This window comes from Chenopodium quinoa, unplaced genomic scaffold (genome assembly GCF_001683475.1).
Source record: "Chenopodium quinoa cultivar QQ74 unplaced genomic scaffold, ASM168347v1, whole genome shotgun sequence".
NCBI lineage: Eukaryota > Viridiplantae > Streptophyta > Magnoliopsida > Caryophyllales > Amaranthaceae > Chenopodium > Chenopodium quinoa.
Genome location: NW_018742329.1, coordinates 3,646,581 through 3,718,669, shown reverse-complemented (window position 1 = coordinate 3,718,669; position 72,089 = coordinate 3,646,581). Strand labels below are relative to the sequence as shown.

Genomic DNA, 72,089 nt, shown 5'->3' with positions numbered 1-72,089 from the left:
ACAAAAGAAGTGCGTGCAGAGCGCTAACCTAAGTGAGATGACTCTGAAGAAGAGCCAGACTTAGTAGCTATGAGAGGCTCACTCATGTTTTGACTATTAGAAGCGTCGGACATACTAAAGAAGATCTACAAAGACAAAAAAAAGGCCCCAAAGAAGACGAAGAAAAATGGGGTGCCAAAAACCAAAGATCAGTCTAATCCCAAAAGGGTGAGTGTGAAAAAGCAACGCAAGAATGGAAAGAAAGTATTGAGAATACAAATACAATAGAGGGAAACGAATTGGATGTAGACAATCAAAATTGATCAAAAGATGCAATTTTGCGGAAGAAAATACAAAAAGAAATTAAATTGGGCATCTGCATATAAGAAAAGGTACAAAGTAAGTACTTTATGACAAGAAGTTGCAGAGGCAACGAAGCATAACAACAATGGCGGCCCAAGAAACCAAACGGGGAACAGGGTTTCAAACTGCAACCAAAGAGCAAGAAAATTCAATAAGACTGAAGAATAAGAGAAAATGAGCAAACAAACAAAAAAATGAAGCAAGAATGAAAACAAAAGAGACGAGAACTTACAACGGTAATGGAGGAATGACGCGCGTCTGTGAAGAAGATAAAGAGTGAGAAATTTGAAAAAAGAAAGGGGAAGATTAAAAAAATGAAAAGGGTAAAAAGAAAAGAAAGGGGGGACGGTGAATTAAATAGGAGAAAATCGGCAGTGTAGTGAGCAATAAAGCCGAACCGGCATGTCACCTTGGTAAAAATAAACTGACCACTTAGATGGCCGACACATGTCCCACTCAAGAAAAACATCGTTCCCGCCAAAAAAAAAAAAAACTTTAGCGGGAGTAAAAGAAATTCCTCCCTGCAAGCGCGTCATTTCTTTTACTTCAGTGGGAGTAATCGAAATTCCTCCTTGAAAGCTCGTCATTTCTCTGACTTCAGCGAAAGTAATCGAAATTCCTTCCTGCAAGCTCGTCAATTCTCTGACTTCAGCGGGAGTAATCGAAATTCCTCCCTGCAAGCTCGTCATTTCTCAAGACTTCAGCGGGAGTAATTGAAATTCCTCCCTGTAAGCTCGTCATTTCTCAGACTTCAGCGAGAGTAATCGAAACTCCTCCATGTAAGCTGATCATTTCTCAGACTTCAGTAGGGGTAATCAAATTCCTCCCTGCAAGCTGGTCATTTTTCAAGACTTCAGTAGGAGTAATCAAAATTCCTCCCTACAAGCTCGTCATTTCTCAGAATTCAGCGGGAGTAATCGAAATTCCTCCCCGCAAGCTCGTCATTTCTCAGAATTCAGCGGGAGTAATCGAAATTCCTCCCCGCAAGTTTGTAATTTCTCAGACTTCAGCGGGAATAATCGAAATTCCTCCCTGCAAGCTCGTCATTTCTCAAACTTCAGTGGGAGTAATTAGGGGTGAAAGTTCGTTTTTCGGTTTGGATTATATCCCAAACCGAATCCAAACCAAATTAATTCGGTTTGAGATTTTTAAAACCATATCCAATCCATATTACTTTCAGTCCAAACTAATCCAAACCATATCTAATTCGGTTTTCAAAAAATAAACCGATCCAAACCGAAATTTTTGGGGGCAAGCGTATAGGGTTGAATTTTTGAACTTTTTTAAGCTAATTTTTATAGATCTGCCTTTTTTCAATTATACATTGATCAATTTTATATAAATTTGTTTCAAAATGTTAAAAAAATTATCACCTAAATTTGTCAAAATATTATCACAAAATTAATTTTAACATGCAAATAAAATCAAACCATGAACATTCATATAGAATTGTAGATCTATCGGCACTACTCGACATTACCAAGAAATTCAAAATATTCAATCTATAAAATAAAAGATATTTAAATGAAAATCTATAATAAATAACTTAAAGTTACAACTTTGACGAAGATTTTCACCATTCACCCTTGGTTTCTTCGCCTACTTCTTGACGGAAGTTTTACGAATGACCATCTTAAGGTACTTAAAGACGACATCAATGAGGTAGTGGCCGGAGTAGCGATTGTTGTTGGCCTTCATTTAAATAGAGAAGAGATTAAGATGATAATATTTGAGCATGAGAAAGAGGGAAGAAGAGGACTAAGAAGAGACTCAAAAGAGAGTGAAAATCAGAGAAAGAAAATAAGACTAAGAGGAGAGAGAAAGAGAGAAGTGGATGAATGAAAGGGTTAAGGGTTTTTTTGCTTTATATGAGAGGTAAAGGGTGGATAAAAGGGTTAGGGGGATTGGGCTTATGTAGTTATGTGTAATATTTTAGCCAAAATTTGGTTTTATATTCGATTTTCGGTTTTAAAAAATCCAAAACCGTATCCAAACCGTAAATCGAATTTTTCTATTTTCCCAATCCAATCCAAACCAAACTAAAAAAAAATCCAATCCAAATTACTAATTCGGTTCGGTTTTCGTTTTGGTTCGGTTTTAATTCAAATTACTTTCACCCCTAGGAGTAATCAAAATTCCTCCCTACAAGCTCGTCATTTCTCAAATTCCAGATAGAAAAATTCAAGTTTAATAAAAAATTGTTCCTCAAGCATCAGTAGAAAGTAATGACACGTTCCAACACAATGCATCTCCACCGACTTGCAGCATGACCACTCAAGTCTTAGAATCATGTCGTCAATCTAGAGACTTGGGGGGCTAGCGGTATACGAGGTAGTTTTTCCAGACGACCCGTTGAGCAATGGCCGATAAGATCATATGCTCAGAATAGATGGAATGAGTAACCTCATACCACCTCTTGAGGGGCTAGTTGTAGGGGATAGCTCCTGCTGAGCTATTTCCTCCAGCTGGAACCATTAAAAAAGGGATTCACCGTGCAAGCAAGAGCTGGCATGAGTGATCTCATACCACCTCTTGAGGGGCTAGTTGTATACGATAGCTCCTACTGAGCTATCACCAGGCTCCCAGACTGGCTACTGGGTGCGCACTCACCGTTGGAAGGATAGCAGAAGGGGCTCCTAAGCCCAATAGAGTCAGCCCTCAAGCTGACCAAGTATGACTCTCCACAAAGGATACCGTACGCCTAAAAATAGAGGGAAAAATATAATAGAAAAGAGGTTAGACACACAAGTTATTGCACTCTTCTATCTCTCTAAGTACACTTTCTCTCTCTAAACACATTCTAACTTAAGCATCGGAGGGGAGTTCCTCGAGCCACCCCCGAGGGCAGTTTACGTGTGCTGCCTTATGCAGGTTGTCGACGGGACCCAACTCGTGCCAGTAGAACCACCCTTGGATCCATACCTGGAACAATTATTATTATTATTATTATTATTATTATTATTATTATTATTATTATTATTATTGGAATCAGGTACAGGGAACTGTGGCATTAGGGTACATGCAACGTGGCATTAGGTTTATATTTGATTTTACTAATGTTATTATGGATAAATTGCTTCCAATATTAATGTTTATTTTATTGTTATTATTTATCACCGTATTACACGTTAAAGGGAATATGTAATTGAAAATCATGACTAAAAAAATGACTTTTTTTATGTGATTTCAAGTCATAATCACTTATAACTATGTAATTATGAGATGATTTGAGAAAGAATGAGTTCATAGGTTAACAAATAAAGAAAATAGGCGTACTAGAAGCCATTTTGGCTTTAAATATCTTTTTTTTATGAAATGGACCCAAAAACTTAGAAATTAGATTCTTTTATGTGATTTCAAGTCATAATCACTTATAACTATGTAATTAAGAGATGTTTTGATAAAGAATGAGTTCATAAGTTAAAAAATGAAGAAAATAGGCATATTAGAAGCCATTTTGGCTTTAAATGGCTTTATTTTGATGAAATGGACCCAAAAACATAGAAAATGACTTCTTTTATGTGATTTCAAGTCATAATCACTTATAACTATGTAATTATGAGATGGTTTGTTAAATAATGAGTTCATAAGTTAAGAAATGAAGTAAATAGGCGAATTAGAAGCCATTTTGGCTTTACTTGGCTATATTTTGATGAAATGAACCCAAAAACTTATAAAATAGCTTCTTTTATGTCATTTCAAGTCATAATCACTTATATGTTTATTTGCTTTACTTGTAACTTATGTTGTTGGTAATTTGTTTAAACTATATATGATTGTATAATGTATTTCTTGTAGGAGACCTACCAGAAGAAGGTTGAAGAAGCCACCACTCAAGGGATTAAAAAGAGTCCTAACGAGTTGTATTGGGAGACTATGGGTGGTCGCAACAAGAAGGGTCGAGTGAGGGGAATTGGCCAAAGTGCAGAGCTATACTATGGCAACCGGATGGGTCGAGCTTCTAGGTCTTCACAGCAGTACACACCGTCTGTTGTTTCTCATATGCAGGATCAGATGCTGCATAGGGTGCAGGCACTTCATAGTGATATACAGAGTGAAATTCGGAGTGAAATAGAAGTTGAGATGCAAATTAAACCCGAATTCAAGCTGAAGTGGCCAAAATGGAGAGGAGAGCCGAGGGGAAGTGGAATGAGTTCATGAGTCGATTCGCCAACAATGACACATGTTCCACCTTTCAGCCTCACTGTCGTAACCCTAGGGATGACCCGGGTAGTGGAGGAGCAAGATAGGGTACCCTAGCAATTTTTAGCATAGCTTTGGTTTATGTAGTATGGACATGTACTTAATTTGGATGATGTAGCTTTTGATTATGTTCCCGCTTTTGTAGATATTACTATATATTATGTAGCTTTTGGATATGTTCTACTTTAGAATAGCTTTTGTGGAAATATATATATTAATATTTCCGTAATTCGATTACGATTTTAATTATCACATGTATTAGGTGCAGGAAAATAGGTTTTGGATGATGTTTATTTTTTATTAAAAATAATTAGAATTTGTTGAGTTGGACTGTTTTTTCCGACGGAAAAATTAAGCTTAAATTCCATAAGAACAAAGTTTTGCAACGAAAAAACAGGGCAAAGAATCCGTCGCAGAGTCATCATACTGCGACGAAATTAAAATCCGTGGTTAGTTAGTGATCGAAAATTCCGTCGTAAACTTGCGACGGATTTTAATTCGGTCGCAATGTGATGGCTCTGCGACGGATTTAATTCGATCGGAACAGCGTTTATTACGAAGAATTTTTCCTTCGTGGTAATTTCGACGAAGGATTTTTCCGTTGCAAAATTGCGACAGATTATATATGAAAATCAAAATAATTTCCGACAGAAACGGATCAGTTAGAAAATCCATCGGAATAATCCTTTCTGACATAATTTTCCTCGAAAAATCAACTTTTTCCTACCGAAGGTTTTCTGACGGAATGTAACGATGGAATTCCTTCGTAAAGGTTATTTCTGACGGAATTTCAAGCTTCAGTGACGGAACTTTTCGGTCAGAAACAGGCCTTTTTCTTATATTAGTTTAGGATACTTTTAATCTTGTTATTAAATCAAGTGATCACAAATATTTTAGAATTATGTGTGCATTAATATTTAACCAATTTAGCATAATTATAGTTTGGAGCAAATTGAATCTTTGTTTACATGCCTTTGAGATTGCAGGAATACTTTTCGCTATGAGAATCGAGTAGAGGCCAATACAGACGAATATGACTCCATGACTCACTTCGTACCATCATCCCCGATCCTCCTTTTGTGGTTCCGAACCATATGGAGTTAGTAATCTCATGAATTATGAATGGGGTATAACCTTCACGGGTTAATTATTGTTGCCTTTCGTTGTCACTTTATCGTGGTTGTCTTCTATGATTCGTGAACGGTTTACAAGTTCCTTAAAAACTTGTTGGCGACTCCCTACTTTATTTGTCCCTAATCGTATATGTCAATTCCTACTCCCTATGAGTTATAAGCATATTCACAACATACTTACGTAGGCGCACTTCAAACGATGCCTACAATTTGGCGACTCCACTAGGGAGGATTCTTGGTTATTTATCGATTTGAGTGATCGGTATTTAATTAAGATGAGTGGATGAGAATTAAAAGATTCTTGAATCGTATTCTTGTGATTAAATTGGAATTTTTTGCATATACATAGACGTTTTAATGTCTTATTTTAGGTTTGCCCGTAGGAAAAATTGGATAACCCGATCACGATCAAAGAAAACGAGGCACTGCTTGAATTTTACAAGCACCGTGTAATAGAAAATGTGTTGTGACACGGTACAAAACACCTTTTCGCGATGTACTGTACCGTTTCATGGTATTTTCCACCGTGTGGCGGCATTTTATACTATGTTGCGACAATTTCCATCGTAACACGATGCCAGTAAAATTCTTCCTATGGTTTTGTTCTTTTTCTCGTTATTAGATTTCTTCGATTTTTCTGAAAAAAACGTGTGTTTTGTGCATACGTCTTAGCCCCAGGAAATTTAAGCTCTATCAACCCAAAAACACTCATGGCAATAAGTGTTCATCCGAGTTATTAAATTTACCCAAACCATGGAGTCCAGTTCGATTTAATCACGAACTTGCAGAGCCGGCATACACCCTCAAGGGAGGTTGTCGTGCTAACGCGTCCAAACTCCTAACCATGGTACCCTTTTGACACCAAATAAACTTGACCATAGTGGAACATAAATTTTGACCTTAGGTTGCGAACTCTTCTTTGCATCATTGTGCCTACGTGCCCTATGATGTGTGATCCTTTTGATCTTAACATTCACGAGTTTTCTTTGTCTATGGTGGTTTATTTTATGACTAACTAATTCCAATGGACCGTAATCACTTAATAATTAGCGCCCACTAAAAAATAAAGAAAAAAAATTGGAATAAAACACACAAAAAACACCTGGAACTAATCACCGCGACACGGTACAGTTTGTCGTGTCACGATGCCCAGGGAATAAGTCCAATTAGCTTTTTTTTAGTCTTCCGGGCTAATTTGGTCCTTGCGTCAGTCATTTTGGTTACTGTTTACATCTAGCAATGCGATCATATTACAAGTCTTATAACATCACTTAATCACTCACGAGTCAAGTATAGTCCACACACTTTCTTTATTTTCCGACTCGAGTCGTGTACCATGTCGTTTATGATCGTATACTAGGTTCATGCACCCTTTTTTGTCATAATAAAAAATGAGTGGAGTTTTTTCTCCCATGTTTTCAAATGTCTATTTTTTCCCCTTCCTTTCTTGTCTTGAGCAATGAGTCAAACAAATAAGTGAATTGTTTTATTTTAATACTTAGTCAAGGAGCAGGGGTAGATTAATACGGTTGAGTCATCACCGCAACAATATCTTAGATCTAAGAGGTGTTCACCTTCAAACTACTTTTACTTTGTTCCAATGGCCACTAAGGAAGATATTTATAACATCAACAAATCCATCGAGGCACTGTCTGCCATGATGCAAACCCTTACCACTAGGGTCACTGCCATGGAACAAAACAAGGTCACTGTTTCTACCCTTGACAAATATGATTAAGATTTCTGAGGATTTTACTTATGTGGAACAGCCTTCCACTCCTTTGGATATGAAGGAGAGGCTCCCTGAAAATTTCTCCACTGCTAATATTCCAAAGTTCAATCCTAATGACAATCCAATATTCCATTTGAAGGTGTTCTCTGCAACCATGGCTTTCAAGGGATAGGACGTAACACTCTTCCCTACGGTGTTCCCTCTCTCCTTAGAGAATGCTTGCCAACAATGGTTTTATTCCCTAGATGCCAAGCGTACAACGACTTGGCAAGATGTCACCGACAGTTTCATGAATTGTTACAAGTGTAACATTCAAATCAAAACTTCTGAACATGAGCTCTCCATTCTCAAATAGAAAGAGAATAAAGGCTTCACCGCTTATCTGAATAGGTGGAGGGAAACAGATTTACTCTTGGTAGATCCTCCTAAAGAAAGAGAGATGTTTCACCTCTTCATCTAAAATTTGACTCACAAGTATAGGGAACATCTCAAATTTCTTCCAGTTAACACTTTCGAAGCTGTATACGGAATTGGCATCAATATCGAGGACGGGCTTATAAAGACTGCTGGTAGTAACAATAATAACACTTGGAAAAACAAGAAGAACGACCTTCCTTCTTCTTCGTCTTCTACGAACGAAAATACTACCAATGGTATAAGCTAAGTAGATCTAAATGAAGTGTTAGCTCTTGATGCTCCATTGCCCAAGAAAAAGAGAACTTACACTCCTTTAGGAATGACTTATGATGCAACCTTTTATCGCCTTTACGGTCAAGGCTTGATCTCACCTATTGGGCCATTTCCAGAGCTAAAACCTGAAGAAAAGAGCGCCAAGTGGAATCCCAATGCCCATTGGAAGTACCATCAAGGAAGGGGTCACTCTACCGAGCAATGTTGGAATTTGAAGGACGTTATTCAAGATCTTGTTGATGTCAACAAACTTCCTTTCCCTCTAGGCGGCAAGAGATGATAAACAGCAATGAAGACGGGCGCACGGCGAGCCCTTCGTGAAAGATTTCATAATTTTTTTCCCCTTTCCCCATTCAAGTCTAGCATATATTCCCATTTCTCTTATTTGATCATTGTGTTTATTCCCATCAATAAAATAAGCGTTATTCCTTTATATATCGATCACGTCTTTCTTTTTAAAAAAATCAATTGTCAAACTAAACACAAGGTACACAAATGACTTGAGGCACCTTTGCAACCATGTCATTCCCTATTAACCATTCAATTACATATCCATTCATTCGTCAACCACTTTGAGCCTCGTTTGACGTTTGACCTTCATTTCTTCAACACACATTCACCTAACCCTGGGATGGGCAGGTGTGTAATTTGTGTAACATTCAAAAAGAAAGTTCAGATAATAAAAAAACAAAGCAAAGTTAAAAATAAATAAATAAATAAAAGCAATGTCTAAGGGAAAGTGTTCCAATGTCTTTGATATGAACACGTCTCGAATTACATCTCTCATCGAATGCTTAGTATCGTGCTTGAGAAAAATGAATGCTAAGTGAGTGATGGACCGCATGATCCGATATTGCACACATTGATTTTAAAAAAAAAACAACAAAAATTCAAAGCAAAAAAAAGTGTGAAAAAATAAAACTTGCAAAGTTCAAATAAATTTGGACCAAGTATTCAAGACCCGAAGAGGAAATCCAGATTGGCCCAAAGAATTGAAGCCCAATCAAAGTCCAAATAGTGGCCCAAGAGAGCCGCCCGGCCAAAGAGGCTGACGCCCGAAGGCGCGCTCGGCCGGGCGAGGAAAGAAAAGGATGGCGCCCGTTCTCACGCCCGACCGGGCGCGAGATTCATACTTGAGAGGAAAAAGGCGCGCCCGATCGGGCGGTGCCTCGCCCGATCGGGCGCGTGTTATTATTAGGGGTTAATTATTCGACATTTAAGTTTTTTTTAGTTTAGGATTTTTGCTTAGTATAAATACTTTTCCGTTAAGCGAGTTTAGGATCTTCTTTTACTCTTTCTTAATTCTTTCTTAGATTTTCTCTCGCTACTTAGCTTTTAGCTAAGTTTCTCTTTCATATAATTTGTTCTTAATTCTATTCTTAATTCCAGATTCTTTGGTAACGATTTTTCTTCGCTTAATCTTAGTTTTTAATGTTATTCCTTTGATCATTTCTTGTTTTATTGCTTTGATTATTTTAGTTTTTATTATGTGTGAGTAGTTTGTATTTCTAGAGTTTGTGGGGATCCATAAATAATATGAAGGAGTAATTTATTGTTGTTAATTGTCAATGCTAGATTAATGTTTTATTGATTGATTTAATGCTTTGTGACTAGATTTGCGCAGATCTTTTATGCATGAGTTTGACAATATTGATTTGAGATTCGACAGATGAGAATTAATGTTTAGGTATAGTTTCAATAGGAAAGTTAATTTATAAATGGTTCAGTCGAGATTCGAGAGATGAGATTTATTGTGTGAGTGTAATACGTAGCGAAAGCCCTTTCTGATCTGATTAATGTATGCATTGATGATTGATTATTATGTTTTACCCTGGAATATTATTTATTGGTGAACCTATACCCTAGGCCTTTTATTCATTGTTTTCTCCTTATTCTTAATCTTCGCGGTTTAGTTTCCTCTGATTATTATATTTTGGTTACTTTATAATCTAGATTATATTAATTAATTAGGAATAGAAAGACTCGTTTCTCTGTGGATTCGACCCTACTTCCCTATCTACATTAGTTAGAGGATTTAGGAATTATTTTAGATTAGGTGATACGACTTTACCCTGTCAATCGCAGGAATCACTTTTCACTATAAGAATCGAGTAGAGGCCAATACGGGCGAATGTGACTCCATGACTCACTTCGTACCATCATCCCCAATCCTCCTTTCGTGGTTCCGAGCCATATGGAGTTAGTAATCTCATGAATTATGAATGGGGTGTAACCTTCACGGGTCAATCGTTGTTGCCTTTCATTGTCCCTTAATCGTGGTTGCCTTAAATGTTCCGTGAACGGTTTACAAGTTCTTTAAAAACTTGTTGGCGGCTCCCTACTTTCCTTGTCATTAATCGTATTATGTCAATTCCCACTTTCTATGAGTTCCAAGAATATTCACACATGCACAAATGTAGGCGCACTTTGAACGACGCCTACAATTTGGCGACTCCGCTAGGGAAGATTCTTGGTTATTTATCGATTTGAGTGATCAGTATTTAATTAAGATGAGTGGATGAGGCTTGAAAGATTCTTGAAAAATATTCTTGTGATTAATTTGGCTGTTTGTCATAAGGATAGACGTTTAACGTCGCATTTAGGTATGTCCCGTAGGAAAAATTGAATAACTTGATTGCGAACGAAGGAAAACAGGGCACCAGTCAGATTTTCAGACTGTCGCGCCACGGCAGATGTTGCCGTGTCACGGCGCCGTACACCGTCACTCGGTGTGCAGCACCGTGACACGGTACATTTTGTTGTGTCACGGCAGTCCTTAAATCTGTCCAGTGGCTTATTTTCTCTTCTCACAATCAACTTCCTTTGGTTTTTCTAAAAAAACGTGTATGTTCTACATACGTCTTAGCCCCGAGGGATTTAAGCTCTATCAACCCAAAAACGCTCATGGCAATAAGGGTTCATACGAGTTATTAAATCCACCCAAACCATGGAGTCGAGTTTGATTTCGTCATGAACTTGCGAAGCCGCCCGTTGGTATACACCCTAAAGGGAGGATGCCTTGCTAATGCGTCCAAACTCTTAACCATGGTACCCTTTTGACACCCAAAGCTTAACCGATAGTTGAATATAGATCTTAACCTTAGGTTGCAAACTCTTTTTACATCATCGTGACTAAATGCTACGTGGTTTATTTGTTGTGTTTGCTCATTTTTTTAAACCTATGACCGAGGTTTTTTATTTCCACATAGTAATTAGTACGGACTGAAAATTAATTAAAACCTGGAAATTACACAAAATTTAGCCTAGAACTATGCACCGTGTCACAGCATCTCTGCCCCGCCACGGTGTACAGCGCCGTGACACGGTGCACTGTGCTGCATGATGTTGCACCTTACCGTGTCACGACAGTCAACACCGTGACACGATGCCCAAGAGGTTGGTCCAGTTAGTCTATTTTTGGTCTTTGTGCGTGCTTATGTAGTTCGTATGTCTGGTTTGATGTTATGTCTAGCTGTACGGTCATAACACGCTTCCATAACCTCACTTAATCACTCATAGGTCGTGTCAAGTTCACACATTATTTCACCTTGAGTCGTGCACCATTTTATGATCGTACTTTAGGATGTTGTTTTGTCGGTTTTTTTGTTTCATTTTTTTCAGAGTAAGTCGGATGGCATCCTCCCATACATTTTTTTTAAAAAAATAAAAAAAAAATCTTGCCTTTTCTTTTCCGGATGGGTCAAGGTTAAGTCTAGTCATTAAAGGTGTGTTTATTTCGATGTCACAGCACTTGGTCAAGAAGCAGGGGTAGATTGCTATGGTTCAAGTCAATACCTCAACAACCTCTTATGCCAAAGAGGCGTTCAAGGAAACCACCACAATCATCTCCACAAATTCTGTCTCCAGTCTACTTTCAGCCAATGGCTTCTAAGGAGGATATTGATAACATTAACAGGTCCATCGAAAGGTTGTCTACCATGATGCAAGCGCTCACTACCAGAGTCAACACGGTAGAACAAGACAATCAAAACAATGTTACTGTGGCTGCAATGGACAAGATCAAAGAACAAATGAGTAAGATCTCTGAAGAGTTCACCTATGTGGAGCAACCTGTCACCTCTTCGTCCATAAGGGACAAGCTTCCTGAGAAATTTTCCACTGCTGAGATTCCCAAGTTCAAGCCTATTGATAATCCGATGTTCCACTTGAAGGCTTTTTCTGAGATCATGGCTCTCAAGGGATTAGATGTGACACTCTTCCCTACTATGCTCCCTCTTTCCATGGAGCATGCCTGTCAACAATGGTTCTACTCTCTGGAATCTAAGCATGTTGCAACTTGGGAGTAGAGGTGTTTGCGGTGCGGTTTGGTGCGGTTTGGATCATAAACCGCACCAAACCAACAAAGTGTGGTTTGTAATTTTTTCAAACCGCACCAAATCGCACTTTTAAAAAAACCGCACCAAACCGCACCGCAAGATGCGGTTTGGTGCGGTGCGGTTTGCGGTTTAACCGTATTTTATAAAAATTATAGTTATTCTTTTTAAAATAAAACTTTTATTTTATATTATAATTACTATTTGATAATTTAAATATTAAACTCTTTTTATTAACCTTTAATTAACTAATAGTCAAAAATTAGCTCATATATTTTAGTTCTATTATATAATTTTAAATTTAAAATAAAAATTGCAAACCGCATTTAATATAAAAATCGCAAACCGCATTAAAGTGCGGTTTGGTCTCAATAGTTTTGGAAACCGCACTAAACCGCAAACCGCGGTTTGGTCATTTAAAAAAACCGCACCGCAATTTTCAAACCGCAAACCGCACTAAACCGCAAAATTGTGGTTTGGTTTGCAATTTGGTGCGGTCTAAACCGCTCTCTGTACAACCCTACTTGGGAGGGTGTTACTAAAAGATTCATGAACCGTTACAAGTGTAACATCCAAGCCAAGACTTCTGAACGTGAACTCTCCATTCTCAAACAGAAGGAGAATGAAGGCTTCACTACTTATCTAAGCAGGTGGAGAGAAACAACTGAACTCTTGGTGGATCCTCCCAAGGAGAAGGAGATGGTTCACCTATTTATTGCAAATCTGACTCATAAGTACAAGCAACACTTGAAGTTTTTGTCTTTGAACACCTTCGAAGCTAAATACGATATTAAGATTAATATCGAGGATGAATTGATGAAGACTGATGGTAGCAACAACAACAACAATAACACTTGGAAAAAAAAGAACGACACTCCATCTTCTTCGTCTTCCAAGCCCAATAATGCTACCAACAACGTCAACGTCAATGATGTGTTAGCTCTTAATGCTCCCACTCATAGATTCCAAAGGCAAAGGAGGGTTTACACGCCTTTGGGAATGAGCTACGATGCTGCTTTTGATCGCTTGCATAGTTAAGGATTGATTATGCCAATTGGTCCCTTTCCATAACCTCGGCCAGAGAATAGAACTGCTAGCTATGACCCCAATTCTCATTGCAAGTTTCATCAAGGATAAGGTCATACTATTGAGAAGTGTTGGAGGTTAAAGAATGCAATATAAGACCTGATTGATGCTAATCAACTTCCTGTCCCTCCAGAGGGAAAGAAGCCCAATATTCAAACAGGTCCCCTTTCTGATGCTTTGGCTATCATGGGAGATGAAGTCTCCTTTGATCCGTCACTACTCATTCGACCTATGAATGAACCTTTACCAGAAGTTGTCTTTGTTTCAAGTTGTGAAGAAGTGAATGGAATTTGGATAGTGACGATGAAGACATCTATCTCAAAGATATAGCTTGTTCTTATCTCTTAGTACTAGTGAAGATGTTTGGGGAGACCTTGAGGTTAAGGTTCTCACCAGAAATAGACGGATGCAATAGCCTAGTCCACCTCCACCTCCACCACAATCACAACCAATAGTTGATCCCATCGACCCTGTGAACAATGATGTGATCAAACAATTACAAAAGACTAAGGTGGAAATGAATGTATGGAATCTTTTGGCCACCTCTTAGGAGCATCGAAAGGCTGTGATGAATGCTCTAGTGAAATTAGGAGTTAATAGTGATATGACTCCTCAAGGACTAGTCAGCTTTCTCACTACTGAATTACCAAGTACCAGTAATCTAATTTCCTTCTCTTATAAGGATCTGCCCCCGAAAGGGGACCAACATAACAAGGCCTTACACCTCACTGTGGTGTGTAGGCAGATGTATGTTCCTATGATCCTGGTTGATAATGGCTCAGCAATCAATGTATGCCCACTCCGCACTGCAAAGAAGTTGGACATAAAAAATGAAGTATTAATTCCCTCTACTCAAGGGATTCGTGCTTACGATAATACTCGCCGTCAAGCCGTGGGTACTATCATTCTAAATATAACTACTAGAGCCATTGAACGTCGCACCAAGTTTCAGGTGGTGAACATTAAGGCTTCTTTCAATTTGCTGTTAGGACGTCCTTGGCTTCATAATCTATAGACTAATCTGTCGTCGTTGCACCAAAAGGTGAAAGCTATAGTTGGAGGGGTTCCAATTACTATTGATGCCTCCCCCATGCGCATTCAAGTTATTGATACTCCCATTGTCCATGTCGAACATGATGAGGAAGATGAGGATCTCTGAGGGTTTTCACTAGATGATGTTCTCATGATCGAAGAAGAGGAGAAGTGTCACCTCGACTTTGATCCTTATGTGAACACCAATGTTAATGCCATTATGAAGAAGCAAGGGCATTTCCCTGGAATGACCCTTGGACTAAAAAAGAAAATAGCTGAACTTTGGGGCCATCCTGGTGCACCCAAGGAAGATACCTTTGGCTTGAGATTAAAGCCAACAAAAGAAGATATGAAACAGGCTCTCTTGAAGATGAAGGCTCGCAACAATGGCTCGAACCATGAAGACAAAAATGGCCATGGATCCATATCCCTTCACTCTCAATAGCCAGTACATCAAAGAAGGGGAAAACTTCCCATGCTATGAGTTCCCTGAGCCTTTCGTCCACGATGGGAAGCGTGAGCCAACTTTCAAGATGTTCATTGATTGTGACTTCGTCAACGAAAGCGATGATGAGTTCTTCACAGCTGAGAAACCAGCTAGTCCAAGTTCTAATGATATGAACATTAATCTTCTTTTTGGACTAGAAGAGAGTGAACCCAAGCCTGTCTGCAATGACGATTCTGAACTCATTCAAGCTGTCATATCTAGCAAAGATTTTGACCCCTCTGAGTTTATTGTCCCGACTGATGGTGTTTTAAAGGGATGGCGCAAGACGGTGAAGATCACTACGCCAAATGGAGAGAAGTTAGAAGTGACCGCTGGCGAAGGTCCTATATTTGATGAATCGGAGTCGTCTAGGTCCGAGTCTGTAGACGAGTCTTTAGGATTTCAGGCCGACCCCCTTTCTGCTATTGAGTCTAATGTAGTTCCCCCTAATGTTGAGTCTGTTGTCGAGTCTCCCCTCTCTATCCCAAATAATTCCTGCGAGGTCGCAGCTGACCTTGCCCTCCTTGATGTAGTGACCAATGAATTCAATGAAATGAGTATCTTTGCTTACGATACATGTCATTCCCCTAACCCTGATCAATATTGCTTTGCTAATGATAAAAATGACAAAGAAATAATAAAAGCAATGGAAGAATGTGAAAATAAAATAGCAATCATCGAAGATACAGAAACAGTTAATATTTCCAATGACACGACTATCAAAGAAGTAAAAATTGGATTAACACTAAGTCAAGACGAAAGCAAAGAGCTAATTAACTTGCTTAGTGAATTTGTTGATGTATTTGCTTGGTCATACTAAGATATGCCAGGAATTGACAGGGATATAGCTTCGGATACAATACCACTCATTCCAGGTATGAAGCCTATTAAACAAAAGTTGCGTCGTATGAAACCAAATGTGGCTCTCAAATTCAAGGAAGAAATTAGAAAGTAATTGGCTGCAGGTTTCATCAAAGTATCCAAGTATCCGGAATGGATAGCTAATGTGGTTCCAGTTCCGAAGAAAGATGGAAGGGTCAGAATGTGTGTTGATTATAGGGATCTTAACAAGGCAATCCCGAAAGATGGGCTCCCTCTACCTCACATTGAAATTCTGGTAGATAACACAACAAACCATGCACTCCTATCATTCATGGACGGCTACACTGGATATAATCAAGTATTAATGGCCGAGGAAGACACGGAGAAAACCACATTCATCACACAATGGGGTACATATTGTTATACTGTAATGACATTCGGGTTAAAGAGCTGCCACAGCATTGTTACATGATATGATGCATAAAGAGGTGGAGGTGTATGTTGATGATATGATCGTCAAATCAAAAGATCGGCCAGGCCACATCATTGCACTTCGCAAATTCTTTGAAAGACTCTGCAAATATAATATGAGGTTGAATCCAGCAAAATGTGCGTTCGGAGTTACATCAGGCAAGCTACTTGGCTATGTGATCAGTTCCCGAGGAATTGAAATTGATCCCACAAAAGTCAAAGCAATCATGGCCATGCCACCACCCAAGACTGAGAAGGAGATTTGGGGTTTTATCGGAAGATTGCAATATATAAGTAGGTTCATATCCAAACTCACTGCGATATGTGAACCTATATTCAATAAGCTTAAGAAGAACATTCTAGTTACATGGGATAATGACTGCCAAAAAGCTTTTGACAAGATCAAGGAATACTTGGCAAACCCACCCGTGCTAGCACCAGCAATGCATGACTTTCCTCTTCGACTCTACCTTACGGTCACAAGAGAAACGATAAGGGCAATGCTAGCATAGGAGATCGAAACTAAGGAGAATGCAATCTACTACTTGAGTAAAAAGCTTCAAAGTTATGAGACCAGGTACACACCACTTGAGAAGTTGTGTCTTGCACTCTTGTGGGCCACGCAAAGTGAAGACATTACATGCTCACTCATATAGTGCATGTTGTATCCAAGATGGATCCTCTCAAGTATTTGTTCGAAAAAGAAACACTCGATGGTAGTTTATCGAGGTGGATAGTCAACCTTGCTTAGTTTGACTTAAAATTCATACCACAAAAGGCTATCAAAGGTTCTGCGGTTTCTGACTTCCTAGCAGATTTCCCACTAGAAGAAGTTGAGAAAAAAGAAGAAGAAGAGTATGATTTCCCTGTTGAAGATCTACTCATGACCGAAGATGATAGCTGGATGCTCTATTTCGATGGAGCTTCGAACCAAAAGGGTTGTGGTGTAGGAGTCTTACTCGTATCACCCAACGAAGAACACATCCTGATTTCCATGAAGCTCGACTTTGATGTCACCAACAATGTTGCAGAATATGAAGCATGCATCTTGGGATTGGAAACATCTATGGCCCTTGGAATTAAAAAGCTCAGAATCTACGGCGACTTGTCACTAATCATCAACCATATCTCCAAAATATGGAAAGTGAGAAGTGAAAGTCTCGCTACGTATCAAGCTCATCTGGAAACTCTCACGGAGCAACTAGATGAAGTGGAATGTACGTACTTGCCTAGAGAAGAAAATTAGTCTGCCGACGCGCTGCTAAATTAGCATTAATGGTGCGAATTCCAATAAACACAATTAGAATGCCATTGACCATAGAAAGAAGATATGAGCCAGCTTATGTTCATGCACTTAATGATGAACAAGAATCACAAGAAGAAGATGAAGAGTCATGGTATACAGATATCCTTAATTATGTGACGAAGGGAGAATATCCTCCCAACACTGATAAAAGGGCACGTCGTGCTTTGAGGCTCCTAGCCTCACAGTATGTGCTCGTCAGGGGAGAACTCCACAAAAGGACCGCCCAAGGGAGAAATCTCTTATGCATAGAGAAGAAAGAAGCATACAGAACCATGGAAAACCTTCATGCCGGAATATGTGGAACGCATATGAATGCTAAAATGTTAGTCTAAAAGATTCAATGATAAGGTTATTATTGGACTACCATAGAGAGAGAATGTCACGAATATGTCAAGAAATGTATGAAGTGTCAAGTCTACGCAAATTTGCAGCACATTACACCTTCGCTTCTCTACACATATACTTTTCCATGGCCTTTCTCTACTTGGGGTATCGACATCATTGGAAAGATAACGCCACCAGGGCAAGGGGGACATGAGTTCATCCTTGTGGCGATTGATTACTTCACCAAATGGGTCGAAGCTGCCTCGAATGCTAAGCTCACAACTAAACATGTAGCTCAATTCATTGAGAAAAATATCATATGCCACTATGGGGTACCTCATGAGATGATCAGCGATAAGGGAACGCATTTCCAAGCCGAGTGCGCAGAACTATTAAGGAAATATCATATCAAGAATCACAGATCATCACCCTACAGAACACAAACAAATGGTGTGGTTGAAAACTATCATCGAAAAGATGACGGAAAATTACAATTATTGGCCAAGTAAGCTACATTTTTCCCTTTGGGGTTATCGAACCTCTGTTCGTACATCAACGGGGGCTACCTGTAGACACCTAAAAATGTCTCCCCAAAACCAAACCCATTGATGAACGCCTTTCACCGCCATTATTGGTCGGGTTGAGTATTTAATCTTTGGAGTACTTAAATCCATGTTCTATCCAATATATTTCATGAACCAATCCAATTTCTAGCTCATTTCCCTAAACCATAACCTATTTTCCACTTTTCGTGTCCACATCGCAAAACCGAAAGAAACTGATTTTATGGATATACAATTTTGATCCAATTATTATTTTGTTGGATAGGCCTTTAAATAAGCTTTCCAACCATATATCATAAGCCCAATTCCGAGCTATAACGAAAAAGATATGAGCAAAACACTAAACTCGGCCTAAAACCGATACCCTTCCACTAAAACAGACATATATTAAAATATAAAAATCATTTTGATTGGATTCTAATTATTTTGGAAATTAGACTTGATAAGCTTTCCAATGATATATTATATGCCTTATTCCGAGTTACGGATCAAAAGTTATGACGATTTTAAAAACGGGTAAAAAACTAGAATCACCGCGGACAGTGCAAAAGCACCGAGTCACGGGAGTTTGCCCCATCTGACGGTGCCTTCCCCCGTCTGACGGTGCCTTGTGCCGTGACACGGTACTGTACATCGTGTCACGGTGCCATTTTTAAGCTCTTTCGCGCAAAATTCCACCGTGGTACGGTACCTGTTGTCGTGACACGGTATTTCCCACCGTGTCACGGTGCTTTTTCCTTGTAACTTCCGCGTTTTCCCATACCATGACACGGTTTACTGTACTGTGCCACGGTGGACACTTCCGTGTCATGGTACGTGTGCCGTGTTGTGTCTTTTCCGCGTAAATCTTTCACGCGTTTTCACTTCCCGTAGGTCAAATATTTCCAGCGTCACTCCAGTTGTCCACCGCGTCACGGGATTTTCCCCCGTATGGACGGTGCTTGGCACCATGTCACGGTGTTCTCTGCCGTGTCGCGGTGTTATTTTTTAGGGTTTTTATCTTTTTAGGGTTTCGTGTGTTCCCTCTGCTCATTTTCCCTATAAATAGGACCCCCCTTTCTTCAGTTCGGGGCACCAATATTCATTCTCTATCACCTTAAACCAAAAATCATTCTGTAGACACCTAAAAATGTCTCCCCAAAACCAAACCTAATGATGAACAACCTTTCGCCGCCACTATTGGTCGGGTTTAGTATTTAATCCCAAGAGTGCTTAAAAAATCGTATTTATTAAATTCATATTTTTGAACAGTTCATGGATTAGTCTTGATGTTTGGTAAAAGCATAGTTTTAATTTCAGCCCAAACTTATTAATTAATTCTAGCCCAAACCTTTTTTTTTTATTTTATTGTTTTATTATTTATTTTTGGCCCAAACCCTTTATTTATTTTTATTTAATTATTTTCTTATTTTAGCCCGAATAATAAAAAGTCAGAAAAAGGCCCGAAATTATCAATCGGCACTTAAAAAAGCCGAAAGAAATTAGGGTTAAAAATGAATTTAGACGGAAAATGGACTGGAATTTCCCGCGCCACGGCATACTGCCACCGTGTCACGGGAACCCTTCCCGTCTGACGGTGGGACTTCCCGTGACACGGGAGGTCTGCCGTGACACGTGACATTCCGTGTCCTTTCCGCGTAAACCCTTAACGCGTTTTTCATCCCGTTTTCTGAAAATTTCCCGCGTCACTCCAAAAGTGTACCGTGTCACGGGAAAGTGTACCATCTGACGGTACAGTCTGACCGTGTCACGGGATACTTTTTTAGGGTTTTTATCATTTTAGGGTTCCGTGTGCTCCCTCAGCACATTTTCCCTATAAATACCCCCCTCATTTCTTATGTACGGGGCACTGAGAGTTTTATTATTTTTATTTTCTCTCTTCTATGCTATTAACCTAAACACTAGCCTACCCTTTTCACTTCAAAATTCCTTCTTCAAGCACTCAAAGGAGTCCATATTTTACTCGAGGTTCTGTCCTTAGCCAAGGCGTGAAAGGTAGAATTGTTTGAGGGTTTGGTCCCAAAATCAACTTTATTTTATTTAATTTAATTTATTTATTGTTTTATTATTTCCTTGAAGTTACTAACTCGTTTATTATTTTGTAGTTGCGAACAAACAGAATCAAAGTAAGGATCATGCTCCTTTTATTATTATTATTTTTCTAACGATTTTATGTTGTTGGAATTGTGATTAAATTGGTTTTAATATTAATGTTATTATATTTATTGATCACCATATTGCATGTTTAAAGGGAATATGTAATTAAAAATCACGCCTAATAAGATAATTTGGACAACCGGTTTAGGATCCTTTTAATCTTATTATTAATTGAAGTGATCACCAATATTTTAGAATTATGTGTGCATTAATCTTAAACCAATTTAATTAAATAATAGTTTGGAGCGAATTGAATTATTGTTTGTATGCCTTTGAGATCACAGGAATGCTTTTCAATATAAGAATCGAGTAGAGGCCAATACGGGCGAATGTGACTCCATGACTCACTTCGTACCTCATCCCCGATCCTCCTTTCGTGGTTCCGAACCATATGGAGTTAGTAATCTCATGGATTATGAATGGTGTGTAACCTTCACGGGTCAATCGTTGTTGCCTATCGTTGTCCCTTATTCGTGGTTGCGTTTTATGATCCGTGAACGGTTTACAAGTTCCTTAAAAACTTGTTGGCGGCTCCCTACTTTCCTTGTCCCTAATCGTATTATGTCAATTCCCACTTCCTATGAGTGCCAAGCATATTCACACATGCCTTTTAACGTAGGCGCACTTCGAGAGACGCCTAAACATTCTCTTCTCCCTCTTTAACCTAATTTCTAGCCTCCTTATTCTTCCATAATAATTCCCCTAAGCGCTCCAAGGAGTCCATACTTGACCCAAGGTTCTGTACTTAAACCAAGGCGTGAAATGTATAAATAACTAAGGGTTTGGACCAAATCAACTCTACTTTTTATTTAATTTAATTTAATTTAATTTCTATTTTTTCTTGAAGTTACTAACAATTTATTCATGATGTAGCAATTTAAAGGAACGCGCGGAATGTGAGTAATTAAATAATTTAATTACTTATTTTATTTTTATATTGCTAGTATCGTGATTAGGGTTATTTTATATTTGATTTGACTAACGCTATTATTGTTAAATTGCTTCCAATATTAATGTTTATTCTATTATTATTTATTGATCACTATATTGCATGTTTAAAGGGAATATGTAATTGAAAATCACGCCTTATAAGATAATTTGGACAATCGGTTTAAGTTCCTTTTTAATATTGTTGTTTAATCAAGTGATCACAAATATTTTAGAATTATATGTTGCATTAATATTCAACCAATTTAGCTTAGTAATAATTTGGAGCGAATTGAATATCTTTGTTTGTATGCCTTTGAGATCGCATGACTCACTTTTCACTATAAGAATCGAGTAGAGGCCAATACAGGTGAATGTGACTCCATGACTAACTTCGTACCATCATCCCCAATCCTCCTTTCGTGGTTCGGAACCATATGGAGTTAGTAATCTCATGGATTAAGAATGGGGTGTAACCTTCACGGGTCAATCGTTGTCCCTTAAGTGGTTGCCTTTTATGATCCGTGAACGGTTTAAAAGTTCCTAAAAAAACTTGTTAACGGCTCCCTACTTTTCTTGTCCCTAATCGTATTATGTCAATTCTCACTTCCTATGAGTGCCAAGCATATTCACACATGCTTTAACATAGGCGCACTTCGAGCGACACCTACACTACCCCTTTCTCTTTGGTCTATGGAGTTGAAGCTGTACAACAAATAGAGCTCAAAATCCCTTCTCTTCGAATCGCGTTGGAAAGCCAACTAGATAAAGTCGACTAGGTTAGAGCAAGATATAATGAACTAGTCTTACTTGACAAAAACGCTTGGCAGCTTTGCATCATGTCCAAACCTACCAACAGTGTATGGCACGACATTTCAATAAAAAAGTCAAGACTATGAACATCAAGGAAGGTGACTTGGTGCTTAAGGCACTTCGCAAAAATGTGTTGGATCCAAGAGGAAAATTTAAACCAAACTGGTCAGGTCCGTACATTGTTAAATCCATTTTGTCTGGCGGAGCGGCACAATTGGTAGACATGGACGGTTATGGTTTCCATAATTTAACTAACTTGGATCAACTCAAGAAAGTTTATGCCTAGTTGCATGGGTTCATGACCCGATATAGCTACATTTGGCCTGATTCCTTTTTAAGGATACGTAGCAACCCCTCAAGGGGGCCCGGCAAGTTTAAAAAATAAAATCCTTCCTTCTTCGCCCAAGTACAACACACAAGGCAGCAAAATAAAGCTAAAATCAAGAAAATCCTAGAGCAGCAGCTACTGCGCTACGTCAGCTTCTACCGCGACACGGCAAATTCCACCGTGGCACGGCAAATTAGCAAAAAAATATGTCGTGCAACACCAGGTATTACCGTGCCACGACAGCAAACACCGTGTCACAGCAGCTCACACCGTGGCATGGTGGAATTTAGACATATAAAATGCAGCTGGCTAAGCCCCGTGTCACGGTATTTAACAACGTGACGCAGGATATTTTTCCGTGGCGCGGCAGACCTTGGACTTTGCATATTTTGTTATTTTATTGTTTTACGAATATTTTATTCGACGATTGTTATTATTCTTCCATTGCGCCCGACTTCTTGATTCGGATAATAAATAAAAAAATAAATAAATAAATTTCATTGTAATTTTTATTTAAGGTGAATATAAATATGCTATTATTATTGAAATAAATGTGACTACAATTATTGGCATCATGCGCCTTATTAAAAATTTAAAATTGAAATCATATAAGCAAAGAAATATTGATCTAATCCTTCTTCACCTTAGGAACCTCCTTCTCTTTTTCAACTAGGTCGGCCTTCACCATTAATGTGTCTTTTGTAGCCCGAACCGTCACACCTCTAGTTGAACTTTCACCCCTTTCACCTTTCTTAGAATTCTTAGGTTGCTTCTCTCTATAAACCATCTTTTCTTTACCCTTTCCTTTCACATAATTCTTCTTTTTAGGCATGATAGGAGTCTTAAACTCAATTCCTTGTGTTCTAGCTCGGACCTAGACAATCTTTAGGAGGTGACTTCTTACTTCCAAGACGTCTTTTCACATCAAAGTTGCGTGATCCGACTTGATCCCTTCTACTTCGAGGATTCAACCATGCCTTGTATGCACTAGAAAAGGGAGGAGGAGCTTGGTTACTTGCAGAAATGGTCCACAAAGGCCTTCTAATCCAATAAGTCTCGTACTTGTAAACATTATTTTCATGCAATGATACTTCACGAGGACTACCATTATAGCGTGTGTAGGGAATAATTTCAAGCCTTTAAAATCCCACTAGCTTGAACCCCACTGTGATCATACACTAAACTACGGTGGCGTCCAAAAGGGAAGAAGATAGAGCAAAAGAGTCGCCAACAAGTTTTTAAGGAACTTGTAAACCGTTCACAAGGTGAAGGTTACACCCCTTAACGATCCAAGAGATCGCCAACTCCATAAGGTCATGAACCAAATAAGGGTTCGGGGATGATGGTACAAATCCAACCTAAAAGAGATTGAACCTGCCCTAATAATAGGCCTCTACTTTATTCTGCTCGTATTCATGTGCGCTTTCTGACTAACATACAATCAATAGATTAACCCTAAACCTGTTTAATCTATGTTGGTTGAATTTAATGCACAAATAAACTATTATTGGTGATCACTTGAATTATAATCACAATTAACCCTAACAAGATTATTAATTATCTTATCAAGCGTGATTGCAAATACCAATTCCCTTTAACCTGCAATAAAAGGTGATCAAGCAATAACAATATAAAATAATATGCATCAAGCAACATAATAAATAATCATAATCATAAATATTAGAAATATTAGAAAGAACATAAGAAGCATCATACTTTTAAATCATACTTGATATTAAAGATACCCTAGACATGATACTAGGAACCATAAATAACAATCTAAGCGTGATATCTACATCATAAAATCAATTAAATAAGATACTTACTTGGATGCCTCGTACCTCTTTCTAATTACAAAATACACACGTTAGTAACTTCAAGGAAAATAATAATCAAAACAATTAAATTAAATAATTGAAATAGAGATTTGGGACCAAACCCTCAGAAATTAAAACCTTTCACGTCTAGGGCGAAGGCAACTTCGAATATGGCTAGGTGTATCAAGATCTAATGAATGCGGAATTATTTATTTGAGAAAAGGCTAGTTTAGAAAAAGGGAGAGAGAGAGAATAATCAAGAAAATATTGATGAGAGTTGGTGATTGATTAAGAGGAGATATGACCTCTATTTATAGGAAAAAAGAGAGTCGAAGAATTAAGGAAAGAATCCAAATTCGAATCGAAATAAAACTCGTAGACAACAGTTTTTGCGGATTTTGTTTTTATCATATCTTTTGATCCAGAAATCGGAATAAGATGAATAAGATGTCATTGGAAAGATCTTGAATTCTACTTTCTAACCCAATTGGAATCAGATTAAAATATATTGTAGAATAAAAGATATGAACGAAATAGTGAGACGGTGTCAGTTTTGGATAGAGTTTGATATCTTATTCATATCTTTTTCGTTATAGCTTGGAATTATTATTATAATATATCATTGGAAAGATAATTTCAAGATCTATCCAACCATATAAAATTTGGATAAAAAATATGAGGCAAAAAAATAATATCTGACTGTCTTTGAACATGTTTAAATCTGAATAGAATTAGGACTTTAAAAAAGGAAAGTTTTATAAAAAAGGGAAGTTTATATTTAAATCAAATTCATTAATATTATCTTTTCAAAAAAGGATAATTAAGATATTTTAGAAACTTATAGAATATTCTAATCAATCCTAATTAGTTTAGGAATAGGATTAAACCTTTGAACTCTCCTCATGATCATTGGGTCGTAGGTAAAATCCGGTTTGGGCCCAGTTTAGTATTTTGGCCATAACTTCCTCATTATTCATCGGAATTGGGCTTATAATATATCGTTGGAAAGGTCTTTGCAAACCCCATCCAACTACACCATTATTGGACCCTTTATCATGGTCCAAACTAAACTAGAATGGACGTTTTCATAAAATAGAGTGGGTTTTCGAAAACAGAAAGAAGAGAAAAGAAAAGAAAATAAAAGCTTTCCGCAACACTAGACTTTTCACACTTTCACCTCATTCGATTATGATTCGACGTGAAAGGTACTCATCACCGGGTTTGGTTTTGGGGAGACACAAATGGGTGTCTACAGCGTGGAACTAATTGTTCAAGTCCATAATGTCACATCAATCGGAAAGGACAATAAAAAGTCAACTTTAAAATACTAGGAATGCGACAATACAGAGTATCATTCGTGCCAACCATCCTAGTAAGTCTCCACCAAGGCACCACCCACCGAATGGAAAATTCTCTCTTTGCAAAGAAGACCTTCCAATCATCATACGACATGTTTGCAGAGTAATTCTTCTTCCTACAGACTAGATCGTTAGGACCATATTTTTCAATATCTTCGGGGGCTTCAAAGAGTTCTAAACGCTCCATCATCCAAATCTGCAAAAAAAAAAAATAGTGCAGAATGCACTGTGACACGGTGCTTGCTATGTGTCACTGGGGCTAATCAGGGCGCGTTTTTACCTGCAACAGTACTAAAGAGCCCTTCTTGATGGATTTCCGGTCACCTTTCGCTTCGTCAAGGCCACGCAAAGTTTATCCAAGGCAAGTAGGCATAGGAGATCTTCCAGATTCAACATGTTCAACCACAGACGCTAAACAAGCATGTCCTACCCTACCGTTTGCAAATAAAAGCTTGCTAAACATGCAAAAAAATATAAGCCCTTCTACGGTATACATGATAAGACTCAGAGACAGGACGATTGAAATATAAATTTGCAAACTTTTCTAGATCTACTTCATTACCACACACAATTTTATTTAAATCTGAATCTGTCAGATTCGGATGACGTTCAAAATCTTGGTAATAATATTCCCGTAAGGTAGGCATTGCAATGAGATTTCTAGCAGGAAAACCAAAATGGCACCGAATTCCTCCGGCAGGGGACAAATTTCATCATAATCAAATCTGAAACAATGAGTTTCTGGACTCCAATAATCTAAAGCTGCCCTCAGAAAATCATATTCAATTGCTACATGCCTTAAGGCTAATAAGCCTCTGACATGAAACAATTCCAGCTCTCTTTTGTCTGCATTGGTCAAATAATAGGACCAGTCACACAATGTATTATCAAAATTCTGAGACATTATTATTGAAATATGAAATTCTAATTATTTTATGTTTCGTAATTATGCATATCACGAATAAACTGGTCTTTTTTTATAGCCAAAACGCTAAGAAACACTCAAAATCTATCTTTCTATGCGCGCAAAGTACACCATTGCAGAATATGTGCACCGTGACACGGGAAATTCCTCCGTGTCACGGGAATATGTGCCGCGACACGACATACTTTGCCGTGACACGGTATATACTGCCGTGTCGCGGTGCCCACGCATTTTCATATTTTTATCCTTTACCTATTTTTATCCGGATTTTTATTGTTTTTCCTTCACCGCCTATCTTCCAATCTTTTTTTTCGAGAGTTTTATTTCTAATAAAATTCTCCCTTTATTTTATTTCTTATGTTTTATTTTATCTTTATGTTTTATTTTATTTTATTTCTCTTTTTGGGGAGGTTGTAAAACTTGTCCCATTTTTCTTTTTCTTTTTTATTTTATTTTTGGGGAAGTTGTAAAACTATCCCATTTTTATTTTTATTTTTATTTTCTTTTTATTTTGGGGAAATTGTAAAATTTGTCCCATCTTTATTTTATTTTATTTTTCGTGTGGGGAAATTGCAAAATTTGTCCCATTTTATCTTTATTTTCATTTTCTTTTTCTTTTGGGGAAGGTCAGTACCCTCCACTTACGTTTTTTTTTTTTGCGTCATTAATAAATACACAATCACACACAATGAGTCTCAAGCACATACTAATACGCACACTAATAATGTCAAATGCATAAAGTGTGAATAAAATATACAAAGTGAGTCATGATACATAAATAATGTCCAGTGTCATCAATCAAAGTACATAATAAAAATCCTCGGTCAAAACTCTCCAGAACTAGAAGCGCTGGGATTAGTGTCATCTCGAGCCGGCGAATACGGGAACGACGGACCAAAGAGTCCCTCCATCATCCGGGTACGAGGAGTAGTATCCCTACTAGTCCCTATAGCTCCAGTAGAAGACAAACTCAAAGCAGGACCTGTCCAGCTGGTAAACGGCGTAGGCTGACTCCAAGAGGTAGGAAGCGCCGGTGGAGGCATCATCCCAGACAATGGAACTGAAAAATAAGCCTTGCACCGGTGGAGGCAGCGCCCCAGAGAATTGAGTATAAACCCTGGTCCACGAGATTAATGACTGGCCTAAACTCAGGCTGTGAAGGCTGGAATGGCAGGGAAGAGGAAGGTCGCTGCCATTGACCCTGAAAGTGCTAGAATGGCTGAGAAGATTGAGGCTGCTGCCACTGAGCCTCCTGAAACGGCTGAGTAGGCTGAGGCTGACGCTGAGTCTGAAACCCCTGAAATGGCTGAGAAGTCGAAGGTTGCTGCCACTGAGACTAAGAATGCCGACAAACCCCAGGAGATCGTCTGAGATGACTAGGCTCCCACTCGTCCGAGTCTCTATGTCTCGAGCGCGAGCGAGACCTCCGTCGCTCCTAAAAGACACAAAATGAAAAGATGTCAATAGTGCAAGATAGAACAAATGGTAAATATGGGAAAATAAGCGAATATACCTCGAGAACATCGCCAGAACCGCCCCGACAACTCGCATCACGTCGAAGCTTGATGATGCAGTACTTCAGAGCGTCAACCGGCTTCATAAACCCCATAATGTCCGAGTGCGTAGGCTGGAAAAAAAAATCAGCAACAAGCAGTATTTAAAAAGGATGAATAATATGTTAAAAGCTTACCGGCTCAAACACATCAGGCAAAGACTTTTGTGCCTGTCTAAAACCCTTTGGTGCGTCAGCAATATGATCCTCAGTAATACCGATCGACCCCGGGTAACGGACAAATTAAGGCAGGACCTCAACCTTCCACTACGACGAGCAGTCGTCTAAAAACATGATCGAATAATTAGGTTATTTGGTTATTCGACGGTTTGAACAGAGACTAGCAACAAAATTCTCAAAGGAAATCATACCTCGGGAAGACAAGGTGGAGGAGCCAAGGAAGAAAGCAAGTCATGTGAATAATCGCCCTCCATACGCACGAGATCCTGCCAAGGAAATGTATAGTGCTCTCCCTGTTCAGAAACGCCCCAAGAAAACGTGAATCCAGCATCGACTCCGGTGGAGGCAAAGGCACCACAAAGCGATCAGCACTGTGCTGACGAACAACGCGCTCCCCAAGATACCAAACAAAGCGTGATGTACCAACAAAACCAGTACGACATGCCGAAAGCTCCAAGGCCTCGGGAACATCAGTCATCCCAGCCCAAGGTCGATACTGGATCTCAACAACAACCTAAAAAGCATAAAAAGTTATAATGAATGCCAAAAAATAACATCAAATTAGAGGATAACATGCTGCAAAATCAATTCTTGCACCAACAGAAGAGGTGCCTCGACGCAGTAGTCCGCGCAGCGTAGATACGGACTCCACTCGTGACTCGCCTCGGTCACACCAGCTGGCTCTAATAGGGAAATCATGTACCGCTCCGCGACGCCGTCGAGGGGACAATCCCGAAAAGTACTCTTAGAACCACAGCTGCAACGAAAGTAATCTCTAAGAACATGAGTCAAACTGGTTAAAACAAGACAAGAAGAAGAAATATCGTCACCTCTACGACTCTCTATAAACCGTAGACAGCAACAAGGGCCTGGTCATTTAGCTGCATGCAGCCATGACGCAGCGACGAGAGTACATCAGCATATCCAATGCTAGCCCAACTATAGGATCCTATCTCGACAATCCTGACCAGATAAGGTAGGTAGCAAACAAGCGCATGTGAACTCCTATCATGAGAAAGAGTCCTAGAAATGAGAATTAAGATAAAGATCTGCACTCGCTGCTCAGGTGTTGTCTCAGCCATGTCAAATTCGTGGGAAAGAACAGAAGCCAACTCTGATCGCCCACTCTTAGGACCACCTCAAGGCACCGCCGAGTCTTGATATGCTGAACGACTGGACATAACAAATCTGCTACCTCAGCCGCCCCCCCCCCCCCTAGTGAGGTTAGGAATCTGCCGTACAGCCCGCTCGGTGAAGCATAAGCCGCCTGATCATGCTAAAATCCAGAGGGATCACTGTCATCTCCCCCCAAGCAAAGTGAAAAAGTGTTGGTAGTATCCCAAAAATACTTTAACAACGCACGAACAACTGTCGAACCATAACCCCAGGGGCTGCGAAATCCTACGACCGCTTAATAGAAATCTCCTAAACCAGCAGACTCCCACAAGGCGTTAGTGACAAGATCCCCCGTAATAATCATGTATAGCCGAGGAATCAAATCTCCGATCCATGATGGCGAAGCTTGCCATCGACTACGCCGGTAAGTGGACTGTGAGAAATATGGTTCCGACGACAGAAAACCAACTCCTTTGGTGTCCACGGAGGTGGTATCCACCTACACCTACCCGTAAAGGGCGAGGCTCAGTCTCTAAGGCATCGTTGTTCATGCCCTCGGGAACTGTGGGAATTTCCTCTCGAAAAGCCTGACGCCGGCCACGAGTAGAAAGATCGCGATCCCGTTGTCTAGGCATGCTATTACATTCAAACAAAAATAAAAATCTAAATACTTAGCATCATTTCCTAAGTTATTTAGTTATTTATTTAAAAATGGCTTAACGGCTACCTCAAGTTGATTTTCTATTATACGCAAAATTTTTACCTCAAGGCTAAAAATTAGCAAAATAATAGAATTATATCTAGTACTTAGTTTCTCCATGACGAACTAATACTACAGTTCTCCTAATTGCATGATATTATGTTCTCCATGACAATATAGTGCATACACAAAACAAAGCATGTTTCGAAATTGCACAAAAATAATAGATCGTTACATCATGGCATATTTTACAAGATCTACAACCAATATGTCACCATTTCAAGTGTAAAGAAATAACATGAACAACAAGAACACCATTTCACACAAGTAGTACAAAAAATGGTGATTTGCTTGTTTCTTCACCAAATCACACAAACTTGGTCTCAAATTGCTCACAAACAAACATACATTCATATATAAGCTTATTCATGGCAAGAATTTTGACATAGAAGCTCAAAATCAAAAAAACCCCCAACTTGATTTTTCAGGGCTTCAAGCAAAAATGGCATCCACGGCAAAATTTGAGACAAAAAGAAAAGAAAACTTACATGGATCCTTGTAAGAATTCAAAAATGAGGAAGATAGAAAAAAATTTGAGAGAATTTGGTGAAGAATTGAGCTCCAAAAGCTCGAAAAACCGTAGAAGGCAGCAGTGCAACCACTGCGGCACGGTTAACCACGCCGTGACACGATGACTCTGGTCGTGTCGCGGTGACCCTCTGACAGCAACGACGACATTCTGACAGCAGCAGTGGCAAAAAAATGGCGAAATAAGACAGCCGTGTCACAAAGACTTGTGCTGCGACACGGTGAAAACAATCGTGCACCGGTGCTACTGAGCCGTGACGCGGTAATCTCTAAATATAAATAAATAAATAAATAAAAAGAGAGAGAAGACAAAATGTGAGGGGGCATAATGTGAAAAGCAGCAATAAAAATAAAATGAAATGGCGGAGAGCAGTTGGAATTTAAAGAAAAAAAGTAGTCGTTACGCGGCTCTGTTCTCTGTGCCACAAAAGCAGTTACAGCGTAACGGTGTTCGTGATGTGGCCCGATGCTGTTTTCAAGACGCTTTGACTTGTTTAGCAAAGACCAGATCCGGCGTCACAGTATTATTTACCGTCTAGCGGGAATTGGCCACCTTGTCACGGCATAACCTCACGAGACACGGTGCATGGCTGTGTATCCTGCACGCATTTGGAAGCTTCTGGAGAATATTTTTGGGTATCTTTGACTAAATTTGAACGATTTTCCGCAGCTTTTGGACAGTTATTTTCTCACCGGAATTACGCAGAAAATTCTAATTGGTATTTAAAAGGTACAAAAATTAGCAATTTACCCCTAATAAGCATTAGGGTCACATTTTCGATATTTTAAACACTTAATGTGGTCAGATAGTCGACTTGAAGGTAAATCATCTGCGGCCCATGTTCGAGGATGATCGAACCATCATACACTTGCAAATTTCATTCGACAAGTTTTTTCCTCAAGCATGGAAAATTGTCGATCATTGTCACCTCTCAAAGCAAAGAAGTCAGCGATTATATCAGTTGTCGGCTTTCCTCAAGTATGGAAAGCATTATCGGTGGATTTTTCTTCAAGTATAGAAAATCGCCAAGTTGGATTTCCTCATCCATGGAAAGTATTATCGGTGGATTTTTTCTTCAAGTATAGAAAACCGCCAAGTCGGCTTTCCTTAAGCATGGAAAGTATTATTTGGTGGATTTCTTCAAGCATAGAAAAACGCCAAATTCATATGTCGACTTTCCTCAAGCATGGAAAGTATCATCTGGTAGGTTTCTTCAGGCTTGGAAAGCTACCAAACTCATCAGTCGACTTTCCTCAAGCATGAAAAGTGTTTTAGTGAAACGTCATCCGGTGGATTCTGATGAGTCTATTATATATATATTTTTATTCCCCGTCCCATGGTCATATTTGTGCTTATTTTAGCTCTACGGAGCTATTTTTATTACTAATATACGTTTTCTAGTGTTTTTGTAGAGTTGGTATTATTTTGTAGGAAATTGCAGATTTTTTATAATTCCCGAGCTTATCAAGCCACTACGAAAACATTGGAGTTAGATCGTATTTTATGACCGTATAAATTAAGCTCAAGGCCGAACTAAAGTAATTTAGTTTGGTGATTAAGGGCTCGATTAGTAAAGAGGTCCAAGTTTTTAGAAGCTAATCAATCAAGTATTGCGGACCAACCAAGGAAAGACATTGGGCCAAAGAATTAATCAGCCCAAGCATATAAATACAAGCTAACATGAGATATGGGGCGTGAAGCTGGCGGGCCCGATCAAATGGATCAAAGCCTGTCGGGCGAGATATTAATGTTTTTGGGCTGCTGATATCTTAGTTTGAGATTTTGTTTTGGGTTACAAAGTAAGTCGGTGGACTTAGTTTTTATTAAGTGGAGTTTTGTTTTGTTTGAGGAGTTTAGGTGGGAATAGAAGTTGACATTAATAAACTTCCTTTTTTCTTATAAAAGGAGGTAGTAGTATTTACGTAGGAAAGTAGTTTTCTTGTCATTAGTTTTAGATTAGTTTTAGTTTAGTTTTTTTTTCTTTTCTCTTTCTCTCTCTAACTTTTTTCCCTCTCTCCTCTAAATTAAACTCTTAGAATTATATCTCTCTTATTTCTCTCTCTATAACTCTTGGTTTAATTTCAGTAATTTATTCTCTTTCTTTGATCATGTCTTCTTTAATTACTTTGTTTAGTTTATATTTAATTATGTGTGAGTAGTTTTCTTTCTAGGGTTTATGGCGATCCATAAATAATATGAAGGGATAATTTATTGTTGTTGATTATCAATGCTAGATTATTTTCCTATTGATTGATTTAATGCTCTGTGACTAGATTAGGCCTGATCTTTTATGCATGAGTTTGACAATATTGATTCGAGATTCGAAAGATGAGAATTGATGTTTAGGTCTAGTTTCAATAGGCAGGTTAATTTATAAATGGTTAAGTCGAGATTCGAGAGATGAGATTTAATACCGATAAATTAATTGTGTGATTGTAATACGTAGCGAAAGCCCTTTATAATGTGATTAATTTATGCATTGATAATTGATTATTATGTTTTATCCTTGAATATTATTTATTAGTGAACCTATGCTCTAGGCCTTTTAATTCATTGTTTTCTCCTTATTATTAATCTTCGTAGTTTAGTTCCTTTTGATTATAACATTTTGGTTACTTGATAATTTAGATTACTTTAATTAATTAGGAATAAAAGACTTGTTTCTCTTTGGATTCGACCCTACTTCCCTATCTACATTAGTTAGTGAATTTAGGAATTATTTTTGATTAGGTAATACGACTTTAGCCTGTCAGTCGAGATTCGAGAGATGAGATAATTTGGACGACCGGTTTAGGTTCCTTTTTAATCTTGTTATTAATTCAAGTGATCACTAATATTTTAGAATAAAGTGTTACACTAATATTAAACCAATTTAGCCTAATAATAGTTTGGAGCAAATTGAATCTTTGTTTGCATGCCTTTGAGATCGCATGAATCACTTTTCACTATAAGAATCAAGTAGAGGCCAATATGGGAGAATGTGACTCCATGACTCCCTTCGTACCATCATCCCCGATCCTCCTTTAATTTCGTGGTTCCGAACCATATAGAGTTAGTAATCTCATGGATTATGAATGGGGTGTAACCTTCACGGGTCAATCGTTGTTGCCTTTCGTTGTCCATTAATCGTGGTTACCTTAAATGATCCGTGAACGGTTTACAAGTTCCTTTAAAAATTGTTGGCGGCTCCCTACTTTCCTTGTCCCTAATCGTATTATGTCAATTCCCACTTCCTATGAGTTCCAAGCATATTCACACATGCTTAAACGTAGACGCACTTCGAACGACGCCTACATATATGATCAAATATTAACAAAAAAAAGGTTAAAAAGGAAGGGGAGTGGAAAAAACAGCATCTGGTTGTGACACGTGTCACTCCCGGTGTCTGTTTTAGTATTAACCTATTGATTGATTGAAAACCCTTGATCCAAACCTAACCCGCTTAGGGTCACTCGGGTAATCTTTTACCCACATAGGACCTGTTCACATTTACTGAACTGAACTGAAATAAATATTTTATGAGATAAGGAAATTAGAAACCGAACTGAACTGATTGGAGCTGAATTGAACTGAAATTAAGTTGAAGTGAACATACCCATAGGCCATAGTATGTAAAAAACTAATTAATATTCATTTTAAAAAGTAAAAACAAATACATCATTTATTCATTAAATTAAAGATACTACAAGAGTTTAAAGATAGTAGTTTAGGAACACAACTATACATAAAAATTATCCCGAATTAACCGCCAAATTTCAATTTAAAAAGTTGAAATTTTTGTGTCCGTCAAATTAGCTGCCAAAAGTTTTCAAAATTTATAAATGGTGCCGAGGTAGTTTACAAAATTTAAAGTTTTGAATAAAAAAATTCGATTTTTGTTTACTAATAAATTAATAGGCTTAGCATATCATGTTCGCATTAGCGGGTTGTTGTTCAACCCATTTATTTAATCAGGTTATATCGGTAGGTTTCGAGTTGAAAATTTCAACCCTAACTTGACCCATTTAATTTTGTGTTGGCTTCGTACTAACCCAAATTTGTAACCAGATCAAGAATTCTTGATCTGTATCAACTTAATTTGAGTCGGGTATCATGTCGTGTTAGCTTTTGACAACCATACTCACATGCGAGCTATTAACTCTAAAAGATGATTAGTTTTGTGTTAATCAATTTGGGGTAGGATTACCAAATAGTTAGTGGTAGAAAATTTAAATCAAAATCCCACTTCATCATTATTATACGTAGTAAATTAAAAAGTAGAAATCATTTTAGGCTTTTTGTAGAATCCAAAATCCAAAAGATAAAAAATACCACAAGGAATCAACTGAGGAATCTTCAATGTAGTATCTAGAAACTCTAAATTTGAAAAAAACAAATTAATTAATTTCTTACCATCATCATAAATTATAATCCAAACAATTTTACAAATCTCCACTCTCGAATAAAACCCAGCTCAATTTTTTATTTATACTTTTTCATTTTTGTAATTTTTGTTGTTTGTAGTGGAGTTAATCGGGTTGCGGATCTGTCATGAAAGATACTGTCAAAAGATATCTTTTTCAATCCTTCTTACCGTATATCCCCCGGTCCCAAAAAGCTATTCAATTTCACCCTTTTTTCATCTCAAATTCTCAGAAAAAGTAGAGGAATTAAGGGTATATAAAAGGGTATTTTTTTTTTTTTTTTAATTTTGTATTTTTGGGTGTTATTTATTTATTTTTTTTTATTTTTTTATTTTACAATTTGAGTGATTTGGTTCGAATATATATAGTGGGAGAAAAAGGGGGAGCAAGAATGTTGGAATTGAGAGATTACACTTGCTTTCCACCTTTAATTGTTGTTGTTTATGCTACCCTTGCTTGTGTTGATGCGGCTATTGCTGTGATTGCATTTTTTCAGGTAATTTCTGTTCTTAATTCTATTAAATATTAAATTATAAAAAGTACTTTGTATTAATTAATTCGTTATGTTGTGTAATTTTTGTTTTTGGCTGCTTGTTGTTTTTGTGAAATGTGGTTGTTTTTTATTTTAGTTGGGTGATTTGGTGGATTTTTGTTTTGAATGTGGGTATTAAAATGAGGGGAATGAGTCGGTAGTGCTTTTGGGTGTTTGAGTTTTTATTTGCAGTCATACATACTGGACCTTGTGTTGTTGATAATTGGAAAATCCGTGATGAATGGTGTTTGAATTTGATTGATAAATTCGAGATTTCGAGTGCAGCATTATGAGAGTGAGTTTAGGGGAGTAGAAGAAATAGTAAGCGTTTGGTGAATGATGCCTTTTGTGTTTTGAGGAAACATGTAGAGATGTGTTCTTTCTGTAGAGATTGTAATATCAGATTGATCCTTGGCTTCCTTTGTGAGTGAAGCCAATGTGATTGGTATGAGAAATGTAAAGTAAAATAAATGATTTATCAAAGTAATTTGGCTGGAATAGATAGGCAGATAGAGAGTATAGGTCAATTGCTTTCAGCTTTCTATAGTATTATATATACTATGGAGTACTTTCATAGTTTCATTAGTTGTACCCACTCCAGCCACCGGTATATCATTTGGTTGTCTTTAGTGACCAAGTTGTCATTTTAATTCTTGAGATATAATTGGTGCAGTGGTTGCATTTGCCCTTAAGTTTAATGAGTGTAATTTTGCCATCTCTTGATACGATTATACACCATGTTGATTCAATATTTTTGGCTCATGTACTGTGTGGTTCCCTTGTGTTTGCCTATCCCTTTATTCATAGTATTTTTCTTAGGATTTTAAATTATTAGCAGTCAAACATAGGGAGGCCAAATCTATAAAATGGGTCATAGCAAGTTGGTTTGTACAGCAATGTGTTGATTAGAAGTTTAGAACATGGATCTTTAAACAACCTTAAGGTGACAGTGCACAGGAGAGATTCTGGAAGCTCTTACAATTCTAACGCTTGCTGTTTTTATGGTTGATTTCATGTGTGTGTTTGAGTATCTCACTGCCCTATCTCTGTTTGCCTCCTCTCCGGCTTTCATGCATGATGGATGATGGTAGAGCTAGGAGACATGAAAGAACCCTCACAATGGTGAGGTGTTGATGGTAATAATATTTTGGATAATACCTTGTGCTGTTTATTGGCCTATAACAACTTTTATTTCCTGAACTTAACCCTATTTTTTTACTGCTAAACTTTGTAAAGAAAACATAGCAGACCTAGTTGATTAAAAAATATCTTGTTAAATTACCTTTGTCCTCATTCTAATTTGAGCTTTGCTTCGACTAGTATCATTAGTAAACATCTTACCTTTTTTCTTTATGATGCCAACCTAGCTATTTAACATCTATGTTCTTTTTGCTTTTTTATGCTTTTAGTTGGTGAGGATCCACTCTAGAAGTGCGCAACTTGGTTGGACCCGGCAAAAGGTAAGTTTTGCAATCATATTAGATTGTCTTTCCACATTCTTAACGTTGCTTTGAACTTGGCTTATTTGTAGCTTTGGTTTGTTTATTTTCTATGCGTCTAGAGTTCTAGTGCTTTGGCCTTACTATTGTGATGATTAGGCTACTAGGGTTGGGTATTAAATTATGCTAGTCACTATTACTGAACTTTCTGATATCAAAGGCTCCTGGCTTATCTCATTAGCTACTATTGCTTCCAATTGATGTGGTGCTATCCATCTCTTGGCCTTAACAACTAAGCCAAATACTTTTATTTATTGAAATAATCATGAGGCTTCAACGGCTAAAGTGGTCGTAATGGCAAGTTTTTAGCTTTTGGTCTTATATGGTAAATTTCCATTTACTGATTTTATCTTTTATGGATTTGCCTTTGACTGCCGGGGGTCAAAGAGTTTTAAAAAACGTTCTTGAAAGCACAAAGAGTAATTGATCATCATTATCTCGTTATTTAATACGAATCGGTGAAATGGCCAAATCTATAAAATAATTCAACAAGCTCTTGAAGCAATTCCACTGCTAGTACATCTGAGAATTCTTAGTTGGCTAGTTGTATAGTTGTGTTGACTTATCGCCTCATTTTGTCTGTTCGATAGATTTGTTGTAACTCGAATTCATATAGGGAGAACTAGATATAGTTTTATTACTTTTTTTTTTTGAAGGGATATAGTTTTAATACTTCTGATTACAAAAAATGAGCACTAACCAAATATCCATTAGAATGTATCTTTTCTTTGTGCTTGTTCTTCTGGCTGACTTAAACTGAATCAAGTTTCTTTGTATTGCAGGTCTTTCATCTCATGATTGGTCTTTGCAATTTGGGTAAGATAGTTGATGTCCTTTATGGAACTTGCTTATTTGCTGCTTTTAGTGATATATGAGAAAGATTGTTTTTTTGAGATGAGTATCTTTTTTATTCCTTGCTGATGCTTGAAAAAATAGTTTGACTTCATGCTGCTATCTATTAGGGACTATGCCTTTTGTTATCTTCTGTTGTTTCTGTTGTCTTGTTTCTTTTTTTCCTTAATTGTGAATATATGATTATTCTGGTAATGCTGGCACATATGAAGTTCCCAATCACCATGCACAAGTTTCTTCTGAACTTTTACAGGCATTTTGTAAATAATATTGACCTTTTCTTAGCCAAGTCTCATGTTAGTGCTAAATCTTGTTTTTTGTTTCATGGTTCAACATCTATTACATCGTGTGATGTTAACTCTTTTTTACCAAGATTGTAACTTTTGCAAGGATTCCAATGTGTCTAGTAGGTTCCTAGTCTGCACACCAACTAAACTATTAAAATAGCTTTGCCAAAGTCTTATAAACTTATAGCTTGATATAGTGGGAAGTGTACATTGGGATTTAAAAAGATGTCAAAAATCTTGGCTTGTAGGGTGGCTATTTACTTTTAAGATGGATCTGACCATAGTTTGCCTTCCCTTGCACACTTCATATTTTGGAAAAGAACATTGATACTACATATATAACAAAAAAAAAAAAAAAAAAAAAGGAAAAAATAAATAATATAGCTTGGTGTTCATTGGATTGGTTCTTACAATATCCATAGATAATTCCCTGATTTCCTTATTGTTTTTGATGAATGAGATGGTGTGACCTGTTCTTTTGTAATTTTAAAATAATTCATGAGGTTTGATTAACTTAAGCCCTAAGACCAGTCAACCTGAAAACCAGTAGGCCCCTAATCGACTATATGTCTGTATGCGCTGGTGTTAAGGATTTCTTATCTTATTTTAGATTCCATTTTTTAATTAATGGTATAAAGTTAGATTGAGAAGATTTATGTATCAATATAAGGTTCTCAACAGTGTTTTTTTTTTTTTTGTTTGTTTCATGAAATGTCAACTGCTAGTATTGATTATTGAGTTCAATTTTGTCATATATTTAGTGCTTATATGTAAGGTTTCGTATGTATTTAAAAAATCCGCTTTGTGCAAAACTGTATCTTTTATGAGAACCAGATTTACAAAAAAAAGGATCTATCTTTTGTTGCAGGGTATGTTGTTTTCTTTGTATTAACTCTCATCGCTACTTGCAAAGGATGGTCTTGCTGGTCAAGCTCCTGCGGCTTTGTGTTCATGGGTAGATATCAAGCTTGTTATGAATTGACTCTGATATAGCATCTGACTTTGTTAATTTTTTCTAACTATATTTTGTTTTCTTATGCAGCCTTCCCTAAGATCCTTTTATTTGCAGCATTTCTTCTGCTTCTGTCATACTGGTATGTCAATTATTGCTATTGTTGTTGCTAATACTGGCATTACTTTACTGTACTTTGTGGAATTTTTTTTCATTTAATACATCATGTTAGAATAGGTTGACATGATTGTTGCCTTCTTTGTTTTTTAAGTTCTACACTAATGTGCTGTTAATAAATTATTGTGTGCTCTCTTGCTGGCTTTATTTTAGGGTGGATCTTTGCCACCAGGCTGATGATGAAGAGGATGATGGAGACAGTAGTTCTTGTGAAGCTTTGTTGGATAAGACCAACAGTAAGCCACCTTTATCAAACATTGATGGTAACAAAAATTGTCTACCTGTTCCATCACTTCATGTTGGAAGCCGCCAAAGATTTGTTATTTTGGTATGTCATTGATAATATTACAATAAGGTTGTTTATATATTTTACATTGCGTTAACCTAAAGCATATTATGAATAATTATTTAAGCAAGCTTACAGGCCATATGTTTATTGAGCTTTCTTTTACAATTTTTATTTCTATTCCAGACTATGGTTGTAGTTCTTGTTCTAATGACTGCCTTTGCCGTGCTAATTTGGATTGGGATGGGAAGGAATCCGATTGATTCATCAACTGTTGCTCGGGTATGAGTTTTTGAGTACCTTTTCTTTTGATTGGTGTTTTATGTGTGCAATCTTGTAATTGTGTATGTGGAGGTTGAGTAGCCTAGTTAGAGGAAATTTGGGTGAAACCCATGTCTATCTTGTGCAACTTGTAGAAAATGTAATGGGTATATTGACAGTCTTTCCTGTGTGAAGTTAAGCTATATTTGAACGCTTTAAACTATATTATGTTGCTTTACAAATAATATGGTCCAAATGATTATTTTGTTATGTCTTTTTCTTTATATCGTATCATTTCTTATGACGATTCATGTTAGCCGACCCCAAATCATTTTAGGACTAAGGCTGTGTTGTTGTTGTAGTACAAATAAAGATATATATATATATATTTTTTTTTTTTTTTTGGGTGTTTAGAGAGCCACAAGGGCGATGGTGAGAATCGATCCCAAAATCTCATGGAACCGGGAGGAAAGCTCTAAATACTTGAGCTGTCCCTCACTCTCTCATAAATAAAGATATTATAACCTTCTATCTATCCTTTTTTCATCTGAATCTATCACGTTAACATCAAAATCAATCCTTTTACATGCACCCAGTGCACATTAGTGTTTCTTGTGAATAGTACATGAACAAAATCTCAAAAATCTTAAAAGCCCAGCAAACAATGGAGGAGGAAAAAAAAACCCTCAAACAACAATGGCAAACAAAAGCTCAAATCCTCAAACACCAACGCATGCATTCAATTTTTGAATTCGAATTGTAAGAATTTGATACAAGGTATTCTATAGTAGCAATGAGGCCAATGACATGTTCGAGCTCCAATTATTAAAAAATAAAAATAAAAATGAACTTGAAATCAATAAAATCTAGTTTGATTTCTGACATTAATTTTAGTTTATTTTTTCTTTTTTTTTTAAAAAAATGGAATTAAAACAAAAAGAAAGTACTTTTTTTACTTAGAAAAGTTACTTTTAAATATACAGAAAGTTACCCTTAGATTCCAAAAAGTTACCCTTAAACACACAAAAGTTACCCTTAAATATACAAAGTTACCCTTAGATTCCTAAAAGTTACCCTTAAACGCACAAAAGTTACCTTTAAAATTATAAAAATTACCCTTAGATTCCAAAAACTTACCTTAAACACATAAACGTTACCCTTAAATAAACAAAAGTTACCCCGAGGGGAGAGAGACTAAAAGAAACCAAATGAAGAAAAAAAAATCTAGGAAGAGAAGCAGTTATTTACATAAATGAGTGGATCAAATGCCAAAATTTGCTAAGTAAGATCTTCAACTGGATGATGAACAACGTAAACCAATGTAGATTTCTTCTTCTTCGAATCTTTTGCTGCTACCATCTTAGATAATTATGAACAAAAATTATTGAAATTAACACAAACGGAGAATAATCTATGATTTAAAAGATCAATATATAGAAAGAAAATTGTGTGAAATAATTTAAAAAGGAAGAGAAAGTTGTGATGAAAGTGAAAGAAGGTGGTAAATTGGTACTAGATAGAGGAAAAAGGAAAGTACAGAGATACAAAAAAAAAATGATCTAGAAAAAAAGGTTTCGAAATCAAAAAATCAAAGGAGTTGGCACGTGTGAATGTATAGCAGCAGACCTAACTTTCCAATTTTGCCACCATTCACTAATATGTTGTAAACCGGCTATTTTAAAAAAAATTTGTGCATCAAAATATTTACGATAGCGCATCTTTTCCCTTGTTAAAAAAATCTTGATGTATGAAGCCAATACAAGTTTAATATTTAGGCCTCATCAGTAGTGACTAGCTTTTGAATTTGGTAAAATGACATATAGGGCCATTTGTGTATTTCTTTTTAGTAATTGATCTCCTTCATTCAGTTTCATTTTTCACTAAATGATTGGAATTTTGATATGAAATCTGCAACGATTGAACTTGCTTGCTGTCTTTGGTCTTTGAAGTAATGATCAACCTGGAAATAGAATGCTTTTACTTTATTCCGGAATTTCCAACATACTAATATAAAAAAATTAATTTGGTGGGCACTTCAAAAATTAGCATATCTGGATTAACATGCTAACTGTATCTACTATCTACTAAATTCTACATGGACTTCATCTTATGTTCCACAAAACACACTTTTTCTTTTGGATTGTAACAATTAGTTTACAGTCTTTACACACTTTGTTACTTTACATGTATTAAGGAGTAAGACAACATTATTAAAAAGGTTATTCCGTACTCATTATCGCCTATCCACACCTATATTTTCTCACACACCTAAATAATAACTTTACCTACTATGATGTGCATGATCTAATCTGATCTGAATCATTCTGATCTGATTTCCTGATTTGACAAAACTTTGGCTTTATTTGTAAAGTAATCGTAAAATAAAATATCAAATGCGATGTCATCAAATTCGTATGAATGTGTAGTTTCCAAATATAAAATTTCCATAATTTTTTTAATAACAGAGTTTAAGATATATATTGATAAGTAATCTCAAACAAAATATTTGATCATTTATGAAATAAGCTAATATTTGCTTAAATAAGCTTGACTGAACATAGCCATAAATTGTTTGATTTTCTCTCTTAATCCTTGATAATTGATTTCCCACTACCTCACAATAATTATTCTCCTTAAACTATGTTCCCAGCAAAGTATGTAAACCTTTTTGGGATGGAAGGAGTAGCTACCAGAATTATGTGTCATTGACATGGTCAAATGAACTTAATGTGTCCATCTGGTAAATGTTTCCTCAGAATTCTCTCTGTTAAACATATTAACAGATATGAATTCAGTATTCAGCTGATAAAAAAAGCTGTAGCTTTGTGGACATAAATTTGCTGTAGGTATGGCTCCCTTTCCATTACAAACCCGCAAAGAGAAGTGCTTTTGCTACTGAGAAAGTGAACGGTTGGCGGGAAGGTTCAAGACTTAGCCAACCGTTGGTATTCGAGGCCTGTCTACTCTATATAGGGCCATGAGAAATTTGAATAGGTTCATATTACTTTCAGATAGTATTCGTGTACTCCCTCCGTGTTTTTTTAAGTGTGACACTTGTCAAATGCGGAAAGATACATTTTAATATTATCTCTCTTCTCTCACGGTCCCCACCCAAATCCATTACTATTAATTCTTTCTTTCATCTCACATTCATTACTTTCTAATAAATTATTTATCACACTATCTTTCTCTTACAATTTTTTAATACTCCAACTACCCCAATTACCTCTTATTTTATTTATAACAATTAAATTGCTTAAAACTATGTGCCGGTCAGGGTGTAACAAAAAGCGCAAAGGGAGTATTGAAGTTGGTTAAAGGTGTAGGTTAGGTCCATGTGGAGTTGGGTTAGTATCTTTTCAGGTCGATTGTTTACCAAACTCAGACATTTGGATATGCCTTTCAATTCCCAGCAATTTTCCTTTTCTTAGCTTCTCCTGTTCTAGAATTATATTCTTTCTTCTGTGCCAATTGCAAACCTTTCATTTCGAATTTCATTTTTCATAACTTATTTCAGGTTGCCTTCAGTTATGGCTCTTCTGTGCATTATATGATTTTGGTATGGGTCCTTGGTGGGATGTGCAAAATTGTGTTGGGTAATCGAGTCAATTTAAATATGATTGAATTGACAGATATTGTTGATGTCTAATCTGGTTTTAGATTCCTTCCAATCAATTTTTTTGTCTGAATTGATTTTAACCTGTTCAGTCCTTTTTCCAAGTTGTTGATTTGAAGAATGAGCAATTACAGAAAATTCTATGTAGGAACAAAGATATTGATAAATTTCAACTAGTTATTGCAAATCTTATATATTTCCGGAAATTAGTAAAAAGATTTTGATGGATTTCTTTTTTATGTAATGAGTGAAAATGGAAGTCTATTTTGCTGGTGTTCTCTAATTTCATGATAATCTCTTGTTTGTGTAAATGCAACCTTGTTGATGACGCTGTGGTAGAGAATGACTTCAGAAACACTGTGCAGGTCTATGTGGATATTTTTGCAGTCGGCATATTTTTGTTGGGAGGGGCATTGGCATGTTACGGTAAGTGTTCTCTGATTGCTTGCTCAGAATACCTTATGCATAGGTTATGTACTTCTGCTATTGCTCTCACTTTCATATTTGAGATATGATAAGAAAAGGAAAAAAAAGAGCATATATGTAGGAGGATAAGATGTCCTTTTCAAGAAATTATGATAGAAAATTCATGCTCAATACCGTGTTACCCTTTCTTGATTCTCTAATGTCATGTTATGATGATGTTGATTGATAAGCTTTGTGATGCTAGTTTAGAGTATTGACTTAGAGATATATAGAAAGTACCAATGATTTGCAAAGTGAAAAATGCTGTTTTGAGTAAATGATGATAGGTTTGACAAAATTGAACATTGTGAATTGAGTTATGTTACTCGGACACGGCATTTTTGCCGTCATACCCTACGACATGGACTCGGGTATGAAATCCGTTCCGGACTCGTCGTGTAGCTCTCGAGTACGGCTATGTTGTCTTGAAGCAGGGAGGAAGATGGAGTCACAGTAGCCATTGAAGAAACGAAGCTTCTAGAGAGAAGAACGAAGTAAGCAGCCATTAAAGAAAGATGAAGGGTTTTAATTATTTCTTTACCTTTATTTTACTTTTTTAGGAATAACTTTATTTAAAAAGGCCTTTTGATTTCCTAAGAAAGAGATGTACAATACCTCTTTTTTTTTTTAAAAAAAAGGCTTTGGGGTTTCCCAAGAAATTGGTACAGAAAAGTTGTGGTATTCATTTTTTTTTTAATAACAAATCTGGTTTGGCTTCTAAACAAGCTTTCATACGATTTTAAAATGTTTAAAATATTATATTATTTATCTTAGTTATTTAAAAGTTTGTACTACCTCCGTTTCATATTATTTGCAACGATTAGACATTTTTCCTCTACTTTATGTCAAATCATTGCACATAATATGAAACGGAGGTAGTATCAAAATTTATATTGACTCAAATTTTTTTGATATTTGCCAAATATAAAATAAATAAAAACGTTTTTCTTGTTGATTTTTTTTTTCCATTAAAGATATTTCCGTGTTCGTACCCGAGTCCAAAGTTAAGACAGTGTCCCCGTGTCCTAATTTTTTTTGAAAATGACGTGTCGGACAATTAAATCCGTACCAATATCAAAAACCCGTACCCATGTCAACGTAACATAGGAAGTGAGTCCATAATGAATGTATATTTTTTGGGTTTTTTTTTTTCCTTTTACTTCCTCCGTTAACTATTATTTGCAACAAAGGGGGTGTTTGCGGACTACTAGGCAAAATTTGTTTGTGAGAGTAAAATGGAGAGAGAAAAAGTTGGGTGCATGTGAGAGGAGAGAGATAGAGAGAAATGATTACCTAAAAAGGAAAAAAAAACATTTGTTGCACATAATAGTTAGCATCCATTTATAGTATATGTTGCAAATAACTGTTAACGAAGGTAGTATTTTGGGGGGGGGGGGATTATAAATTACAAATAGCTTTTAACATAGCTTTTTTACACGAATTTCCGGAGTCTACCTTACTAGACAACTAGCATCAAAGTTAGACCCGACAAATGGGACGTTTGGGTCGGGTCATTTCAGGTCGATTAACATTCGGGTCGGGTCATTTCAGGTTTTGGGTATGATTCAGGTCAAGTATCGGGTCGAGTTCAGGTATGATCATTTCGGGTGTGGTCAATTTTGAGTAAGTATTTTGGGTCATATTCGGGTCAGGTCAAAATCACGTAAGGTCATGTTTGGGTTGTTCCATATGTGGATCAAGCTCAAATCAATGATATTATACTACCTTCGTTTCGCATTATGTGCAACAAAGTGACTTGCAACAATTCCCAAGACAATTTTTTTTTTTTAGCAAAGATTAGTAAAGAAAGGGGCATGTGAATAATTCGATGAGAGAAAAAGTAAACTCACTAGCACCCACCCCACCACCACCAACACTCTTTTCGACACCAACCTAACACCACCAACATCTAAGGCCGGCAAAAACTGATCAGAAAACCGGACCCGAACCTGACTCGAAAATAGCGGGTTAGGGTTGAAGTTTTCGACCAAAAAACATAAATAAGGTCGACACGAACTCGACATAAAACTTAAATGGGTTAGGTTAAGGTTGAAAATTTCAACCCAAAAACGAAACCTTCAGCCAGCCCAAATTTGAAAAGAGCCTCCTTATAAACTCAAAAACCTTATAATCACATCTTTTTTCTCACTTTCTCCCAGCCGTTTTGTCTGCCCTTCTCTCTTTCTTAAATTTTCTCTAAAATCCTCTCCATTGTTGTTTTTCTCTTTGAAGCTACTCTAAACTCCATTGAAGCTTGTCGATCTACTCCACTTCCACATTGTCGGTCTAACTTCAATTTATCATTGATCTAACACCATTTCATTTCGTAACTTTGATTTATTTATTTAATTTTGTTGGAATTTTGTTTGAGTGTGGTTTATTTCTTTGTTACAGAAATAATTTCACTAAATTGTGTTTGGGGGTTAAAAATAGTTTAGATTATTGGAATTTTACCCACCTTATGCTGAATGTATGTATATACTTCGTTTAACTTTGTGATTTAATTGGATGGTGCATGCACAAGATTCGGGTTATTTCTTATGCTTCTTGTGCTCAAGAGTCAGGGAGTTTGGACTTTGGATGGAACCTGTAGTTGAAAAATAAAAACATACTTGCTTCTTATTTCTAATCCTACCTTATGAATTCCGTTTAATTTGCGATTTTAGATTCTTCGTAATGAGTTTGTAAATGTAAATCTATTTATATAAAACCAAAACCATCCTTTTATAATTTTTTTTTAATAAATAATGAAATTGGTCGAAAAATCAGGCCAAATCAGGTTGACCCGAAACTGACCCGAACCCGAACAGATCAAGTTCGGGTCAAGCATTCTGACCCGAAATACTAAACAGGTTTGGTTCAGGTTGAAGGTTTTTGACCCGAAACTGAAGTGACTCGAACACTAAAGTGACCCGACCTTTGTTTGCCACCCCTACCAACATCCACCCAATGAAACCACCACCACCAACACCGAACCTAACATGCCTCCTTCCCCAACACCCCCTTCACCCTTGGCGACCCCCAACTCAACCTTGTAAACTACCATGAAACAACATACCCCGAAAACCTTAGTCTACACTCCCAAAATCACTGTACTTACGCACCTCAAAACCATCTCCCATAACCTTGAAAAACTCAACCATAAAACCCACCTCTTACGAGAAATAACCACCCAACAACCCAAAAAAAATATGAAGCCAAAGCTTAAAAATGGTAGATTATTACCTTCTAATCATCATTTAGGGCTTTATTTGGTCAAATTTGACCATGAGTTTTCATAGTCAAATTTGACCATAAAATCCTCAAGCTTTAGTGGTTTTGACAATCATATCCTCAAGTTTTAATGGAAGATATAAAAAAAAGGAAAAGAGAAAAGTAGCATCCAATGAAGAAGAAAATACACTGTCATGTGTGCGAGTAGTGAAATTGTCACTCCATTGTGAATGAAGAGAAAGAGAGGAGTTTCGTGGTGGTCGGAGAAGTTTGGTGGCGGTGACCAAAGGGAGCAGTGGTGGTGGTGGTTGATGAAAGTTTGGTGGAGGAGAGAGAAAGATGAATAAGGGAAAGTCTGGAAGATGATGAGTTGAATCGGTGGTTGAATGGTAGTAGTTAGGGGAGGTTGATTTACTTTGAGGTTAATTAATTTGTGTTTGTAATTTAACCAAGTCTCATTTAGTCTTGTAATTGTGATTTGGAAATTTTAAGTAAGGGTAATATAGTAATATTATACAAAATATTTTACTATAAGAGGAAAGTTTTTGTTTGTTGCACATAAAGTATAGCATTCAATTTTGGAAAATGTTGTTGATAATATGAAACGGAGGTAGCATTTTGTTATTGTTATAATAAGAACTATTAATTTGGTTTATGAGCTTGGCTATGATTGAAGATGAACGATATGAGTTATATTTGGCATTAGGCATTTTTTTGTTCAATTATAAAGTAATTTTAGTTCGGGATATTTTGGATATCAGGTCTGTTCGGGTCAATTTCGGGTTTTGGGTTTGTTCGTGTCAAACACTTTGGGTCAATTTCGGGTCGGGTCAGTTCGGGTGTTTGGTCAACTCGATATTCAGGTCGGGTATGGGTCGGGTCGGGTCAACTTCGGGTTACAAGTGAATTTCGGGTCAATTTTAGGTCATGGGTTGGGTCATTCGGGTCGGGTCATCGGATCTAGATCAAGATTGCCAGCTCTAATCAAAGTACATATATTTAATCTTTGGTTTATTTCCCTCTATTAATGATAGTAAATTGCAATGATAGTTATATAGTAGAGTAAGTGATGAGATAAATAACCTTTGCAATGAGTCACAACATATTGCAAACCTGCAATTCCCTATGCCAATAAGTAGTTGCCTTTATAGTATTAAATACAAGCCTACTCACAATAGAAAAGAAAATGGCCCTAATGTTCTTCCTATTACAAGCAAAGACCGCACTGATTATCAGTCTAAATTTCAGCAGCCTCTCACATGTTACAAGCTTTCCCAAAAAGAGAGATAATTAGTTAAAATACATTTGGGAGATGCTGAGTTGCAAATCTTTCATCAAAGGCTCTTTCACTGCCACCTTTCGGCTTTCACCCTTACTAAAAATTATAAGCCGGTTGGATTGAGTCAAATTCCAAAACAATTTACAAATCGATGCTTGATTCCTGGGCAGGATTCAAGTGAGGTCCCAACTAGTGCAGACACATAAAATCCCAGGTTAGAGCAGAATGTCTAAGATAAAGTTCTGTGCGAAGATTGACTATGCTTGAGAAATTTCTTAGGAATGAAAAAACCCCGACACCAAAAATTCTGAATGATATAGATCACTAATTTTATTAACAAGAATCTTCTTTCATAAGATAACTAGATAACATGGCTGACCAGTTCACAATTTTAGCAAGAGGCTGAGATGAACACCTACATACTTGAAAGGGAGTTCATCCTTAGAATAATGACTATTATTGAGAATGGCATCCTGTAACTTAGAGTTAACTCCAGCAAAGTATATGCAATATTTGTTCTGATTAGCCTTCTATACATAAGCCTTTGTGAATTCATAACAAGCTATATACAAATGTCTGACAGACTTCAAATCTCTTTTAGATTACATTGATAAATCATCAGCAAAAACAAAAATGATTGAGATTCAACTTCTTGCACTTAGGGTGAAACTAAACTTTTAAGTAGTTGATATAGAACTAAAAGCTACTCCCTCCGTATTTAATTAATTGCTCCACTGTCCTTTTGCAGCCATATTTTAATAGTTGGTCCGTTTCCTTTTTTGAAACTTTTAACAATATTTAACTATTTTCCTCCTCACTAGTGTCCCCTCATATCATATTTTAATGTTTTTCATATTCTCTTTCCTTCCACTTATACCCACCTTTGCATTTTCAGATTGTTTTATTCTTTAACCTGCCTCACTTCAATCTTAAATTAATGCTTTTCTACTATTCCTCCTTCTAAAACTCCGTGTCCAGAGAAGTGGTGCAATCAATTAATTACGGAGGGAGTATATTTAAATAATCCATGGTGATAGACTGATAACTAGTGCTGTCAAATTTCAAACCGAAACCGTTTAACTGCCCGAAACCAACCGACCCAAATGATAACCGAACCGATTAAAAACCGATTTTGTAAAATCGAAAACCGACCCGAACCGTATTTAAGTAAACCCGAAACCGAACCGATCCGAATAATGTCAAACCGTACAAGAACCGAACCCGTTAACAAACCGAACCAGTTTTAAACCGAACTGAAATCAAACTGAACCGAACCGTTGATAACCCGAAACCGTTTCTAACCCAAAACCGTTTGAACCGAGGTAAAAACCGTTTACACCGAACCGTTAATAGACTAGAACCCGTTTGCACCGAACCGTTTATAAACCGAACCACTTACAAACCGAACCGTCTATAAATCAAACTGTAATTTCGATGTCACAATAACTCATCAAATCATGATTATGACACATCAATTAGATGATTGAATAAGAAGCAGCTAATAACGTGATAGTAAAACAATAATAATTCATTAATACACTAAACTTTTATAATCTACGTTACTTCGTAATAAACTAGTAAGATCAATATGACTAAACTTGAAAATAACATGATATGTATTTTTAAAATCGATGAGAATTTGTATATAATATATAATGCCTAATGCCTAATATGAAGTGATGAAGTCTCGGCTTGATATAAAACTTGTTAACCAGCAAAAGGTTAGCAAGTACTATGAAATTTCAAACCAAAATCGTTCAACTGCCCGAATCCAAACGACCCGATCAAAAATCGACTTTTTAATTAAAAAAACCGTTCCGAACCATAATTTAGTAAACGTGAAATAAAACTGATCTGAATAACGTTAAACTGTATAAAAGGCGAACCAAAATAAAATTGAACCGAAAAAGAACCGAACCGTTTCTAACTCGAAACCGTTTCCAACCCGAAACAGTTTGAACCGGTGTAAAAAACCGTTTACACCGAACCGTTAACGAACCGCAACCTGGCTGCACCGAACCGTTTAGAACCCGAACCGAATTAAAACTGGTCAAGAATAAAGCGAAACCGAATCGAACCGATAACTATTTAAACCGAACTGAAACCGATCCGTGAGACACTTAAACCGATTTCAAACCGACCCGATTTAATACCAAACCGATTTCAAACCGAACCGAACTCGAACTGTCAAACCGTTTTGACAGTGCTACTGATAACAATGGGATATGGGGTCCTCTTGCCTCAAGTCTTCGTTGCTATAAAGAGGTCAGTAAGATTCCCATAGACATTGAATGTGTAATAGACTCAATAAGCAAGCCATGATCAGAAAAGTGCGTCTACAAATACTTGATGAATGGTCATTCTATTGAATGATTGAATCAAAAGCTTTCTGCAAGTCAATTTTAAGCACACATCTAGTAAAGTTGGTCTTCCTCTTGTGGGCTATGACTCTCATGACCGAGTAAAATATTGTCAATAATTGCTCCCTTTTTAAATGAAGTCAATACCCTCAGCATTTTATTTGTGAGAACTTTGGAGTTTTTATTTTTTATTTTTTTATTTTTTATATTTTTTTACTGAACATATATACTAGCAATTGAACATCAGTCCTTGACATGACAAGCATTAGGCATCTTTGAAATCAAGCTAATACATGGGCAATCAATCTGAGTCATAAGCTAACCATGAACAAAGAAGTCTTGAATTGCAGAGACGATATTAGAGCATATCACAATAATCCAGATGCTTTTGAATAAATGATCATTTAGCCCTTCTAACCGAACTGCCTTCGGAGAGTACATATTGAACAAGACTTCCTTGATTTCCTGGACATGTACTGCAAAGATCAACCTGATGCCGACTTAAATTAGTTAGGTCCCTGTCAATAACTCTTCTGATAACCAAAAGAATTGAAGCAGCTGCTGACTCCATATATTCTTGTACCGCTGTTTCCTTAATTACATAATGAGAATGAGCTCTGGCTCCATCATCCTTTGACTGAACCATTGCTCTTGCCTCTGTATGTCTTTAGCAAAATAATATAGATCACATATGCTATCATTCAAGTGAATTCAAAAGGCCCTAGATTTTTGTTGTCAAAATTTCTCTTTAATTATACTCCAGAAGCGGCTTCCTCTTCTCCTCAATTGATTGGGCATCCTCTAAATTCAAAAAGAGATGCTACTGAGGATGCCCCAAAATTTAAAGACTATAACCCTAGAGGATGGGTGGGGGGAGAGAGAGAGTAACTAGGGTTTATCTTTTTTTTTTTCCTCTAAGTGCACCTCCTTTGTATTTGAGAGTTCTTTACATTTTTCATTTTTGTCCGATTTATAAAGTTTTTAACTTTATCATTTATGTTAATATTGACATATTCCTTTTACTATACTATTCCTCTTACCCAACAATATTTACTCCTTTCAACTTATTCTTACTGTACGGCTGTACCTACCTTCTTTCTTACCTCATTTGCCTATTTCTTACACCCACTTATTAGGTCTACACTCTCTCCAATTACATTAATTTGTGTGCAAAAGTAAAAGTGGATGTAAGAAATACACGGATAATTAAGGAATAAAGTGTAAGAAGGTAAGAATGTAAATTTTGGGTCTACACTCTCCAATTACATTAATTTGTGTGCAAAAGTAAAAGTAGATGTAAGAAATACACGGATAATTAAGGAATAAAGTGTAAGAATGTAAATTAAAGAGTGGGTGGGAAGGTGTAAATATTGAAGGGTAAGGGGAATAAAGTGAGATTTCAAAAAGGGACAAAAACAGAAACTGTTAAGAAATCTTAGAAATGGAAGCAGTATAAGAGTGTTGGTAGTTTTGATGGTTATTAGAAGACACAATTTTAATATCCCTAAATTAATATGTTAAGTCTTTCCTCCCAATTGGCCCGACATTGCCACATTGCAAGATAAACAACTCCATGCACAATACACATGCACATCATTTACATAGAGCTGTTAGATGAAAAAATTCAAGTGAGATCAACAATAATCATATGGAGAGAAGTCTTTCTTTGTTATAGTCTTTGTTTGTTGTTTGAAGAATGAAGACAACTTGTCCTCTTGACTTTCTTCTACTAAATATATGTTGTTACTTCCTTTGTCCCATCAATTCTTTCACACACGGGTTTAGTTGAAAGCCTTGAAAAAGTAAAGCTCTAATAAAAAAAAAATTATGTGTATTGATGTGATGGAGAGAGATAAAACGGTTGTTTTGCTGGAGAAAGAAGCGTAAAATATCTTTATTTAAAATTTTGTTTGAATCCAAATAGAAGTGCAATGGATATCTTGGAAGTTAGAAATTGAAAGACAAGGAAGCAGGTAATATGTTTTTGTGTGTATCCTCTTTCCCTTGCATAGGCCTTTGGAGGACTTTTTGTCATCATATTTGTGCATTCATTCTGAAGTTAAGCTTAATAGCTTATGAAACAATATGACCAAGACGTCATTGGAACTGCCTTGTGGCTTTGAAGTGTGTTATGAATCACTCTCCTTGAGGCCTCATCTTCATCTTAATAGTTGGCGGTTGCCATGTGTTTTCATTGAATTGGTACTGTTGAATTGACATAGAATTATCCAAGTATGTTCTCATGTATTCTTCGTGAAACAATTTGAAATAATTGTGATCTATTTTTTAGATGACATATGTTGTTATTTGTACTAGGCCAATAATTAAATTAACTACAAACCAACATATTTTTCACTAATTAATTGATGCAGTAAGTCCATTATGATCTATTTTTTCTCTTGGCCATGGTTGCTTTGGTTGGTTGTTTTGGACAGCAAAATTTCTGATCTCAATTCCTAGCTTTAATTATAAAAATAAAACTTTCTGATTTGTGTATTTGATAATTGTTTTGTTTTTATTAATTAATTTATATTCTAAAGGGATTGTTGGTTGAAAATTTTATATTAGTTGTAGATGGGATATATTGTATGTAATCTGCTATATGGATTATGAAGAAACATTGTAAAGGTAATTTCTAATCTCAATGTTAGGTAGGAAACCTTACATTGTTTCTGGTGTCAATTCTGTGACTCAAAGAGCATGTTTGGTATGAGTAATTTTTGGGTTGAAAATAGATTCAATTAAATCATTACCGTTGCCAAGTGTTTGGTTAGAGGGATCGGTTAACATCTGTCATTACCTAAGGGTATTGGTTTCCACCCATTTGTTACCTCTTTAAAATCTAAGGTAACAATTACCCTTTCCTCAAACAAAAATAAAGGGAGTTAGGTTTAAGTGAGTCTGATCCATGGTTAAACCAAACAAATGAAAAGGTAACAGTTATATGATTCCTTTCCTCCTCCTAATTTGTTTCCTTTCCACTTCATTTCCAATACTCATACCAAACGGCCCCTAAAAGCAAAGGCTGTAAGGTATCCTACAGCTTAAAGACACCTAATAGCTGTTCGACACTGTAGTTTGTAGACGGAGCAAATGTCTGGCAAAACAATTTTTTGCTTATCTGACCGCAGCATAGTTTTTATTTGAAATGGATGTTTTTAAATGGTGTTTAATACATATCTGTAATGTTATTAATTTTTGAAAATGCTGTCTTAGTGATCATAGCTCTTGCCATGTATTTATGATGACGCAAAGCTGTCCTCAAGATACTCGTTTGCCGAATGTTCCGATTTCTGTGAACTATTTTGATTTTGTGATACATCTCTATGTCCTCTTTCTTAATTTTCTCGTTATATATTGTCTCTATTCATATCTTGTACTCAGTATCTCAATTTCATGCTCAGGACTTCTTATATATTTGAAAATGAGCAAGGTAAGATCTGAAGGCGCTTCATCTGAGATGTGGAAGGTATGTCTTCCTTGTGCTGTCTTAATCTCTTTTCTATGGGAATAAAGGAACATAAAGTGGGAATAGAAAGTTCAGGGTATAATTTCCATGTGCTGTTTTAAAATACTGACTTGTTGAATTTATCAAACAGCACAGAAACCTTCTAAGTGTTCTGTATTTTTCTGGTGTAAGAGTTAAAATATGATGGTTAAATAATGCTAGTTTTGTTAAAGATATATGGTTTATCATAGTTTTAGCTTGGGTAAGAGGTGTTGAGGCTAAGGGAGAAATAAGAGAATAATTTTTACCTTTAGGCCTTTAGGGAAGTACCCATAAGGTTCAAAGTTTCTATGGGAGTACATACTCTGGGGTACACATTTTCATTTAGACATTTTAAAGTTATTTATTTTGTGCGTATGTTGATATTTAAATCTGCAATGGTGATTAATGGTTTGTTACACTAGCATCTAGATATATAGGTTTTATGCACCAGAGATGCATTGCTGGAATGGCATCCCTTAGAAGTTAGTATTATAGATGTGCACATCTTTATCTTCATTTGATTACACTTTCTAATGTGCAGGTCACCGGTCTTGCCGTTGTTTCTCTTGTGTGTTTCACAACAAGTGCTCTTATAGCTCTTCTTACTGATGTTCCGGTATGTCTTGAATTTTTTTTTTTTTTTTTAATTTATCTTGGAATCTTGGATTTCATATTTGCTTTCATTCATATAAGATATCCTACTTGGATATGAATTGCCATTTCCTGGTTGTATTTTTTGTGGCATGTTAACCTCTAAAAGTTCTGCAATGCTATTGCAACAGGTTCTTTATTGTTGGCGCCAAGAGCACATTAGTGTGTATTGTACTGGTATCTTATTGATGTTGTATTATTTTATAGGTACTTGAAAATTTTCTCATCACTTCATTGTTTTTAACATTGAATCATTACTTTGTCTCTGCATAATTTTTAGCCCACATTTACACACATAGAAGTGGCAATCATGGTTATTATTCATCTATTAGCTATTCTGTAATGGGCTTAGAACTCTAAGGGAAACTTGTAAAAATGTTGTGCTGTGAGCACCACTATTATGGTACCTGACTTAAATTGAGATTCCCTGGACTGGTTTCTTCAACACCTGGTCACCTGGTTCAAAGTACACAATTATACCTTAGACACAAAAATTGATTAGAGATTTTTTTAGCATGTGATATAAATGGATACTTTTTTGCAAAGTTTTGCTGGCAAAGTTTTGCTGGCAAAGTTTTGCTGTAAAGCATGTCCAATGTAGTGGAATGCCTTCTTTCTTCGTTGACATATAATATTCTCATTGCTACATCTTTCCTTTTCTGTTTCATTATCTATGTTATCCCTATTCAGCCTTTATAGAATGCACATCTCCTGCAGGCAAGTGATAATTGAGTAGTCTGTGCAGAGCATCTGAGCATCTGTAAAATAAGAAAATAAAGCAAAATGAGATGATGAAGTAGAAAGAAGGTTCTTGATAAATAGAGTTATGGAGTTGAACTATTTTGAGAAAATAACAAAATTTTGTAATGGGGCGATAGAAAGATTGCCAAGAGCTCATACCTCGATTGCTTTTTAGGATCTTTTCACAGAGCATGTTTTGGAGTTGTTAGTAATGTAGAGGAATGCTAACTTCTGGCTATAGTGCTTTTAAAATAATGTTTATCCTCTAATAATATATTTCCTCCATCTCAAATCTAAATGATTGCATTCTGTGTTAGTTTATCTCAATGTAGTTGATCATTTTCTAAAAGACTCCGATTGGAAATGTTGATTGTAATTTGGTTTGACTGTTTTCATATCCCTGTTTACTTGCTGACAAATGCTTTTGTAGTCCTTGCCAGTATTGACATATAAGAAATTTTGATGAAGATTATGATTTTCAGTTAGCTCTTGCATGCAGGTTCATCAACACCCGCAGCCTTTGTATTGTGGGTCATGAGAGAGCTACCACCTTCTAGGGTAGCCGATAGAGACGAAGAATCAACAATAGTAACCTTCATTAGTGATGGGTCAACAGGAGTAGATAATCCTCAACGCTGGACTGCTGTAACAAGCTTGCAAAATCAGGTTTGCTGTCAGATATTTAGTTGCTTGCATCCTTCCTTGATGGTTATGCTGTCACCAAAACATTAAAGTTGTCTTTTCTTCATCTGGCAAAAACATCCAAAATAACTTACTTCCTACTGTCACAGGGTTCTAAAGCAAGTCCCATCTAATGTAGTGGTCTGAAACATACCTGGATGAAATTTCTTGGTCAGAATATTGCTATTATCATGCAAAAGGTTGGGCAATTTGACATTTTGAGTTTTGCAAGAAACTGGTTTATCGTATCGTGTGGTGCTTACTTGACAACCAGAGTCATACCCCTGTAATTCAATTGTTTTCTTTGAATTATCTGTACATAGTAGATCCACCCCTCTTCCAATCCTGAAAGGGATGGTTGGAGGACGCTGGAAGGTAGCCAACCTCTTTCCTGACATAGAAAAATGGGAAATTTTGTAGCTCAGCTCGGTGAAATCTGTCACTATGGCGAGTATAATCATAGTTTACATGCATCTATAAAGAATTGTCACATTGTTCTAACCCCTTAAATAGTGAAATTAAAGATAATTATAATTTTTGTAAGATATACTTTGTAACAGTTCACTTTCCCATTTTTTCTCATTTCTTTTAAGTGAAGGTTTGTTATGATATCCAATTTTAATTTTTAGTTAATGCAAGATTCTAAAAATTCTTGAGAAGTTCAATATGAAAACGCTAGAGTATTTCGTTCTTTTCTTTGCCCAGCAAATTTCACAGTAGCATAAAAATGCATGTGGTAGATTGGTGGTAGTTCAAAATTGAACTGCAGGAAATTGAAAATAAATAAATAATTCGTGACTACAATCATACTTTTCATTATACTAACAAGTGTTTAGCCCAGGCGATGCCCTAGATCGATACTTTAAATATTATTGTATTATAGTTTTCATGTGCTATATATATTGAGGCCGTCCCACTTGATATATTTGATAATCGCTTTTTGTTTATCAAATGATTCTTTTGTAAATAAGTCAAACAGTATTAATTGCCAACTCATGGATATGCTGTCAATTATTATTGTGTGGCATTTAACTGAGGCATCAATGAAATAACTCCGTCACAAATTTTCCTTCATTCATCAATGGTGGCCATAGAACCACCACCACCACCCTAACCAAACATGAACCTCCACCAAGACCATCTCAATTCCACCCATAACCCACCGACGACATCACCATTGACGGCTTTGCCGCCAAATTAAACTAAAACCCTATGAATAAAGGGTTAAACTAAGGGCATTGTCAACCCAAAAGGGTATTGGTGACCATCTTCTCCATTGAAGTATAGTTTTCTTTGCTTGATTTCCAAATATGCAGCTGAAAATGGTGGAAATTGGGAAAGAATTATAAGGAAGATGAAGGAGGAAAAAGTACTTCAAGTCTTCAATAGAGAAAACAAACGTTTATTTTGCTAACTCTTTTAGTAGGTAAACATTAAGTGAGTTTTATGACATGGAATTGTATCCATGTCAGTCATGGCAAAAGTACAATATAACCCCCTTAAAAGTAGAAAACATGTCCAAAATACCCCTTGATATGTTTTTTTTTGTTGATCAAATATATCAACATGTATTTTCTGATATTTTTATGTAGATGAATTTCGCTTTTAATTTTATGTTTTGATGTACATAATAATTAAGTATATGTTTTTTGTTTACTACTTCCGTTTCGTATTAGTTGCAACTTTGGAATATTTTATATCTCACAAATAATACCCCAAAGTTGCAACTAATAAGAAACGGAGGTAGTAGATAAGATTTAATCTTAGAAAACATTTTGTGTTCAGTTAATATATAGTTAGGAGTACTCCGTACCACTTGATAGCAACTGTAAAATTGCAAATAAAACACTCTCAAGGTTTACACTCTACATTAAGTATATTTAAGAAGAATAAATAAACAACATTATTAGATAGCAAAGATGGCATGACTTATTCATTTTCCAATTGACACGAGTGCAATTTTTGCTTTTTTTAATATATAGTATAGATGATTGGCAAAGTTTGATTATTAATTAATAAAAAAATATATAAGTAAACTTAAAAAATTTAATATCAATTTTTTTTTTTTTGAATGCAAATGAGGTGCTAGGGTCCAAAACAAACATAAATAAGAAAAACAATGTTCCCTTTTCGTAAATTAATTCAAATTTTTATTCAACTTTGACCGTAAATATCTTTAACTAATAAAAATTATATTTATTAATAATCTACTCACCAAGACGAATCAAACTAGATCGCACATGACTATATTTATTCTTACGTATTAAGAGAAATTTAGAAGATTCTCTTTTTTTTTTTTTTAAAAAAGTCAAAGATTCAAGACAACAACATCATTGTGGAACGGAGGGAGTACCATTTAATACTAAGGTCGGAAACTGAACCAACTCCACCTTGTTGTGAAATATGTTGGCCAAATTTCTGGAGGTTAAGAGTTCTGTTGTTGTACCTTTATGTTGCGCACAATCCATTGTTGTAGATTTCCACTTCTGAAAATGCTCGCGTTTGCTGGTCCTCCCTCATTCCTCCACACTTCTCTCGCGGCCTTACTGTCCCTTAGGACATGTAGTGTGGTTTCCTCCCCATGATTACACAATGTACACTTAGGTCATCAACCAGAGATATGTTGTATCTGTTAACATTGCACATAACCCTGTTATGCATGGTCAACCAGAGAAAAACACGAACCCGCTGCTGCACCGTCACTCTCCAAACCAAGCCCCAACTGACATCCTCCTGACCACTATTCTCTCGCCTTATGATTGCTAAAGCCAACTTAATTGTGAACTTACCTTACAGTTACCCCAGTATAACAAGTCACGCACTGATGAGTCCACTTTTAGCTCATGAGCATCAATTATAATTTTGAAAAAATAAAAGGAAAATGTTATACATAACCCTTAGAGCTACATATAAACATTAAATTTACACTTGAAAATCGTAAAAAGTTAAGAAATCGTCAAAATATAAACACTAATAACACTGATTTACGCATGTTTTGTCATGAATTCCTAATTTTAAACAATTTCCAAGAATATATTTAATGCTTATATATAGCCATTAATTTGGAAGATGAAGGAATAAAAGTAATGATTTTACTACTATTATCATTAATGTATTTATGAAAGTGCAAATTCACAACATAACTTGGTATTTGAAACTGTGTTTTACATGCCTAAATCTATGTGAATTTACCACAAAAAGTACTACGTATCTCGAGAAATATGATCAAGCGTCAAAATGTGTGAAATTCTCACAATGACATCCGCTGTTTACAATAACTTTAGGAGCCATTCTATGTAGAAGACTGCTCAACCGGAAATTTATGTGATCAATGAGCAGCGATGTAAGCCTCAGTGATGCACCCGGTACTCTACCATAAGATCGTCAAACCAATGGACAAGGGAGGGAGCTGGCCAACAGGTGTACTCTACCATAAGTTGGTCACATTCACCAAAATGACTAATTGCACTAGTGCTACGAAGAACTTCCCCATGCAACGAATACCACTGGGAACTGAGCAAGAATAATACAGAGTAATACCAAGATAAGGCATTTACAAATATCTGCATCTCAAAATTGTGCCCTGCTACTGTACCAATACAACTAAAAAATTATTAGCGAATTTTTTTTGTGTAAAAAAATAATGCAACAACTTATGCATTTACATCCTGTCCTAAATTCTGTGCATATTGCCGATCACTGTCAGCCAAGTTTCCCCGCCAGACCATGAGGCATACTTGTGTTTTGTCAAAGAGCTCATGAGTTAGATCCAGTAAACAAAAAGTTGACAATTTTCTTCAGCAGAAACTGGAACAGAAAAAAGAGGAGCATTTTAGAAACAAAGAAGTCCAGTGTTCTTTAAGTATACCTAGTTTAAATAAAAAACTATTCCATTTGAAATAAGCATATTTCAATGTGAGAATGTAATGGAATGGATTGTAGAGCTGTAGAGGGCAGCCTAAGCTCATTTGAGCTCCCTTCAACATGTACCCAAACATACCCAGTCAAGAATTACTTTACAGGAATCACTCCAGTCATATAAAGGTCTTTTAGTCAGATTAAGATATGATAACATCCTTTACTCATTGGCATCTTTAAAGTAAACAAGTCTGTTTGTCATATCTAACAGTGGAAATTGAAATGGAAAATAACAACTAAAAAAAACTCGGCTGATTTCTATTGTTAGAGTGAATATTAAATGCATTATGCTTATGCATACCTTTCTTTGGGTTGTAGGAACCAATCACAATGGTCCAAAATCTTTCATCGGCCAAATCTACAAAATGTCCAGATAACAAATTTAGACAAGAAAGCTTTTCCAACAAAAGAACTCAATATAGGAACATATAACTACAACTTAACACACACACACAAGCCAGTCACTCAAATTTGCATGTTTGATTGAAATTCCTGACTAACAGCTCTTGATTTGAATTCCTGATTAACAGCTCTTGATTGAAATTGGACAAATAGCTCAGACTTAAGTTTCACTAACAGCTCAAACCTGACTCCCAAACTTATATGCTTGATTGAAATTTCTGACTAAGAACTCAGACTTAAGTCTCACTAACAGCTCAAACTTGACTCCCAAACTTTTGCCCTGAAGACTTGGGAAGCATCCATCTACTTTAGACCTAGATTCAATAACATCAATCTGACCACAAAGTAGCTTTAAGCTAGCATGAATACGACATTATCAGATCTTGCAACATGGGAACTGAATACATGAAAATCTATCTAATTGGAGATGCAATGTGGCTAGGAGAAAGATATTCTTACTTGAAACAGAGAAAAGGTTGTACTAAATAAAAGATAAAAAGATCCAGCAACAGAAGTATTTCCAAATACTGGTCATTGAGTAAAGAGAGTGGCATTCAATGTCAAAAGCTCAGGTTTTGTCAATAATCAGATGAAAACTAAAATCATTACTCCAATAACATGGCATGACAATTGACAAATTAAAAGAATAGGGTTCACTCTAACAACTGATAGATAAAAGTCGGCTTCTGATTTTCTTCAAAAACTATGTTTGATCAAAAAACCATGTCTACTATGCTATGTGACATTATAGCCAAGCTGCTGCAGCACCTGCAAACACTAACCACTAGCTTATGTTCTGTAATGTTGGAGTTCTTGCATGTAACCAAAATTTCATTTACTCCCTCCGTTTCTTTTTACTCGCAACAAACTAGTAGTTTGCGGACTCCTAGGCAGAAGATGGTTAGTGTAATTAACAAAAAATAAGGGCATGTGTTCAGTATTAATCCAACCCAAAAAAAAAAAAAAAAAAACCACCACCTATCACCAACAGCAGCACCACCACCACCTAGCACCATACGATTACCACCACCTATCAGCACCACGACTTCGACCCAGCACCACCCCATACTTCGCCCACAACCACGCGCGATTTCGACCCAGCACCACCCCCGATTTCGCCCACAACCACGATTTCGACCCAGAACCATGATTTTGACCAAGCACCGCCCCTGATTTCGACCCAGCACCATGATTTCGACCCACAACCCCGATTTCGAAGCACCACAACCTATTTCGCCCACAACCCACAACCTAGAAGTACCACCACCACCTATTTCGCCCACAACCCAGAACCCCGATATCACCCACAACCCAGATTTCGACCCACCACCACCTTTCGCCCACAACCCACCACCGAATTCGACCCACAAAACCCACCAACGATTTCGACCCACCCCCAATTTCGACCCACAAAACCCACAAATCCCACAACGAGGAAGGCGGCGACAGGGAAGAAAAGAAAAGAAAACGGAATCGGCGACAAGCGAGGGGACAGCGGCGTGACTTCCGGCGAGGTGTTGCGGTCGTATTGAGGGGAAATCGTTGAAGAAAGAGAGAGAAATTCTGGGTATGGTGGTGGTGGTGGTAGTGATGGTACTGGTGGTGGTTGGCAATTGAAAGTGATGATGAATTTAATTGGGAGGGGAATGATTTTGGTGAAAATGGTTAAGTTAATTAATGTAGAGTTTAAGTTGGTGAGATAAAATCAGTAGTTTAATTAGGGTGTTTAAAAACAAAAGTAAGGGTAATTTTGTAAAATCACACAAAAAAACTCAAAAACATACTATAAAAGGAAAGAAAATAGTTTGTTGCAAGTAATGTGTAACGGCTATTTATAGTATTTGTTGCGAGTAAAAAGAAACGGAGGGAGTATATGACTATACCCTAGATAAATAATAAGCTAAAGAGAACAGTTTCAAGCATTATTATTCATGTTTTAAACACAGATGATAAAGCTGTGTGAGAAGAATTATCTAAGACACATCAGATAAACACAGATAACACAAAGAACTGCTAATCAAGTCAACATATAAATAAACAAAAAAATAGAGAAATAAATTTAGATACAAGCTGCAAATAATGAAAAATGCCTACAATTATCCATGTTCGAAACCACATCATGAATTAATAAAGCCCCAGTCACCAAGTCAGTAAAGAACGGACTTTAACTAAGTCTATATTTAGTTGAAAGATTCACAATTCATTGACTTCAGAGATTAATGAAAAGTAAAATAGCTCATAGTTATAGTCGATGTTTATGATCATTATTTTGGGAGTAATTATTGACATAACCGTGTTAAAAATTAACAGTTAAAAGAATATAGCCTCCTACTATCTAATGGTCAAGAACCATTTTAGAGGGTATGTAGCAATTTGTCATCCTATAAGCTCAAATTCAACCCTCATCACCAGTCACTACAATTTTTGTCAAGTCCAGATAACTTACTGGTTGTATTTATGTAACACTGATGATCAGGCTATCCATGTACCACAAATATGAAGATTCTTCAACCCTTCCACTTAACACTAATCAGAAATATAAAATATATAATTTGCTAGCATAAAGTTCTGATATCAGAAATATAAAAATATAATTTGCTAGCATAAAGTTCTGATATGTAAACAAGAAAAGAGCTATCTAACAGTGAAAGCAAGAATTTTCTATTAGAAACTGATAAAGCAAGTTTTATCTTGAAAGAAGTGTAAGAAAATATTAATCTGATGACTTACTTTCCAAAATACTTTTCCATAGAGAAGACCATAAGGAACGGGGCCAAAGTGTCTTGAATCTCTTGAATCATATATGTTATCTCCTTGCACCCATAGATGCCCCTTTGGCACCTACATAATATGGGAAAATCATAATTTTACAAGGTGGGAAATTTTGACATATACCACAGCTAATACGCAAAAATGTAAAACAGGGGAAAATAAATAAATAAATATATTAGTATTTAATAGTAGGACATTGATCAGTAATTACTGTCATTACTTATACGCTTATAGCACAAGAAGTCACAATATGTAGGTCAGAATTGGACTCTCTTGATATAAAGGGTAACAAACTCCCTTGGTTCTCCCATGTTAATCATTGAGTTAACTGATCACAAACTTCTAGAAGCTTGTAGCCTCTGAAGATGTCTAACTATGCACAGAAGATACACACATTTCTTTTGGCAGATAACCACCTAGGGGAGTCTGCAATAGTATAACATTGACATATATCTAAAATATAAACCTTCATCAATCAAGCTTGACGAATATCCCAATTAAGTAAATTAGCATGGTTAGAAAATATTCCATTGTTTCAACATTGCATCAAGCTGTCAATCTAGACATCCATATGACACATTCTAAGCCCCAAAACTCATAGCAACAATATGAACAAATTATTTATGGGCTTCACTAAGGGACAACAAATTCACTATAGCATTTTATCGGCATAGAATTCTAGGCAAAACACAATTCAATGAATTATTAACACGGTACCACATTAGTTTTTGATACATTCTCGGAATCTGATGGGAAGTACCATAAAAAATCTATACACGTAAGATGGGTAAAAGAGCTCAAACACCACCACGCATTTTCATAATCCCACCTAATCACTTTAAGCTACCAAATCATCAACAAGATGTACATTTTATGAAGCATTTTTAAGATTTTATACCCTCTTAAGGTGTCATTCTCTCTTCAGTGGTATTTTGATAATTAAAGTGCCCCCTTACAACAATATTTCTCTTGTAAATTTCAGCTTTGTAATACAATTACTCCAAACCAACATTGTCGTATATATGCTTTCAATCCACATTCTTCTTTGGTAATATCTGAGAACGGCAAACTAGCGGGAAAATCTATAATTAGACTCAAGTGATACATCATCGAATATATCCAGTGACAGCTTCACCAGAAAATCAGCTTAATATCACAATGTATGAAAACTACGGGTCTTAATTGCTACGCAAAAGGGGTTAATTTAACAATTGATTTGAGTAAAGGGATAAAACTCGCCGCACAGATACTAATCCAAAGAAAAACTAAACAAAATGCCAGAAAGTAAAACACCAAAAACTAGTTACCCATTAAAGAATTTAAGCATACCACAACGGTGTTAGATTCATCATTGTGCTTAGGATCAACAAGATACGTAACACGATCATTCTCAACTCCGACCAATCGTTTAGTGATGACTTTTCTAGGGTTTTCAGGCGAACAAACAACGACAACATCTCCAACAGCAACATTGCTAAATCGAGGCGAAATTCGATCGATTAGAGCTAAATTATTCCCAGTAATATTAAAGGTTGGAAGCATACTTGCACCAGGAATCTGGAAAAAATAATATTGGTTATAGAATTACTGGGGTTGATTAATTAGAAGTTTTGATTGAATTGGTAATTGAGAAAGAAAGAAAGAGAGAGAAAGAGTACCCTGGCAACATCGAGAACGTAGGTACGAGTGACATGGACGATGCAGAAGAACTTGAGTAACGCCATTGATGAATTGGAAGCTTCTTTGATGAAGAATCGCCAGAACTCGGGGTTTCTGAACACCATTTTCTGTTCTTCACCTTCTTCCGTTTGACATCTAGTACAGTTTTTTTGGTAACCTTTAGGAGATACCTGGTTGATCTTTTTGGGCTAAATACAAGTCATTTTTTTTGTTATACAAATTTTTACCTACACCCCACGGTAGGGAACACCACCTACAGTCCCCCCACCCTCCGCGCACCCTCCACGCGCGTCCCGACCCCGCTCCTTTTCATTTATGAATTTCCTGCAAATTTTTATAACATGTTCATTTTTGTATTAGTAAATGTTCATTTATATATCATTAGATGTTCATTTTTATAACAAGGAGTTTTTGTTCAAATTAATATATTTTTTGAATTGAATTTTAAGACTTTTCTATAAATAAAAATGAGAGAAAAATTATTTATAAGGATTACTGTATTCAAATCATTTTTATTATAAGAAGTATTGCATCATCTAATGTTCATTTTTGTTTATTCGTATTTTAACAAATGTTCATTTTATATCGTTAAATGTTCATTTCAAGAGCTATATGTTAGTCTCGTAGTAAGATGTATACAAATACATACATCTTAGAATTCTACTTATTTAAATAAGACATTGTTAAAAATAATTTCCTATATAAAATAAATTTAATTTGATTACAATAATAACACATTTCTATATAACTATACTATTACATGTAATAATTGTTTCATAAACATGAAAGTGAACCTAATGTACATATGTGTCTTGTTAAATGAACATTCTTTGTTACATTTGGTATAATAAAGTGTATATATGTATATCCTCCTTGTTGCACCTCTAATATACATATGTGTGTTTTCCATGTAATGCATAATATGAGCACAAGATATTTATCGCCTTCAACTTCTTTAATTGATTATCCTATATAGTAAGAGATCGATCAAGTGTTTTTAAAAAAATATTATATAAACACATTCCAAACAAAAGTACATTAAATCTAAGGATTCAAAATTCAACATTTACGCATTAATAATAATTACAAATTGGAAATGAACAAACTATAAATATATAAAAATATTTCAATATGAAAATGAAAACGTATAAAATATAAATGAACAATTATTAAATGATAAATGAGCATGTATTATTAACTTTTAAATGAACATTTATTAATATGAAAAAGAACATATAAAAAAAAAATCAAAAGAATATCTATAAATGTAAATGACCATTAATAATAATAATTCAATATGACAAAATACCATAAGATTAAATTATATTTTAAAATATAATCATCAGAGGTTTATGATGAATGAACAATATGTGATTTATTTTTGAACATATTCTAATATGTGAATGAACATACATTAATATATGTGTGAATATACATATATCCAAATGAACATCTATATATCAAGTTCGAATAGAAATCTATCAATATTAGAGTTAAAATGTATGTAATATAATATTCAAATGACGCTCATGAGCATATAATTTAATATGAAGTTAAACATGTATTATTATAGTCTATGTGCATATTTTCAATACGATAATGAACATGTACGTATTTACATTCAAATAAACAATTGTTTAAATACCAGTAAACATTCATTAATATGTAAAGATCATTAACAAAACTCTGGTAATCTTTTTCTTAATTAAGAATGAGCCCTAGCAGATCTAAGGTAAGAATGTAAATGAACACATACTAATATCATAATGAACATCTATCAAAATGAAAATGAACATTTACCGAAAAGTCATTTTCAAAATGAAATAATTTAAATCTTATTAGTAATTCTACGAAACTCAACTAATTCAGAAAATTAACATAATTATACTTTATACTCATTTTTCAATGGCAAACAATTTCATAATTCCTTATGATTTTTACATATGTAACGCAAAATTTGTAAACTAAAAATTGAAAAAAATGGAAAATAGCACAAAATATAGTAGATTTTATTCGTTTTTGCATAAAAATAAGTGTAACCATTGCAGATTATGTTTAAGAACATATAATCGCAAATTAAAATTGAAAAATTAGGGTTCATATATACACAAAAATTTGTACTTAGATTAAATTACTCACTCTTTCTCAAAATATTGTTGCAATTGAAAATTTTCTTCACGAATGTTAGACATTTGTAGTATTTTGGAGTAAATTTAGAGTGATATTGTTCGAATTTTTTTGGTTTTGATGAGAAAAAAAGTTTAGAGAAATTGATGAAGAAGAAGGTTGTAGAGAGAGAAAATATTTGAAATGGTTTTTTTTTTGTTTTTTTTTTATTATTTTTATGTACTGTGCAATTAGTGGGGAGGGGTTGTAGTTTGTCTACTAGTGGGGAGGGTAAGGGCTATATAGTAATTTAGTGAGGGGGGGTTTAGGTAGTTTTACCTAGAGGGGGATGTAGCCATTAGCAACTAAATTTGTTAATTTAAAAGACAACTTTACCATTCATTTAATAGTAGTATGGTGCATGTGTGATACACGATTTATAAATCAAACTAGTTTTTAAGCCCGTGTGATGCCCCGAGTCACTGCATTATTTTCAGAATAAAAATCATGATTAATATGTAATTTTGATAGAATGTCAAGTAAGAGCAACTCCAATGGTTGCTTTTAGGGACTAGCTTGCAATTTTAATAATTTTCAAGCTAATAGCCAAACCATAAGAGGATAGTTTAATAATTAGCTTGGCCAAGCTAATGCCAAGCAAATTAGCTTAGCTAAGCTAATTAGCTTTTGTCTCTAATAAAATACTAATTATTTAAAAAAAATAATGCTGAAAAATCTATATGCTAATTAGCTAAATCATTGTGGCATAAATTAGCTAGAAGGAAGAATAGCTTTGCAATCCTATGTGGCATGGCAAACTAATTTGGCAATTAGCTTCCTGTTGGAGTTGCTCTAATAAGCTAATAGCTTATTGGTTATCGTGTTAGAGTTTAAGTTTATGATTGTGGGAAACTTGTTTAGTAACGCAAACAAGTTGTATCTCAAAATGGCATTTCGGTAAGTAAGAGGAATTTCATGATTATTTTGATATTTTTTTGGTACCTTTTCTCGTCCTTTTCTTCTTTGTACTCCATCTTCTCCCTCCTCCATCTTCTTCATCCTCCAACTTCTTCATCCTCCAACTTCTTCATACTCCATTTTCTTCTTGCTTTACTACTCCTTCATTGTAATTGTAACACCCTCAAATCTTCCTATATGAAAATACTAGTATAATATGTATAATTATACCGTAGATAGATTTAGGAGTATTACCCCCGCGTGATTAAGCAAAGCTACTCAAAACTACTAACCAAAACTAAAACTTTGCAGCGAAAACTCAAACTCTTCCTCTACTAATACTTAGAACATAGTAATCATTATTATGAATACAAAAAAAAAAAAAGACAAAAATCAATATTCCTAAAACTAGGTGAAGCATATCCTGGGACTCCCAAATGCTCATTTATTGACTCCACTTGAAAATAGTCAAAACATTGCTTACCATTAAGGTAAACAGAGCGAACCAAAACCAAAACAAATACGAGTTAGCAAAATATGCCAAATACATCCAAGTACAAGATGAGTAAACTCAACTTATTAGCAAAAATGCTTTTAAAGCCAATTCCAATAACTAACTCAATAATTCAAAAGTCATACTTCAAAAATCAATTCTCAAAATTATCAAAATAATTCCAATAACTCAATAATTCAATAATCATGATTATTAAAATCAATTCCTCTTTTCAAAAACTCAATTCCTCTCCTAAGTGTGCACACCCCCCAAGATTTTTTTTATTAGGTTATAATAATGTTTTACTTGAAAGAAAGGGTTTATCTCCTTCGAAAAACAAGATTTTTTCGATCTCTTTTAAAAGACAAGGTTATTCGGATTCCTTCGAAAGACAAAGTTTTATTTGTGTTTAATTTGGTCTCTAGTTATGCGGGGCTACAATTGATTATGGCTCATATTCGAGTTACAGAATCAACACAAGAATTTACTCGCTCGCAAAATTGCGGAGCGACGACGGATCTACTCAAAAATTTGTATGAGACAACGAATCGAGAATGTGCTGAATTGTTATATCTATGTATTTGGATTCTTAGCCCTTCCCCGATTAATTCTTGTTTTATTTTGTTAAATTCGTTTTCATTATCGTTAATTGGCAATTGTAGATGTCGCATGGCTTTAATTAATATTTAGGACTTCTTTCAAAACAAAAGGTATCAAGCCACCTAAACGTAACTTGATCTTCACTTAGCAAACACAAAAGGAACCTCAAGAACTTTTGTCAAAAACACCTTACAATTAGATATAACCTTAATCAATATAAGGTCATTAATAATCACAACAACTAAATTAAAACCCCCAATTATATGAACATGAACCTTATAATATTCCATTTCATATTCTTGAATAATAAACTAATTTTATTTAATTAAAAACCCTCATAATAATTTTTATAAAACTGATGAGTCTATATATATATATACACATTTCCCGTGCCATGATCATATTTGTACTTATTTGAGCTCTGCGGAGCTATTTTTATTACTAATATGCGTTTTCTAGTGTTTTTGTAGAGTTGATATTATTTTGTAGGAATTTGCACAATTATGATAATTCTCGAGCTTATTGAGTTACTACAAAAACATTGGAGTCAAATCGTATTTTATGACCAGATATTTGAATTTCAAGGTCGAGCCAATTAAATTGGTTCGGAGATTAAAGGTCCGGTTTTATGTGGAGTACTAATTTTAATACAAGTCCAACACTTGGATATCAAGAAAAAGCAAATTGGGCCAACTCATATAAAAGCACATGTTAAAAAACGAAGATCCAAAGAAGCCCAATCCTCAAAAGAAGTTAGTTGGGCGAAGCTGAATGGCGGGCCCGACCGGGCAGACTAATGGGCCGATCGGGCGAGTGTGTTGCAAGTAGGGATGGCAATGGGTCGGATCTGGACCGAATTCGAATGGATCCATATCCAGATGCAGATCCGTTTTTGCACCCTGGATCCGGATCCTTCGGGTATGGAAAAGTAGGATCCATATCCATATCCGTTGGATCCTACTGATCTGGGTCTAAAACAGATCCAAAACGGATTCAACACATTGTACCTTGTTTTTTAGAAAAAGATCAACTTTCCAATTTCCATAAGGCTGAAATAAATATTAAAAAGAATAATAATTTAAACTAATTTTCATTAACAATTTACAATCAATTTCAAAACTTTTTAAAGCAAGTTCATGTACCTACACAACATAAGTCATACCAACACAACAAACCACAATTTACAATAATTAAATGACAAAATGAAAATTAAAATGCAAAAGAATTGCAAACTAGTTGCAAATCTTACAATTAGCTAAAACGACAACATGAAAATTAATATATAAATCCACTCATTATACTAAATGAACAACAAACATATAAATTATTTAGCATGCAACTAGTGACAAAATAAACAGCAAACATATAAATCCACTCTTTATACTAACAAATTATTAAGTATTTACATGAAAAAAATTAATCAAAGTAAAGCATTTGAAAATTAATTAAACTACTGCTGGAGTGTTTGACTGACGGTCGCCCTAGAGATTAGGCTGATGAAGTTACTTGCGAAGTTGCGAGTTGCAGATTGAAGGTGCCGTTAGAGTTAGAGAGTGTGAGATTATAGAGTTTTGTAGAATTAGTCAGAAACTCAAAATTATATCTTCTTGTTCCACCCGGTTCATTCTTTGGGCTAATTTGGAACTCAAAATTATATCTGATATGCGCTGGGTTGTATTTTAAAAATTACTAGCTTTTTAGCCCGTTCAATGCACGGGTTGTTACTTGGGTTAATTATATAAAATAATTGTTTTATTCTAAAAATTAAAGAAAAAAAAAAGACCGAGGGTGGTAAAACTGTGAAAGAAGATGAAGGAATTTATATAGATATATATACATGAAGATGGTGAAATATGAAAAGATATATTAGTTAAATTATATTTAAAGTCTAGGAGATGAAAAGATTATTTTATTATAATTCATATGTTTATGTAATGAGTACTAATTAATTGAACTTTATTTTATTATAGTGGAAATGGAACACTTCATTTTCTTACTTGAATATAAATATTAAGGGAGGTGACATGTGTCATATGGGGTATTGAGTGATTTGTGATGCCATGTGTCATATAAAAAAATAGTGGTTTGTTTTTTTAAATACTAAGTATAGATAGATATAGATTTTCTTTAAAATAAAAACGCGCGGGTAAACGGATCTGGATACGGGTATTTGGGTCAGACCCATATCCAAATCCGTTTTTCAGGACAGGATCCATATCCGACCCGTATCCGTCAGGTCCAATTTCACAAGATCCATATCCGTGAAAACGGATATGGATCCACAGATCCGGGTCGGATACAGTTCTATTGTCATCCCTAGTTGCAAGGCTTAAGACCTTGTTCTTTTGAGCTTCTGAGCAGAGCAGAGTAAAGCCGAGCAGAACAGATTTCAACATTATTATTATTATTATTATTATTATTATTATTAT

The 72,089-nt window shown here is 35.9% G+C and overlaps 2 protein-coding genes across 5 annotated transcripts; one reads left to right on the top strand and one right to left on the bottom strand.

The window, feature by feature from the left end:
- The first annotated feature begins 35,211 nt into the window (after positions 1 to 35,211).
- Positions 35,212 to 57,348, top strand: LOC110690460 (tobamovirus multiplication protein 1-like). Of its 4 annotated transcripts, none has more exons than XM_021867311.1 (14): positions 35,215 to 35,654; positions 35,759 to 35,886; positions 37,332 to 37,382; positions 38,204 to 38,237; positions 39,429 to 39,515; positions 39,603 to 39,654; positions 39,843 to 40,017; positions 40,162 to 40,257; positions 44,218 to 44,278; positions 54,574 to 54,638; positions 55,201 to 55,275; positions 55,442 to 55,517; positions 56,551 to 56,717; positions 56,843 to 57,348. In XM_021867311.1, exons 2-14 carry the CDS (start codon positions 35,782 to 35,784, stop codon positions 56,864 to 56,866), a joined length of 1,068 nt encoding a protein of 355 aa, XP_021723003.1. In that variant the 5' UTR covers positions 35,215 to 35,654; positions 35,759 to 35,781; the 3' UTR covers positions 56,867 to 57,348. The 4 variants fall into 4 exon arrangements, 3 of the variants coding, with proteins under 3 accessions (XP_021723003.1, XP_021722994.1, XP_021723011.1); XM_021867319.1 differs by lacking the exon at positions 35,215 to 35,654 and adding an exon at positions 37,014 to 37,058 and having other exon boundaries at positions 35,798 to 35,886; XR_002505104.1 differs by having other exon boundaries at positions 35,212 to 35,886; positions 56,538 to 56,717.
- Positions 57,349 to 59,810: 2,462 nt separating this feature from the next.
- On the bottom strand, positions 59,811 to 65,726 carry LOC110690452 (mitochondrial inner membrane protease subunit 1-like). The gene is made up of 5 exons (XM_021867292.1): positions 65,483 to 65,726; positions 65,154 to 65,381; positions 63,783 to 63,893; positions 60,952 to 61,008; positions 59,811 to 60,539 (listed from the first exon to the last, which is right to left on the bottom strand). The coding sequence occupies exons 1-4, from the start codon at positions 65,606 to 65,608 to the stop codon at positions 60,976 to 60,978; spliced, it is 498 nt and encodes a 165-aa protein (XP_021722984.1). The 5' UTR covers positions 65,609 to 65,726; the 3' UTR covers positions 59,811 to 60,539; positions 60,952 to 60,975.
- Positions 65,727 to 72,089: the final 6,363 nt, after the last annotated feature.

What these genes read in the sequence shown, in the direction of transcription:
- LOC110690452 (XM_021867292.1), bottom strand. Translation starts at nt 65,608, where the DNA reads ATGGTGTTCAGAAACCCCGAGTTCTGGCGATTCTTCATCAAAGAAGCT. An exon ending in ACGTTCTCGATGTTGCCAGG is followed by an intron (nt 65,382 to 65,482) that starts GTACTCTTTCTC and finishes TATTTTTTCCAG; the next exon opens with ATTCCTGGTGCAAGTATGCT. An exon ending in ATGGAAAAGTATTTTGGAAA is followed by an intron (nt 61,009 to 63,782) that starts GTAAGTCATCAG and finishes GACATTTTGTAG; the next exon opens with ATTTGGCCGATGAAAGATTT.
- LOC110690460 (XM_021867311.1), top strand. Translation starts at nt 35,782, where the DNA reads ATGTTGGAATTGAGAGATTACACTTGCTTTCCACCTTTAATTGTTGTT. An exon ending in GATTGGTCTTTGCAATTTGG is followed by an intron (nt 38,238 to 39,428) that starts GTAAGATAGTTG and finishes CTTTTGTTGCAG; the next exon opens with GGTATGTTGTTTTCTTTGTA. An exon ending in CTTCTGCTTCTGTCATACTG is followed by an intron (nt 39,655 to 39,842) that starts GTATGTCAATTA and finishes GCTTTATTTTAG; the next exon opens with GGTGGATCTTTGCCACCAGG.